The sequence below is a fragment of the Podarcis muralis genome, chromosome 5 (genome assembly GCF_964188315.1).
Source record: "Podarcis muralis chromosome 5, rPodMur119.hap1.1, whole genome shotgun sequence".
Taxonomy (NCBI): domain Eukaryota; kingdom Metazoa; phylum Chordata; class Lepidosauria; order Squamata; family Lacertidae; genus Podarcis; species Podarcis muralis.
Window position 1 is genome coordinate 96,718,176 of NC_135659.1, and position 64,470 is coordinate 96,782,645.

The 64,470-nt window shown below is 48.1% G+C and overlaps 1 protein-coding gene across 1 annotated transcript; it reads left to right on the plus strand.

Moving 5' to 3' along the window:
• The first annotated feature begins 17,456 nt into the window (after nucleotides 1–17,456).
• Nucleotides 17,457–42,633, plus strand: PDYN (prodynorphin). Its single transcript, XM_028735512.2, has 3 exons — nucleotides 17,457–17,738; nucleotides 38,311–38,455; nucleotides 39,842–42,633. The coding sequence occupies exons 1-3, from the start codon at nucleotides 17,713–17,715 to the stop codon at nucleotides 40,511–40,513; spliced, it is 843 nt and encodes a 280-aa protein (XP_028591345.2). The 5' UTR covers nucleotides 17,457–17,712; the 3' UTR covers nucleotides 40,514–42,633.
• The last annotated feature ends 21,837 nt before the right edge of the window (nucleotides 42,634–64,470 follow it).

Here is a 64,470-nt window from a genome sequence, read left to right on the forward strand (position 1 = left end):
TGGCGGGTTTCTAGGTTAGGAGTACAAAATGGAGTACCTCTGGTTTTCATAACCAAACTCGGAGCTCCAGGGGCTCTCAAAACTCTTCCTGGCAGGCTGCTCCAAAGGTTGGTGGGCGCAGCTGATCAGATCTCATGTTTTGTTACCTGATTGCCTGACGTGAGCGCAATCAGCTCTCTGTAGCTCAACACCGGCACTTCTGCCTTCCTGTAATTGCAGGCGCGCACAAAGGGAATCAAAGGCCCAAACTCAGGACCTATTCATGATCTAGCCTGAGATGGGAGCCTTGGAGAGCGAGGATTTCATTTCGGCTGAATGGCCTCATTTGAAGGCAGAAAGGGCCTTATCAGGCAGGCTAACAACAACAAAAAAAGCGGCCCCTTTTGTGCCTTTTCAACAGGAGGCACTCAAAATGGAAAACAGGTTTGGAAATCAGGGATGCTAGAAGTTTGCAGGGGGGGGGGAATAACAAGAGGGAGATTTGGAGGCTCTGTATCATGTTGCATTGTGTCCACGGGCGTGGAGGGAGATCTCTGCCCGCTGAGTTGAACTCAGTGGATTGGCAAGCTGAAAGGACCCATGGAGGGCATCTAAGTCCAGCTTCCTTGCTCAATGTGGGTTCTACGATGCAGAAACGTGCAAATGCAGCATCCCTGAACAGAGGAAGATGCCTTGTACTGAGTCAGGCCATTGGCCCATGTAGCTCAGGATTACTCACCCTGGGTGACTGGAGGTGGCTGTGCTGGGTTTATTTATTTATTTAATTTTTTAAAAAATTCAAAATTATAACAAGACATATTATCCAAAAACATATCATTCTTATTCCCCCCCCCATTTTTCCTCCCTCCCCCCACCACCCTCCCACACAAAACACCCCCACCCTCAGTTCCAGTCTTTGGTTTCTCAGAGACTGCTGTTTTCTGCATGTTACAAAGTTGTATAGATCCTCAAACTATTTAGCTGATTATTATCAATAAAAAGTTTGTGGATGTTTATTCAAAACCTGCCAAGGAGTCCAGTTCACTTTGTTGTGTCTTCAAATACTTTGTAAAGGGTTCCCATTCATCTTTAAAGTCACAGTTCTCCTTGTCCCGTAGTTTATATGTCAGTTTTGCCAGTTCTGCATAGTCCATCAATTTTTCTTGCCATGACTCTTTAGTTGGGGTTTCTTCAGTCTTCCATCCTTGTGCTACCAGAACTCTCGCGGCCGTTGTCGCACACATGAAGATGTTTTTCAACTTTTTTGGCAGGTCTTTCCCTACAATCCCCAATAAAAATGCCTCGGGTTTTTAAACAAATGTTAAATGGAACAATTTCTTCAATTCGTTGTAAATCATTTCCCAATTTTTTTTTAAAATTACCTTACAATCCCACCACACATGATAAAATGTCCCCTCCTTTTCTTTACACTTCCAACATATATTTGAACTGGCGGTGGCTGTGCTGGGTTTTAAGCAGAGATCTTTCTCCTCTGCCAGGGATGGAACCTGAGACCTTCTGCATCCAGGGCTGTACCATTTAGGTTCCTCACAAAACCTGGAAAGAAAATGTGCACAAAATTGCCAGTACTCCGTCTTTAGATGCCTGCAAGCTAAAAAAAGCAGAATTGCCAACTTTAGAGACAGACGACATTCTTGGGACCCTGGTGTACACAAGAAGTCTTACAATGAGTTTGGCAATAAGGCACCTGGGTTGCTAACTCCTGCCTTGAAGAAACGGAGATCCAGGAATTTAATTCATTGTATCCAATCATCTCAAGGTGCTTTGATCTATAACGCTCCTTCAATTAGCAAAGAATTTATATACGCTTTCAGACCCCCCCCCAACCTATATTCCTACTGAGGGACATGGGTGGCGCTGTGGGTTAAACCACAGAGCCTAGGACTTGCCGATCAGAAGGTTGGCGGTTCAAATCCCCGTGACGGGGTGAGCTCCAGTTGCTCAGTCCCTGCTCCTGCCAACCTAGCAGTTCGAAAGCACGTCAAAGTGCAAGTAGAAAAATGGGTAAGGAAGGTAAACGGCGTTTCCGTGCGCTGCTCTGGTTCACCAGAAGCGGCTTAGTCATGCTGGACACATGACCCAGAAGCTGTACGCCGGCTCCCTCGGCCAGTAAAGCGAGATGAGCGCCGCAACCCCAGAGTTGTCCATGACTGGACCTAACGGTCAGGGGTCCCTTTACCTTATATGCCTATTATTCACCATCTCCAGAGGCTATCTACTCATATATTGTTCAGACTGCTCTTCCAATCTTAACAGAAGATCATAGGAACTCTTTGAACAGGGCTATCTCTGAGGAGGAAATCTGTGATACTTCAGCTGACATTTTGGCATTGAGGGGGTTGGACTAGATGACTGCTGGGGTTCCTTCCAACTCTACTGCTCTATGATTCTATGAGGGGATTCTAAAAAGAGCAAATCTCTGGGGCCAGATGGATTTTCTGGGGATTTTTATAAGGCCTTTTGTGATAATTCATTGCCCTGTTTGACTTTACCATTTAACAGTATTCTGGCTGGGGTTGTCATCCCACCCTCATGGAAATCTTCAAGAATTGTGTTACTGCCCATACCAAATACTGATTCTCTGGGGGTGGGGTCATACCACCCTATAGATGCTAAATTACTCTCCTCTGTAATGGTTCAGAGTCTTAATACTTTTATAGAATTAAGGATATTCCTCCTAATACTCATCCTATTTCCACGACTGCCCTAAATGAAAAACATGAATATGGATTCAGTTAATTCAAACGACTACATTTGCTAAATCACTAGCTCATAAAGGGGGTTGTTTATGTTCTCTAACTACTTTTGAATCCTTAATTGCTCAAAGATCTCTGAATGCTAAAGGCTTGGTGTCCAGTATTTACAAATAGCTAAGAAGCCAGGCAATGGGCTCCTTGCAGAGTCTCAAGCTATCCTGGGAGGGTGAACCTAAATGACAGATTGATGAACATAAATGGAATCAATCCATTTGGGTAAATGTTCCATTAAAAACTATATCTCCTAGGATTCAAGAATCCACTCTAAAAATTATACTTAGGCTGTATCGGAGGCCAGTGTTTTGTTGTTGTTGTTTAGTCGTTTAGTTGTGTCCGACTCTTCATGACCCCCTGGACCAGAGCACGCCAGGCCCTCCTGTCTTCCACTGCCTCCCGCAGTTTGGCCAAACTCACGCTGGTAGCTTCGAGAACACTGTCCAACCATCTTGTCCTCTGTCGCCCCCTTCTCCTTGTGCCCTCCATCTTTCCCAACATCATGGTCTTTTCCAGGGAGTCTTCTCTTCCCATGAGGTGGCCAAAGTATTGGAGCCTCAGCTTCACGATCTGTCCTTCCAGTGAGCACTCATTTCCTTCAGAATGGAGAGGTTTGATCTTCTTGCAGTCCATGGGACTCTCAAGAGTCTCCTCCAGCACCATAATTCAAAAGCATCCATTCTTCGGCGATCAACCTTCTTTATGGTCCAGTTTGGCACACCTTTCAAAAATCAAACATCACTCCACTATACTGGCAATTTGCTATTGGAACATATATGCATATGTGGTGGGAATGTGAAGGTTTATATAGTTTTCGGATAAAGGTTTTTTATCAGTACCTCTCAAATCACAGATCAATCACTAACACCAGATCCAGCCTTGGCCTTGGTTTCAATAGAAAGCAATTCAAATCCCAGAGTATCTCATAAGATGCTGATCTTTCCATTTCTAATGGCAGCAAGAATGTCAATAGCTAGTCAATGGAAATCTTGCTCACCTCTCTGGGTTGATTATTGGCTTGGTAGAGTCTGGGATACAGCTATTTCTGAGCATCTCACATATCAAAGAAAAGTAACTAGGAGATAATCTAAATCAGATCATTTTTATGCTGTTTGGTCTAATTTTTTGATATGCATCAATACAACAGAGACCAAAAATAGACGCCCAATGGTCCAATGAAGTTTGTGGAGAAGATGTATTTTAGTCAATTAAGATAAATTGCTTTCTCGATGCCTTGGATTGTGATTATGAAAATTGTATTGCATGAATTAATGTAGAGCAGGTATAGGCAAACTCGGCCCTCCAGATGTTTTGGGACTACAACTCGCATCATCCCTAGCTAACAGGACCAGTGGTCAGGGATGATGGGAGTTGTAGTCCCAAAACATCTGGAGGGCCGAGTTTGCCTATGCCTGATGTAGAGTGCTCTTTCCCCTTTTCTTCCCCTCCCTCTTATCCATTCTAGTTTTCCTTCCCTCCAGTTTTGTATTAGTATGTTCGGTGTAGCTTGTATTTTGTCTTCATTTTCAAAATTACTAAAGTTTCTTTTAAAAACAACAACCAGGAGGCATCTCTGAGCATACGCAGAGTGCATTTCTCATGGCATTAGGAGGAGGATTATGTAGCCAGAGGAGTCTGGCCCTTTACAGTGGTACCTCAGGTTACAGACGCTTCAGGTTACATACGCTTCTGGTTACAGACTCTGCTAACCCAGAAATAGTACCTCGGATCAAGAACTTTGCTTCAGGATGAGAACAGAAATTGCGTGGAGGCGGCAGCAGGAGGCCCCATTAGCTAAAGTGGTACCTCAGGTTAAGAACAGTTTCAGGTTAAGAGCGGACCTCCGGAACGAATTAAGTTCTTAACCGGAGGTACCTGTAGTCCAAAATGAGACACTGCCTGCCCTCAGCCACCTCCTTACAACCAGGTAGAAGGCGTTTCTCCCTTGTGAAGTTGTGGACTCTCCTCCCTTGGAGGTTTTTAAGCAGAAATTGGAAGGCCATCTGTCATGGATGCTTTAGCTGAGATTCCTGCATCACGGGAGGTTAATAATAATAATAATAATAATAATTTATCATTTATACCCCGCCCATCTGGCTGAGTTTCCCCAGCTACTCTGGGCGGCTCCCAATCGAGTGTTAAAAACAATACAGCATTAAATATTAAACACTTTCCTAAACCTTGGGGTCCCTTCCAATTCTATGTTTCTATTATTCTTCATTGGTTCTGACTCCACCTACTGTCTGGGCTTCCTGCCCTTCAGTCCCAATGGGCACTGTTTCTAGGCCAGTTAGGACTCTTAATTTCAGACATTTTAACAGCTGGCCTTACCTCCTCTCACCTCCATTTCTGTGTCTCTTGCATATGATGACTGTTTGTGTCCAAACAGAGGCTTGCATTACAGTGGTACCTCGGGTTACATATGCTTCAGGTTACAGACACTTCAGGTTACAGACTCCGCTAACCCAGAAATAGTACCTCGGGTTAAGAACTTTGCTTCAGGATGAGAACAGAAATTGCGGGGCGGCAGCAGCGGGAGGCCCCATTAGCTAAAGTGGTGCTTCAGGTTAAGAACAGTTTCAGGTTCTAGCAGAATGCTAGAATGGGAGACGAAAGTTGAAGAGGTAAAATCAGTTATGATTAAATGGGCACAAGATATAGGTCATAATATTATGTTGGAAGACTGGGAAAAGCTATGGAAAATTGACTTAGAATTCACACATTGCTCTTTGTTGAAAGAAAATTATATGAAGATGATGTATAGATGGTATATGACACCAGTGCAGTTAGGAAAAATGTATAAAACCAGTTCAAATATGTGTTGGAAATGTAAGGAAAAGGAGGGGACATTTTACCATATGTGGTGGGAATGTAATGAAATTAAAAAGTTTTGGGAAATTATATATAATGAATTGAAGACAATGTTCCATCTAACATTTGTTAAGAAACCTGAAGCATTTCTGTTAGGGTGTGTAGGAAAAGACCTGCCAAGGAAGTTGAAAAATATCTTCATGTATGCGACAACGGCGGCAAGAGTCTTAATAGCACAAGGATGGAAGAACGAGGAAATCCCGACTAAAGAACTATGGCAAGAGAAATTGATGCAGAATTGGCAAAATTGACACATAAACTATGAGACAAGGATAACTGTGATTTCAAAGATGAATGGGAACCTTTTACAAAGTACTTAAAGAAACAACAAAGTGAACTGGACTCCTTGGCAGGTTTTGAATAAACACTCACAAACTTTTTATTGACCATAATCAGTCAGATAAATTAAGGATCTATATAGTTTTGTACCATGCAGAGAATAGCATTTGTAGAGAAACCAAAGATTGGAACTGAGGGAAGTGAGGGGGAGAGGGGGGTTATTTTATGGGGTGGGGGTGGGGAATGGGGGGGAATCAAAGATGATATGTTTTAAGACTATATGTTTTGTTTAAATTCTTAATAAAACATATTTTTTTAAAAAAGAACAGTTTCAGGTTAAGTTCTTAACCCGAGGTACCACTGGACCATAAAGAAGGCTGATCGCCGAAGAATTGATGCTTTTGAATTATGGTGCTGGAGGAGACTCTTGAGAGTCCCATGGACTGCAAGAAGATCAAACCTCTCCATTCTGAAGGAAATCAGCCCTGAGTGCTCACTGGGAGGACAGATCCTGAAGCTGAGGCTCCAAGACTTTGGCCACCTCATGAGAAGAGAAGACTCCCTGGAAAAGAAACTGATGTTGGGAAAGATGAAGGGCACAAGGAGAAGGGGACGACAGAGGACGAGATAGTTGGACAGTGTTCTCAAAGCGACCAGCATGAGTTCGACCAAACTGGGGGAGGCAGTGGAAGACAGGAGTGCTGGCGTGCTCTGGTCCATGGGGTCACGAAGAGTTGGACACGACTAAACGACTAAACAACAACAACCACTGTACATGTAAACTGGGCACTTGACAGCATTTTGGAGTTCCAAGGTGTCGGAAGCAGACCTTGGATAGCTCAGTGAGTAGAGCCCTGAGATTGTCCTGAGTTCGAGTCCAACACTGGGAGAAAGACTCCTGCATTGCAGAGGTGGCCCTAGATGACCCTCACAGCCCCTTCCAACTCCACGATTCTATCATTTCCCCTCTCCTCCCTTTCTTTCTCCGCCATACAGATGCCTTCTCTGCAGAAGATGAATTTTCCTCTCATTGTTACTGTGTCTCTCTCAAGGTGAATTATCAATAGGATGATGATGTGCATATGGAAAGGAGAGGAAGTGACTGAATTGAAGCGGGGGAGGGGGCAGGTACAGCAGGGTGGATGTACGCATGTGGGTGGACAGGGAAGGGCCAGCACTGGCAGCATGCAAGGTTTTATGGGATGGCGGATAATGGACAGCCCATGCTTTTCAAAAGGAGTGGGTGGCGCGGTTGAGAGCACATCCCACGCGTCATTACGGAAGGTCAAGGCAAGAGGGAGGTAAATGGATTCCCCTCCTCTGTCTCATACATAGACACCCACCCACAAGCACATGCAGAGTGAGAGAACAAAGCAAAGGAGAAGGGAAAAACGAAGCCAGCCCATTGTTAATCCCTTCGGTAACCCTGTTATTTCCATTAATGCTGAACTGCGTTTGGTATTGATCTTTTGGCAGCTTTAGAAACGGGGCATCAATGTGCTCTAATATTTCATATATATGTGTGTGTGTGTATAACAAATTGAGCTAAACACAAAGCCATAGAAAGAAAGAAAGAAAGAAAGAAAGAAAGAAAGAAAGAAAGAAAGAAAGAAAGAAAAGTCTTCTTTCACAGGTATATCTCAACTTTTGCTGCAAACAGAAGAAGAAGAAGAGGAGGAGTAGTAGTTTGGATTTGAAATCCCGCTTTATCACTACCCGAAGGAGTCTCAAAGCGGCTAACATTCTCCTTTCCCTTCCTCCCCCACAACAAACACTCTGTGAGGTGAGTGGGGCTGAGAGACTTCAGAGAAGTGTGACTAGCCCAAGGTCACCCAGCAGCTGCATGTGGAGGAGCGGAGACGCGAACCCGGTTCCCCAGATTATGAGACGACCGCTCTTAACCACTACACCACACTGAACAGAAATCGTGCTCTGGCGGCGCGGTAGCAGCAGGAGGCGCCATTAGTTAAAGTGGTGCTTCAGGTTAAGAACAGTTTCAGGTTACGTACGGACCTCCGGAACGAATTAAGTACTTAACCAGAGGTACCACTGTAACTTAAAAGACGCATTCAACACAATAGAAGGTCAGGCCCCTATCTTAGGGGAATGGGAATGAAAGCAGCTGCATGTGGAGGAGCAGGGAAGCGAACCCAGTTCACCAGATTACGAGTCTATCGCTCTTAACCACTACACCACACTGGCTCTCCCTGCTCTCACCTGGGAGCATCCCTTTCTTCCCCAAGCCTCTCACCCTGGGAGCATCTCCCCTTCCCTGCCTCTCACACAGGGCCCTTCACCAACTGACCATCACTTCCATCTGCGTAAAGGTCTCTCTTGAACCCGGAGCAGAGGACAACAGCAACAAAAGGCAGATCAAAACCGAAACAAAGCAAACAGGGAAAAGAGTGCGCTCTGATGTTTGGAAGGACTTTCTGATGGCAAGAGCAGAGCAGATGGTGGTGGATTCTCCTTCGTTGGAGGCATTTAAGCAGAGGTTCGATGGCTTCCTGCCAGGGATTCTTTATAGTTGTGATTCCTGCATTGCAGGGGGTTGGACTAGATTATCTTTGGGCTCCCTTCGAACTCTACAATTCTGTGATTATATGATACACCATATAGCACCCTGTGATCATAAAGGTAAAGGGACCCCTGACCATTAGGCCCAGTCATGCCCGACTCTGGGGTTGCGGCGCTCATCTCGCTTCATTGACCGAGGGAGCCGGCGTACAGCTTCTGGGTCATGTGGCCAGCATGACTAAGCCGCTTCTGGCGAACCAGAGCAGCGCACGGAAACGCCATTTACCTTCCTACCTATTTATCTACTTGCATTTTGACGTGCTTTAGAGCTGCTAGTGTGCTGGTCCCGGGGGTAAGGTACCTTGGGTGTAGCAGAGTCCACACGAAGAGGGGCAAGGTCCGAGGCAGAGAGCCGGGCGGTGAACAGGAACGCTGGAACAGGAGGCTGTGCAGGGAACAGGAACACCGGATGGTCGGGAACAGGAGGCCGAGCAGGGAACAGGAGTACCGGATAGTCAGGAACAGGAGGCCGAGCAGGGATCAGGAACGCAGGAAGGTCCAAAGCCAACAACGACGTTGCTCCCGCAACCTGGGGCCGGGCTGACTGGGCTTTTATCCTCTTCTAAGGCCAGGGGCGGTCCCGGCCCCCAGGAGCCCCGCCTCCTCTGGCCTTAAGGCGAGCACTCCTCCTGGGGGCAACCAGTTCCCTTCGCCTCTCTGCTCTAAGCCTCTGCAGATCAGGAGAGGCCGAAGGGTTACTGGGCCCTGGAGGAGGCTCACCTGTGGCCACTGAGTCGTCAAGCCTCTCTGGGGCCAGAAGGGCTTCACCTGGGGCCAGCTCCTGATGCACTGCCACAGGTGCAGGCTCTTCAGCATCTAGGCCTTGCCCCAGTTCAGCCGGCCCTGGAGGCGGGGACTCCTGTGCAGGCTGGGATTCCTCTGTTTCATCCTCCGAATCGGAATCCCAGGCCATCACACCATCCCCCCTCCCAGGCCCCCCCCTCAACCGAGGGTCCGGACCCGGCTTGCCGGGGTACGTCGCATGGAACTCTCGGAGGCAGGCAGGTGCGTGGACGTTGGCCGCTGGTTCCCAGGAACGGTCCTCCGGTCCGTACCCCTTCCAGTCAATGAGATACTGCAGCTTTCCCCTGCGGTATCGGGAGTCCAGAATGCGTTCCACCTCGTACTCAGGCTCTCCCCGAACCAACACTGGCTGCGGTCGGGGACGGTTCGGGTGGAACTCGTCGGGTGGGGCCACCGGACTCAAAAGGGACCTGTGGAAGACCGGGTGAACCTTCAGGGTTGCGGGTAACCGGAGACGAAATGCCACAGGAGAGACTTGGTCTACGATAGGGAACGGGCCGGTGAAGCGGGCGTCCAACTTCCGCGAAGGTCGAGAGGGGTGGAGGTGGCGAGTGGAGAGCCAAACCAGGTCACCGACGCGAAGTTCCGGCCCCACCTGGCGGTGGCGGTCGGCCTGGGCCTTGTACGCTTCCTTGGCCTGGTGCAGTTGCTCCACCAAAAGCTGTTGCTGGGACTGGAGCTCTTGAAGCCACTCCGTCACCGCCGGGACTGCGGATGTCGGCAGCACCTCTGGAAACAGCCGTGGATGATAACCATAACTGGCCTGGAACGGGGTCTGCTGGGTGGACGCATTCACCGCGTTATTGTAGGCGAATTCCGCCAATGCCAGGTGGTCGACCCAGTCATCCTGCTGGTAGCTGCAGTAACACCGGAGGTACTGCTCCAGCACCGCGTTCGCCCGTTCCGTCTGGCCATCGGTCTGTGGGTGGTAGGCTGACGAGAGGCAGACCTCCGTCCCGAGGGTCTGGTGCAGTGCTCGCCAGAACCGGGATGTGAACTGAACGCCCCGATCGGACACCACGCGCTCAGGTAGGCCATGCAGGCGGAAGACATGCTGAAGGTACAGCTGAGCAGTTTCCTTGGCTGTGGGTACAGATGGACAGGGAGCGCAGTGCACCATCTTGGTGAAATGGTCGGAGAAAACCAGAAGGCAGGTACAGCCACGAGACGAGGGTAAGTCCACTACAAAGTCCAACGAAACCGTGTGCCAAGGGTGCGGTGGAACTGGCAATGGCTGAAGTAGGCCGGGGGGTCGCCCGGTAGGTCCCTTGGCGCGCCGGCAGACATCACAACCAGCAACGTAGCGAGCCACGTCAGCCTTCAGGCGGGGCCACCAAAACTCTCGACTGACCAGATGGGTGGTCTGATACCGTCCAAAGTGCCCCGCTGCTGGGGCATCATGGGCCATCCGGAGAACCTCCAGCCGTAGTGGCCCTGGCGGGATGTACAGACGACCGTGGTGCAGCAGAAGGCCCTGATGCAGGACCAGCCCCGGATACTGTGGGCTGGACCCTTCAGCCAGCTCCCGGAGTCGTTCCTGGGCCCAAGCGTCGACCCGCTGCTGTTCCCGCACCCGAACCTGCAGTGGCTGCGCCTCCTGGGTGGCCAGGAATGCAGCCGGAGGTAGGATCGTGGTGGGTTCTGCTTGCTGTACCGTGTCTGCGTTGTCTTCAGGTTTCCGGGACAGGGCATCCGCCTTCTGATTCTGAGAGCTAGGGATGTAGCGGATCCGGAACTGGAACCGGGAAAAGAACAACGCCCACCGGATCTGTCTTTGGTTCAGCTTGCGGGTGGTCTGGAGGTACTCCAGGTTCCGGTGGTCGGTTCTCACCTCCACCGGATGTCGTGCCCCCTCAAGATGGTGGCGCCAGACCTCAAAGGCTACCTTGATGGCCAGTAGTTCCCGCTCCCACACAGTATAGTTACGCTCCGCTGGTAGGAGCTGGCGGGAATAGAAGGCACAGGGTAAGAGTGGCGCTTCAGGACCAATCTGTTGAGACAAGACGGCACCGAGAGCCGTACTGGAAGCGTCGGTCTCCACCACAAAGGGTCGAGAGGGGTCAGGATGTTGTAAGATTGGTGCCCTCTGGAAACAGGCCTTCAACCCCTGAAACGCCTCCTCTGCCTCCTTGTCCCAGGAAAACGGCGTCTTTGGGCGCAGTAGCCGGGTCAACGGGGTGGTGCGATGAGCATAATCAGCGATGAAGGTCCGGTAGTAATTGGCGAACCCCAGGAAACGCTGTAGGTCCTTGCGGTTCCGGGGTGCCGCCCATTCTTGAACCGCTGTCACCTTCCCCGGGTCCATTTGCACCCCATCTGGAGAGAGCCGGTGACCAAGGAAGTCCACAGTCCGCTGATGGAACTCGCACTTGCTGAGCTTTGCGTACAAACGGTGCTCACGCAAGCGCTGCAGCACGGTCCGGACATGTCCCTCATGGCGAGCCGGGTCACGGGAGTAAATCAGTATGTCATCCAAATACACCACCACGTACTTGTCTAACAAGTCCTGAAACACGTGGTTGATGTAGCGTTGAAACACAGCAGGCGCGTTGCACAAACCGAAAGGCATAACCAAATATTCGAACTGCCCGTACCGGGTCCCAAACGCTGTCTTCCACTCATCCCCGGCTCGGATCCGAATCAAGTTGTAGGCCCCCCGGAGGTCCAGCTTGGTGAACACCTGTGCCCCTTGCACCCGCTCCAGCAGCTCCGAGATAAGGGGCAAGGGGTACCGGTCTGGGACGGTAATTTTGTTCAGGGCTCGGTAATCATGGCAAGGGCGGAGTTCCCCACATTTCTTCTTAACGAAAAGCACTGGTGCCGCGGTAGGCGAGGTGGAAGGCCTAATGAACCCACGCTCCAGGTTCTTGCGCAAGAAGTCCTGCAAAGCCTCGCGCTCTGGCTCTGTTAGGGAATATAAGCGACTCACTGGTAAAGGCGCTCCGGGTTGGAGGTCTATGCCGCAGTCAAAAGGCCGATGCGGCGGCAGCTGGTCTGCCCCCCGTTCCTCGAACACGTCCTGGTAGTCCTGGTACACGGCTGGGAGCGTGGGTGCTGCCTCCTCTGAGGGCGCGGCCGCCAGCGTTCCGGATTGAGCATGGGAACATGGGTCTGGGAAGTGCACGGTCCGTTTGACCCAGTCAATCTGAACGTTGTGGGCTTCCAGCCAGTCCATCCCGAGCACCAGGGGGAAGCGGGGCATAGAGGCAATGTCCAAAGTTCGCAACTCCCGGTGCTGCTGGAGACACAGGACCAGGGGCTGGGTCTCCTGAGTAACGGCACCTGAACGCAGAAGTCGTCCGTCAATCGCTTCCACCTGGACCGGTACTGGCTTGTTCCGAAGTGGCACCTGATGATGGGCGGCAAAAGCAGCGTCCATATAGGAGCGGGTTGCCCCTGAATCTACCAAAGCATGGGTGAGGATCCAGGGCCCACCTGGAGGGTATAAACGTACCGAAACCATAAGATGTTGCAAGTCCATTGGTGCGGGCCCATTCTGTACGGTTTGGGACCCCCGGTAGCTAGGGCCATCAGCTACTGGGGTTGGCGGTTTCCCTGCGGCTGGCGTTTCTCAGGGCAGGACCGAGCGAAGTGTCCACTTCCGCCACAGTAAAGACAGAGATTTCCCTCCCGACGCCGCGCCTTCTCTGCGGGGGAAAGGCGTGGCCGCACTGCCCCGAGCTGCATAGGCTCCTCCGTTAAATCAGTTGTGACCGTGGGGCTGCCGGAAAAAGCTGGTGCCGTGAACTGGAAGTGTCGGCGACCCCGGGCCTGACGACGATCCTCCAACCGGTCGTCTATTTGTAGACTCCGTTGAATGAGAGTGTCCAGCGTGGTGGGGCGTTCCATTGTGGCCAACTGGTCCAGTACCTCGTCCGAAAGCCCTTCGAGATACTGGTCCCGCAGTGCCGAGTCATTCCAGGTCAAGTCCTGTGCCAACAGCCGAAACTCCGTGGTATATGTGGCCACCGTGGACTTGCCCTGTTTCAAATGCCGAATCGCCCGGTTGGCTTGACTCTCTTTCTGGGGGTTGCCGAACGCGGCCTCCAAACGATTGCAAAACCCCGTATAGTCTGCCAGCAAGGGGGAGTCTTGCCTGAGTAGCGGCAACGCCCACTTAGCCGCCTGGTCCTTTAACAAACTAATCAAAAAGTGCACCTTGGTGCGGTCGTCAGGAAAGTTCCGGGCTCGCCCCTGAATATACAGCTTGGCCTGGGCCAGGAACATGGGAAAGCTGGCCGGGGCTCCATCAAATTTCTCAGGCAAAGCCACTGGGTACTTGCCCGGAGCCGGGGCGTCGGCCCCAGGAGCCGGTAGGGCTTCCAAGCGTTGCTGAAGTGCCACAACCGCGTCACTGAGCTGCTGCACGGTGTGAGACAAGGCCTGGTTCTCCTGGGCCAAAGCCACCAGTGCAGCCGCCTGTTCAGCCATGGCCTCTGGCTCTTCCCGAACGCACCCCTACGAAGGGGGAGTGCGGGTGTGGCGGGAGCAAACTGTGCTGGTCCCGGGGGTAAGGTACCTTGGGTGTAGCAGAGTCCACACGAAGAGGGGCAAGGTCCGAGGCAGAGAGCCGGGCGGTGAACAGGAACGCTGGAACAGGAGGCTGTGCAGGGAACAGGAACACCGGATGGTCGGGAACAGGAGGCCGAGCAGGGAACAGGAGTACCGGATAGTCAGGAACAGGAGGCCGAGCAGGGATCAGGAACGCAGGAAGGTCCAAAGCCAACAACGACGTTGCTCCCGCAACCTGGGGCCGGGCTGACTGGGCTTTTATCCTCTTCTAAGGCCAGGGGCGGTCCCGGCCCCCAGGAGCCCCGCCTCCTCTGGCCTTAAGGCGAGCACTCCTCCTGGGGGCAACCAGTTCCCTTCGCCTCTCTGCTCTAAGCCTCTGCAGATCAGGAGAGGCCGAAGGGTTACTGGGCCCTGGAGGAGGCTCACCTGTGGCCACTGAGTCGTCAAGCCTCTCTGGGGCCAGAAGGGCTTCACCTGGGGCCAGCTCCTGATGCACTGCCACAGGTGCAGGCTCTTCAGCATCTAGGCCTTGCCCCAGTTCAGCCGGCCCTGGAGGCGGGGACTCCTGTGCAGGCTGGGATTCCTCTGTTTCATCCTCCGAATCGGAATCCCAGGCCATCACAGCTAGGTTGGCAGGAGCAGGGACCGAGCAACGGGAGCTCACCGTCGTGGGGATTTGAACCGCTGACCTTCTGATTGGCAAGTCCTAGGCTCTGTGGTTTAACCCACCGTGCCACAGATCCCATCCTGTGATCATACAGTGAAACATATTCTAGGGTAGAATCCAACACAAGGATTTCTGCTTATGCAATGGAATGCCCTCCCTTAAAATTATTATTATCTTTTATAATTTGTGTGTTTGTGTATCCCATCTTTTTCTCCTCAGAGCTTGAGGTGGCATAAATGGTTCTCCCCCTTCTTACTGCATCAACACAACACCCTTGTGAGGTTGGTTAGGCTGAGAGGCGGTGACTGGCCCAAGGTCGCACCCAGTGAGCTACACGGCAGACTCTCCCTGGGAAGTGAAGCTTGCTAAGGGTGCTGGGAATTGTAGCTTTCTGAAGGGGTGAACCATAGTTCCCAGGATTCTTTTAGAGAAGTTGTATGCATTGAATGTGCTTTAGATATACAGTGTGGATTCAGAACTATGGCCCACCCACTTCCTCTGTTTGGATGACAGAAATGCAAAAGAGCATTTGAATACCTTATGTGTAAAATATATTAAGAGTTTGCTAAACGGCAAAAAAGGGGAGGAGGGAATCTCTCATGTAATGCAAATTCTAAGCTGGTTTGCTTAGGCCAGGGGTGCCCAAACTTTTTCACAGAGGGCCAGATTTGATGAAGTGAACATGTGTGAGGGCCGACCAATGCTGTTGAGGTTTTTTAAAGGATTTTATCCCAGGACATATACTGCCAAGGGGGCCAGATTAAATCGACCGGCGGGCCGGATTAGGCCCCTGAAATGGACTTTGGATGTGCCTGGCTTAGGCTAGCTTGACGGTGTTAAACCAGCCTGATTTTGAAACTTCGGTGGCCAGGACTACTAAATGCCCACTTTCGAGTTTGAATTTGTGCAGATCTGACAATCTCGTCTATAGACTTTCACTGCATGCAGCGTGACAGGCAGCGCCGTTTGGATAAATGCAGTGTTCCGTTTGCTTTCAGTTCATTTATCTACCAGACAGTTCAACCTCTGTTCAGCTCTTCCTTCAAAAAGTGCATGTGACAATTTTTAGATGTGATGGGTTCTGCCTGCAGGTTTTAGGCACTTTCCACGTAGGGATTTTGCAGTGTGCAAAGCTGGTCCGAGAGCCAACTCACTCACGCACTCTGCAGCATGGCAGAAACATTTGTGCTTGTCGTGCATTTGCTGCAACAAAGGGGGATGAGTCACAGCTGTGTAGCAAAGCACAGGGCTTCCATGCAAAAGCTCCCTGATTGTTGTTGTTGTTTAGTCATTTAGTCGTGTCCGACTCTTCGTGACCCCCTGGACCAGAGCACGCCAGGCCCTCCTGTCTTCCACTGCCTCCCGCAGTTTGGTCAAACTCATGCTTCGAGAACACTGTCCCACCACCTTGTCCTCTGTCGTCCCCTTCTCCTTGTGTCCTCCATCTTTCCCAACATCAGGGTCTTTTCCAGGGAATCTTCTCTTCTCATGAGGTGGCCAAAGTCTTGGAGCCTCAGCTTCAGGATCTGTCCTTCCAGTGAGCACTCAGGGCTGATTTCCTTCAGAATGGAGAGGTTTGATCTTCTTGCAGTCCATGGGACTCTCAAGAGTCTCCTCCAGCACCATAATTCAAAAGCATCAATTCTTCGGCGATCAGCCTTCTTTGTGGTCCAGCTCTCATTTTCATACATCACTACTGGGAAAACCATGGCTTTAACTATACAGACCTTTGTTGGCAAGGTGATGTCTCTGCTTTTTAAGATGCTGCCTGATACTACCACTCATTAAAAGGGTCAGTGGGAGGGAAGAGAGTGGAACGGACCCTCTGCTTTAGATCCTGGGAGATGCTTCTGGCTAGAGAAGACAAAGCTGGGTTCAATGCACCAATCCCTTGAGTCTCCATGTGTTTACCTTATCCCAGATATGCCTGCTCGACTCCTTTGATCTGCAGTAATCACTGCTACAGGTGTCAAATAAAATCCATTCCCCTTTTGTAAGAAATCAATCTTTGGAACTCTCTGACTATCGACATCATACAGGTGCCTTCACTGTACTGTTTTTGATGCCTACTTGGAAGTTCTTTATTCATGAAAGCCTAGCCAGGGACCTGTAAAAGTTATATATGCTGTATTTTCTTTTAAAAAGCTCCTGTTGATTTTAAATCAACTTTAACATTTTTATACTGCCTGCTTTTAAATGCTTTTATTTATCATTTTAATGCTTTGTTTTATATTATTGTAAACCACTTAGAGGGTCTGCTTTTTTACCACTTAGATGGTGTGCTTTTTAAAACTTACGATCAAATGGTATATAAATTTGTTAAATAAAAAAACCAAATGATTATACAATAGCCCAAGGTCCATCTAGTCCAGCTTCCTGATTTCACAGAGGCCAAGTGGATGTCTATGGGATGCCTGCAAACAGGACCAGAGGGCAACAGGAAGGCTCTCCCAAACTCCCGAGTGTTCCCTTAATCCCCAAAGCAAGTTTGCTGTGGTTTCCCAAATGTCTGAGGATATGCATTTCTCTTTCTTCACATTCGGGGACATTTCTCACTGACCTGGGTTTGCCAGGATTGTGTCCTTTTAGCAGGGAGGGGAGCCAGTTTTGCGACCCTGGCAGGGATTTCTGCCTGCTGCTGCACAGTCCCCCCCTTTTTTTTTTTTTTGCCATTTTGGGGGTATAGATTTAAAACTCCGTAGTAGCCGCCTAAGAAATGTAACGTGTGAAGGGGCCCTTATTGTGATGGACACCCTATGCATTGAGAAGGAATTGCTTCTGAGATTTAGGGGTTTTGTTTTGGAGAATGAAGTTTGCGCCTCGCCAGCTCTTTCCCGCTGCCCCCCGACTCCTGCAGAAAGTCTCTCTGGCAAGGATCTGCTGGTGCCCTTCCTTTCCCCCCCATGGAGGTGTCGAAGAGCCGGATGATGCTTCTCATTATTCAGAGCTTCCGTCTTCCCCTATTGGCTCGGGAGAGCTTGAGCTGCGCTGGGGCTGTGTGGCAGGAGGCGGCGGCGTGTCAATAAAAAGAGGGGCAAGGGGAGGAACCCGTTGCAAAAGGGGGAAGAAAGAACCCGAGCTACGAAGCAAGGAAGGGGTCGCAGCACCTTCACCGCCGGTCCATCCGCCCAGCCACCAAGGATGAACTAAAGCGCAAAGCGGGCTGCGCGCACACCTGCAAGAGGAACCTGCACCTTTCGCGTCTCTGCCCAGAGAACCCACCTGAGGCCAACTCTCCGAAGTAGCGTCTCCATGAACTTTGGGAGTTCTTTCCGCAGGTAACACCTTCACTTTCCCCTCTCTCTGTGTCTCATTTGCCTCCTTTTCCACGCCGGCTGCTGTGCAATCCTTTGTCCTCCTCGAAAACCTTCTTCCTTTCTCCACCCATTGATTTATGCCTTTTCATACCCACCACCTCAGCCTCAGTTTCGCCACTGGCAAACAGAGAACGCTCTTTCGTCCTGCGGCGTTTGCCTGCTTTGCGTCCAGCAGGGCTCCGATTCGGCACACCCACACACTTAGTTGAGAGTAAGTCCCACTGAAACTCAGCGGGGCTTGCTTCTGAGTAGGTGCGCGTGAGACTGCACTGCGAAAAGCATCAACTGCGAAAAGTAGAAGCAATTAAATGATATATATAGATGAGTCTCTATTCTCCACTCACCCCCATTCCTTAGCAATGGATTTCTGAACTCTGCCTGTTTATTATATCTATTCCACTTCGAAGCACGCATCAGTGCTGAGTTGACTCAGGGGGAGCCAGCAAAGAAAATCTTGCCAGTGCCTTAAGATCAGTCTTGTTGCCATGCATTCCTAACTTTCAGCCGAAAGGAAAGGAGATAAAATTATTTTGTTTTTTTGTTAAAGAATGGGCATTTTTTGATACCACAAAAGTTCCTTTCCGGTTCGCTTGTTTGCTACAAGTGATTCCTTTGAACCGTGGGCACATTTGATGGGGGTTTCCTCTATTGCTGGAGAAAATCTGTGTGCATTTCTTGTGATTTTTGCCAGGAGAAATAAATAGTGGGCACAATCCAGACAGAATTAAGAACTCGAATCGGTTTGATTTCCGGCACACGCCTGCTGAAGTCAATGGGACTTTTAACAGCACAGTTCTGCTGAGAAGTAAGTCCCATAAAATTCAGTGGGGCTTACTCCTTGGTAACTGGGGTTTGATTGGCAGCCTGAAGCACTTAAGACTGCAGCCCTGTGCGCACTTAACTATCATGGAATCATAGAACTGTAGAGTTGGGAGGGACCCTCAGGGTCATCTAGTCCAACCCCCTGCAATGCAGGAATCTCAACTAGATCATGCATGACAGATGACCATCCAACCCTCTGCTTAAAAACCTCCAAGGAAGGAGAGTCCATCACCTTTCGAGGGAGCCTGTTCCATGGAGGAACAGCTCCTTCTGTCAGACAGTTCTTCCTGATGTTTAGTCGGAATCTCCCTTCTTGTAACTCGAAGCCATTGTTTTGGTCCTAGCCTCTGGGGGTAAGCTCCATTGAACTGAATGGGGTTTACTTCTGAGCAGACACATCCAAGACCGCAGCTTACCTCTCCCTTTTCTCTAGCTCTGCTATTGTTTCCCAATCCACTGGATTTGACAGAGCAGCCTCAAGGCTGATTGTCTAGAAGCCGTTTAAAAGAGTGAGAACAAAGGATGCTTTAGTTACAGGTGTTGGTCTGCCGTAGTCGAAACAAAATAAAAAAATTTCCTTCCAGTAGCACCTTAGAGACCAACTAAGTTTGTTACTGGTATGAGCTTTCGTGTGCATGCACACTTCTTCAGATACACTGAAACAGAAGCCACCAGACCCTTATAGGTGGGGAGGGGTATTACTCAGAAGGGTGATGGGAATGGGTGATGCTTTGTGCACCAACATTGCCCTGGGACGTTCTCTTGCGCAATCTCTATTGAAATGAACAGGGATTTTGTTCTCTGCCAACCTGGTGTTCTCCAGATGTTTGGGACTACGATGCCACTCAGCTGGCACCAGGCTGTGGAAGACTGGGGATCAGAGGCACACCTTGGCTCCCCTGGCAAGCAGTTGTATCAGCGCTCCCTTGGCAACCTGCATTGGCACCTCCGCCATCCCTTGCTCCTTTGACAATCTCCAGCTCTTCCCATCTTCCTTCCTTTGTGCTGCCCTCTAGGCCTGCACCTTTGGTGGGGGCCAAGCTAGCCAACCCCTTGGTACACCTGGGGATTCATTAGAAAGGGGGATGGGGTAGAGAGAAAAGGAGGGGTTCTGTTATATATATTTTTGGGGTGTCCTCCTTGAACCATTTTGGGACACCTTCAAAACAACTCATGGTAGAGTCTTCAAATGTAGAAACAGGCAGGCAATGATAAGAGATGGATCATATCTATGCATAGCTGCCAACTTTTCCCTTTACTTGCAAGGAATCCTATTCAGAATAAGGGAATTTCCCTTAAAAAAAGTGAAACGTTGACAGCTATGATTCATATCGCTCCCATTTGCCACAGAGGCAAACCAAACCGGGTAAATTCTAAGAGGACAAGGTTGTAATCTGCTTTCTTCACTGATTTGCAAATCTTTGCTGCTCATTCACAATACTGTTTCTGTAATAAGAGCCATCTGGGGCCAGAATCCATTGGGAGGGGGACTTGGGTACTCTTTGATAGTATGGCACCCTAAGCGAGCCCAAAATCTGGCACCCCCAAACTGATCTTCTTAATGATGGAACTTCTTAGTCTTGCAACCCCTTGGCTCAGCAACCTCTGCGAGGAAGCTGTCTGCACCGCCCTAAATCCAGCGTTGATTGGGACATTCTCCTGCACAAGGCTTAACACAGGAGAACTTCCTGGAGACTACTGTCCTCCTCCCTGTGAATCAGAGGGCTTAAAAAAGTCTCTAGGGAGCAAAGCTATCTATCCCCCGCATCCTCACCTCCCACCTCTAGAAATGGTATTCATAGAAGGTCCATTTCTCATTTTTCATTTCCGTCACTAGTTATATATTCAGTACTGTATCCCTAGCTACACATACAAAGAGAAATTATCACAAAATGAACCATCAGCAATGGAGATTTTGACTTCAGAAAACTGTCTTTGCCCTGGCAGACCACTTGTGATCTTTACTTAAATTTCATCTGTCCAAAGTAGGCGGCATATACGGTGTGTGTGTGTGTGTGTGTGTGTGTGTGTGTGTGTGTGTGTGTATGTATATATATATATATATATATATATATATATATATATATATATATATATTCCAAACGGACAGAACAATTCATGAAGGATAAGTCTCCCATTAGCTAAGTTATCTAAGTGGAACCTCCATGTCCAAATGCAATGTACCCCTGCCCAAGGGACACAACAGTGGTGGGAGACCCGCCCCCCCCCGGCAGCGTGTGAGTGGAGAAGATGAGCCTATGGTCGAATCCAGTTGGGCTGTGTGTCGTGCTGTGTATTTCCATAAAGAAAAGTCTCTTGAAAACCAGGGCTCCGCGGTCGCACCCTTTCCCAAGCACCCAAAACAATAACTTTCTCTGCAACATCAAATCCATTTTTTTACACCACAGTCGCAAAAAGCAGAGGCAAATAAAACAATATAGCATAACCGGTGGCCAATAAAGATCACGTCTAGAAAGCCAGACATGGAAACCCTAATAAATCGGGGCAGTTTCTTCCCCCTCCCATTTTAGGCTGCTGAAATACCATGCAGAATTGTAGAATTGGAAGGGACCCTAACGGTCATCCGGTCCAGGGGTCAGCAAACTTTTTCAGCAGGGGGCCGGTCCACTGTCCCTCAGATCTTGTGGAGGGCCAGACTATATTTTGAAACAATATATATGAATGAATTCCTATGCCCCACAAAAATGACCCAGAGATGCACACATTCTACTCATGTAAAAACACCAGGCAGGCCCAACAACCCAGAGATGCATTTTAAATAAAAGCACACATTCTACTCATGTCAAAATACGCTGCTTCCTGGACCGTCTGTGGGCCGGATTTAGAAGACGATTGGGCTGGATCCAGCCCCTGGGCCTTAGTTTGCCTACCCATGATCTAGTTCAACTCCCTGCAGTGCAGGAATCTCAACTAGATTATACAAGACAAATGACCATCCAACCTCTGTTTAGAAAAGTCTGTCACTTCCAAGGTGGTCTGTTCCACTGTCGAACAACCCTTATGCTGTAAAGTCCAACATGGATGCTGAGTCAATAAGTAGGCTTTCACCATCTCAGTGCCTTCCAGATGTTTCGGACTTCATCTTCTGTCAGCTCCACTTGACAGACTGTATTTACAGGGAGGTATGAGCCCCTACAGTCCAAAGACAATTGGAAAGCTTTTCCCATTTCCTTCCTCCTTGCAGAGAAAGATTTGAGGTCAATTTGGCGGAGTCAAAATGGCTCCAGGATTGTTCTCCTGTACTATTTCAGACACGTGGTTGATATACTTATGTATGTGTTTGCCTTGTACATCTATGAACATTTATTATATATATTATATATTTAAAGGTAAAGGTAAAGGTACCCCTGCCCGTACGGGCCAGTCTTGACAGACTCTAGGGTTGTGCGCCCATCTCACTCTAGAGGCCGGGGGCCAGCGCTGTCCGCAGACACTTCCGGGTCACGTGGCCAGCGTGACATTGCTGCTCTGGCGAGCCAGAGCCGCACACGGAAACACCGTTTACCTTCCCGCTAGTAAGCGGTCCCTATTTATCTACTTGCACCCGGGGGTGCTTTCGAACTGCTAGGTTGGCAGGCGCTGGGACCGAGCAACGGGAGCGCACCCCGCCGCGGGGATTCGAACCGCCGACCTTTCGATCGGCAAGACCTAGGTGCTGAGGCTTTAACTCACAGCGCCACCCGCGTCCCATATATTATATATTTAAGACCTTATAAATCCTATAACACAACCAAAACATCTGGAGAGCACCAGGTTGATGAAGCCTGGCATATACAATTGTCGGAATATGGAAGACTCTGCAATGTTTTTATTGCCTCTCATTACCGCTTTGCTTTAGTTGATTTTTTCTGGACAGAGTTCTCAAATGTTTTCAGTAAAAGCAGGGGAGTTATTACTCCATTTTCACCAGGGGGTGGGGGAATTCTCAAGCGTTTCCCCAAAGCAGCATTTCCACTGCGAAGAAATTGCATTTCCTGCCCCCACCCCCAGATTCAATATATTATTTTTACCTGAGAAAAATGCTCTTCCGACCACTTTAAAAAGCAATAATAATAAAAAAGCGGTAAACACCAGTGAACTTTATGAAATCTCTTACGGCGACGCCTTCAACCTTTTCCTGCAATGTGGTCTTTTTTCCTTTTTTAAAAAAAGAGTTTTTATTTTATGCTGTGTTGTGGGTGCTCTCTCCAGTGCTGCAGATACATTAATCCACACACAAACACACTTGTCCATTTTCCTTTCCCGGCTTGACACTAGAGGTAACATCGACTAAGCTCAGCCATGGGGCATCATCCATTTTGGGGTTTTCTCAAACCCAAGCTGCATTTGCAGAAATTAAGATGTGTGTGGGGCAAGTTTAGCAGTTCAGCATCTGCCAATATTCATGCAGCAAAATTGTGGGCGCACCTGTTGAGACACCGCCTTTACACAGCCGTGTAAAAGCCGGGTGTAAAATTAGGGCTTTCTCAAATGTTAGGGCTTTTTGTTTTGTTTTGAGTGTGCTTATCCTGAGCTGCTTCTGTTTTCATTTATTTTAAAAAAAGCAGTTGTGAACAGGGCCGGATTTAGGTACAATGAGGCCCTCAGCTCCTGAAGGTAATGGGGCCCTTTATATGCCCAGCTGTCCTTTGTCAACAACAAATGGTCGCTGTTTTCTGTGTTGAAAATATGCTGTATGGTAATTTATGGACCTAATAGGTATCTAAAGCCATTTGCACATAACAAACAGGAGCCTACACAAGATAAAACACTGTTGCTGTATGTAGGTTTTATTTTATTTGTTTTTTATCTTATATTTTGGAAATGTACATCCAGGTTTTTTTTCCTTTAATTTTTTTGGGGGGGCCAAGAGAGTGGGGCCCTAAGCTATAGCTTGTTTAGCTTATACGTAAATCCGGCACTGGTTGTGAGGGGTTCTGAACTGGATCAGGAGTGCATTGTGCAGAATTTAAGCTTTCCCCTTCTGCACCTCTTTCCAGCTCAAATCCCGCCCCAAGACATGTCTTATACCAGGGGTCAGCAAACGTTTTCAGCAGGGGGCCGGTCCACTGTCCCTCAGACGTTGTGGGGGGCCGGACTATATTTTGAAGAAAAGAAATGAACGAATTCCTATGCCCCACAAATAACCCAGAGATGTATTTTAAATAAAAGCACACATTCTACTCATGTAAAAACATGCTGATTCCTGGACCGTCCGCGGGCTGGATTGAGAAGGCGATTGGGCCGGATCCGGCCCCTGGGCCTTAGTTTGCCTACCCATGTCTTCTACTGGCTCAGACCATTGGTCCACCTGCTCATAATTGTCTACTAAGGGCTCCTCTAAATCAATGTTCCCCAACCTTTCCCCGACTGCGGTCCCCTTCCAACCTTGTTTCCTTCCTGTGCCCCCCCCCAAGCAACTGCCCCTCCAATAAGTAAAAATAAATACAAATGAATACAAATCTGAGGTTCTGCCCTTCTAACAAAAATCCTGGCTACGCCCATCCTAGCATTAGAAAGATGGCTGTTTAAATGTTTTGTTTGTAAATCGAACATGTGTCATTTATAATTTTTTTATAATTTATACAAAATACAATTACATAAAGTGATAGGAGCATAATGAAATATTGTTGAAGCAGAAAAACATAGACTCATAGGAAACTCAGCTAAAACATCCAATACAGAGGGTTAGACTATGTCTAGTCTTCAGTGACGGGACGCGGGTGGCGCTGTGGGTTAAAGCCTCAGCACCTAGGACTTGCCGATCGAAAGGTCGGCGGTTTGAATCCCCGTGGCGGGGTGCGCTCCCGTTGCTCGGTCCCAGCGCCTGCCAACCTAGCAGTTCGAAAGCACCCCCGGGTGCAAGTAGATAAATAGGGACCGCTTACTAGCGGGAAGGTAAACGGTGTTTCCGTGTGCGGCTCTGGCTCGCCAGAGTAGCTTCGTCACGCTGGCCACATGACCCGGAAGTGTCTCCAGACAGCGCTGGCCCCCGGCCTCTTGAGTGAGATGGGCGCACAACCCCAGAGTCTGTCAAGACTGGCCCGTACGGGCAGGGGTACCTTTACCTTTACCTAGTCTTCAGTGAGCATTCATTCTCTCTCCCCCCCCCCCCCACTAATCTTATTAAATGGTTTCAACATATAATGCAGTAAAAACCAAAGTGGTCTAAAGAGAAATAACAAAAAACAAGACAGAAAAAGAAAGAAAAAGAGTTGAGAAGAAAAGAGAGAGAAAAAGAACAGAAATGAAATAAGAATAACATATACCGTATTTTTCCGTGTATAAGACGCCCCCTATTTTTGGGGACTCCAATTTAAGAAAATGGGGGGAAAGATATTCGTGTATAAGACGAGCCCCGATTTTGAACATTATTTTAGAGTAAAAAAAACATAGTCTTATACATGGAAAAGTACAGTAATTTTGTGTTTTATTATGAATAATATATCTATAACCTCCTATCGCCCCATATCTTAATCTTCAATCCACATACAGAGATGGGAATCCCCCCCAGATTTCACTGGGGAGCTTCCCCCTTCCTCAGTCTCACCCTCTGAGGAAGAAAGATCCCTCTGGCCGGTCTCTCACACAGGTCCCTTCCTTTTCTATCCAACACCAGTGAGCATTTGTTCTGATTTGTTTGCAGGAACAATGACAATGAGCGTGCACCCTAATTTTCTTGCATGGTGTTTATATGTTTTCCAGTTAAGGATTCCTTCACCCCACAATTTGCAGTGTGGTTCTTCATCACCTTCCTAATTATAATAAATAATAATAAATTTTTATTTATACCCCGCCCTTCCCGGTTCAGAAAACCGGGCTCAGGGCGGCTAACAACAAATTTAAAACACTTAATTGATGCAACAAAAAACAGTATAAAACATGAATAACAATAAATTCAGAATTCAAAAATCAATTTAGGGGGAAATTCCATCCAATAAACATTAGATGATCGCCAGGGCTAGCTGGCTAAATTAGTCCTATTTGGACCAGCGAGGAGACCAGGGGAGAATTTGCTGTGGGATCCCAGAGCGGGTAATCTTCATAAAAAGGGGAGGGGGAGGGAAGGAAGGGGAATAAAAGATCAGGCTAAGTTCAAATTGAAAGTCAGGCGGAATAGCTCTGTCTTACAGGCCCTGCAGAAGGAGGTTAAATCCTGCAGGGCCCTGGTCTCATGGGACAGAGCATTCCACCAGGTTGGAGCCATCACTGAGAAGGCCCTGGCCCTGGTGGAGGATAGTCTGACTTCCTTAGATAAACTGACTTAAAAAGTTAGTTGTTGTTTTTTTAAATGGTGGTAGGATGACAGAGCTCTTTAACCTACTTTAACAGTGCAACCCCGAATTTCTGGTATATATTTAATTCCGCCTGCAAAATACTAGCAGCCTGGAGGCAACCGTAATTTCAGCAGCTCTCCATGGTTTCTGACAAGGGTCTCTTCTTCTTGCACTACCTGGGTATCCCAGTGATTGAGTCTAGGACCTTCCGCTCTAAAATAATAATAATAATAATAATAATAATAATAATAATAATAATATATTATTTATACCCCGCCCATATGGCTGGGCTTCCCCAGCCACTCTGGGCGGCTTCCCAAAAAATATTAAAATACTGTAATACATCAAACATTAATAGCTTCCCTAAACAGGGCTACCTTCAGATGTCTTCTAAAAGTCTGGTAGTTGTTCTCTTTGACATCTGAAGGAGGGCGTTCCACAGTGTGGGTGCCACTACCGAGAAGGCCCTCTGCCCGGTTCCCCGTAACTTGGCTTCTCGCAGTGAGGGAACCGCCAGAAGGCCCTCGGAGCTGGACCTCAATGTGCGGGTAGAACGATGGGAGTGGAGACGCTCCTTCAGATATACTGGACCGAGGCCGCACCAACACTTTGAATTGTGCTCAGAAACGTACTGGGAGCCAATGTAGGTCTTTCAAGACCGGTGTTATGTGGTCTTGGCGGCCGCTCCCAGTCACCAGTCTAGCTGCCACGTTCTGGATTAGATGTAGTTTCTGGGTCACTTTCAAAGGTAATGAGCAATGGTCCTTCCTTTCTCCCAATAAATATTTGCTCCTAAGGAGTGCCATTGCAATAAAAAATGTGATTGGTGCATGCAGTTCTACAACTGTTGTGCAATCGAGTGCCCTGGCCATTTCTCTGGCTTCTGCTGGGTCTGTGTCTTCTGACGATTCAGGTGTAGCTACAGAAGCCTGTTTTATGTTAGCACGTAAGGTAGGGCTGGAGAACCAGAGGTTGTTGGAATCCAACTCCCATCAGCTCCTGCCAGCCTGGCCAATCATCAGGGATGAAGGGATTTGTTGTCTAGCAACATCTGGCAAGCCACAGGCTCTCCATCTCAGATGCAGGATGACCAGGTGCAAAGGAGGTAGGAATTTCAAATGCGGTGCAAAACATTCAAGTTCTGCACCTGCAGCTTTTCTCACCTTACATGTGACAACCTACAGCTGCTTATTTGCCAACCCCCTCTTTTGTTGTATAGTCGTTTAGTCATGTCTGACTCTTCGTGACCCCATGGACCAGAGCACGCCAGGCACTCCTGTCTTCCACTGCCTCCAGCAGTTTGGTCAAATTCATGCTTGTAGCTTCGAGAACACTGTCCAACCATCTCGTTCTCTGTCGTCCCCTTCTCCTTGTGCCCTCCATCTTTCCCAACATCAGGGTCTTTTCCAGGGAGTCTTCTGTTCTCATGAGGTGGCCAAGGTATTGGTGCCACAGCTTCAGGATCTGTCCTTCCAGTGAGCACTCAGGACTGATTTCCTTCAGAATGGAGAGGTTTGATCTTCTTGCAGTCCATGGGACTCTCAAGAGTCTCCTCCAGCACCATAATTCAAAAGCATCAATTCTTGGGCGATCAGCCTTCTTTATGGTCCAGCTCTACATCACTACTGGGAAAACCATAGCTTTAACTATACGGAGCGATTTGATCTTCATCTGGTTAGCTGTCTGAATGTAAAATGGAGAGGAGAGATTGTGATCCAGAAGGGCCAACATTTTGTGGAAGGCATTCGGGTGCATTAGAGAACTTTGGATGGTGGATGAAAAAGCTCTGTCTCCCTAGCGTAAAAAAAAAATCCACTTAAACAAACATCTTGTTTTATTTGTGGTTTGCAAAGTGACAAGGAAATGCAAGGAGTGTGGAATGAATGAGCCATTTATGGGAAGACATATAAACTGCCCCACCATCAAAGCAGGATGAATGCTCATTCCTATATAATCATTCCTGAAACAAATAGGAACAGATGCTCAGTCAACGTTGTGCATCATATAAACGCTGTGTAAGCTTTGTACAAGCAATTCTGGGTGAATAAACTGCAACCCCAAAGAGTCTCATTCCTGGGCATTCACTGCCAGTTCACACCACATAAGTATATACGTGAAATTAAAATTTCGTTCATCACTTCACATTTGTTTACCTTGAGTTGCATTTGCCATTTATTGCCCATTCACTCAATTGAGAGGTCCTTTTGGAGCGCTTTGCAAATGCTTTCAGGTTTAAGGACCCAGAACAATTAAGCATCATAAGCAAACTTGGCCACCTCTCTGCTCTCCCTTAATGCAGTATTATTTATAAACAAATTAAAAAGTACAGTCCAAATATTGATCCTTGAGGATCAACACTCTACATCCCTCCATCAGAAGAATTGTCCATTTATTCCAACAGTAGTGAATTCCTGGATTGTAAATGCCCAGGAATGAGACCATATAAGCTAAACAAGCTATAGCTTAGGGCCCCACGATCTTGCCCCCCCCCCAAATATTTCACTATTAATATACTTCTTCTTCATTGTATTTCAGTTCAACAATTACTTTGATAAAATACATATTTTGTTATGTGCAAATGGCTTTAGATACCTACTAGGTCCATAAATTACCACATATAGCATATAGGTAAAGGTAAAGGGACCCCTGACCATTAGGTCCAGTCGTGGCCGACTCTGGGGTTGCGGCGCTCATCTCGCTTTACTGGCCGAGGGAGCCGGCGTACAGATTCCGGGTCATGTGGCCAGCATGACTAAGCCGCTTCTGGCGAACCAGAGCAGCGCACAGAAACACCGTTTACCTTGCCGCCGGAGTGGTACCTATTTATCTACTTGCACTTTGACGTGCCTTCGAACTGCTAGGTTGGCAGGAGCTGGGACCGAGCAACGGGAGCTCACCCCGTCGCGGGGATTCGAACCGCCGACCTTCTGGTCGGCAAGTCCTAGGCTCTGTGGTTTAACCCACAGTGCCACCCCGTCCCTCCATATAGCATATATTCAACACAAAAAACAGTGACAATTTGTTGTTGACAAAGGACAGTTGGACATGTAAAGGGCCCCATTACCTTCAGTAGCTTAGGGCCTCATCAAACCTAAATCCAGCCCTGTTCCTACTCCATGCTTCCTGATATGTAACCAATTCCTGTTCCATAGGAACACCTGTCGTTGATGTTGTTGGCATCTGTCTGTCTCGAGAGACAACGGAGTGCGCCTCCAGGGGTAAAGTCGAACTGTTGTGTTAGCAGCACCGAAATGAACTCTCTGGGGCACAAGCCTGGGCAGTGTGGATGGAGGTCCTGAGCTGCCCAGACAACAAGACCCCCCTCTCGGCCCGTCTGGTGTGGCCCAAAGGAAAGCGGAACAATGCGTTTGGCACCAGCTTGGCTGCAGGAGTTGCCAGAAAGTGGCATTCAAGGGTCCAACCCACCCATCTTAGGGACTCCACTCCAGATTTCTGTAGGATTTACTTCTTTGTCTGTCTTGCTCCTGAAAATGTTCAGCAAGGGGGTGGGTATGGATTTTAATTCGGGGTTTACACCCTAAGCCTTTCTCATGAATGGGTATAGCCGCAAGGCAACAGAGGTTTAGGACCAGAGTTTTCCTTCTCCTAGACGGGCTCCCTTCCCAGGTTGATAAGCCCATGTGCCTCTCACTTCCCTCTGCAGCCTTCTTGACTGATGGACCCACTATTGGTCTCATCCGCTCAGTCTGCCTGAGCCTGTCATTTCATGCAGGGGATGTTGACATGCAGAGAGCCGTCTCCTTCCAGCCATCCTGCTGGAAGACCCATAGGCTTCTGCTCTGATGTAAATCAGCAACCCGGGCTTCAAAGCTAGGGCACACTATCAGCAGATTGAACTGTGCACGCAGAATAGGCGTGAGGCTTGTGAAAGCATACTACAACTACAGATTTATTAATCATAAACCAGGACAAAGAAACATGTCGTCTCTCCCTTTGTCTTCTCAGAGAGAACGGGAAAAGCAAAAGCTATACACAACAGAAGTTCCCAGCAAGCTGTGCTGGAATGTAAACAGACATGTGACACGCAACAGTTCCACACGTCTGCTCCTTAAGGTGGAATGGAAATCTCAACAGGGGAAACCCCCAACTCAACAAGGGTCTGAGACCCATCGGCTCCTTTCACCTGGTTTAGCCAGCCAGTCAAAGCCATTTCCGGGGTGTGGCCTCTGTTGCATGCTGGCATCTTCTGGGAGCCACAGGTGTGAGCCAAGTGCAGGATGGGGACCAAAGGTGGACAAACCACCACAGAACTACCCCTAACACCCTATACCCCTGTATAACACTATGCATGGTATGAAGGAAGCGGATAGAGAATTTTCTCTCTCCCTTGTTCATAACACTAGAACTCATGGATGCCCTATGAAACTGAATGTTGCAGGATTTAGGACAGAAAAAGGAAGTTCTTCTGCCCCCAGTGCATTGTTAAACTGTGGAACTCCCTCCCACTGGAGGTAGTGATGGCCACCAACTCAGATGGCTTTAAAAGAGGATTAGACAACTTCATGGAGGACAAAGCTATTAATGGCTACTAACTAGGATGGGTGCATGGTGTTCTGCATTCACAAGAGGCAGTTATGCATCTGAATACCGGTTGCTGCAAATGGCAGGAGAATGGTGTTGCTCTTGGGTCCCCCTTGCAGGCTTCTCGTAGGCATCTAGCAGGCTGTTGCAAAAACAGGATGCTGGAGTTACATGGGCAAACTAGTGAATTCCATTAGCTGACTGGATTCTAGTATTATGGGAGAGAGAAACATTCTCTCTCTCCACTATCTGTAAGCCATGCATAATTATATCTTCTGACCAACGCCTCAATGTACCTGGGAGTCAGCCCAACATGATGGGACTTACTCCTGAGTAAGCGTGCTTAGAATTGCATTGTCAGTCTTTTTTTTCCTTTTTGGAAAACAACTAAAAAGCCCCCAACACATTGAGTCCCATCAGGGAAAAAGGTGGGGTATAAACAAACAAACACACACACACACACACACACACACACACACACACAAAATAATACAGTCGTACCTTGGTTTTCAAACACCTTGGGAGTCAAACGTTTTGGCTCCCAAATGATCAAAAACCGGAAGTGATTGTTCCAGTTTTCGAATGTTCTTTGGAACCCGAACATCTGATGTGACTTCCAACAGCTTCCGATTGGCTGCAGGAACTTCCTGCAGCCAATCAGAAGCCACACCTTGGTTTCTGAATGTTTTGGAAGTTGAATGGACTTTTGGAACCAATTCTGTTCAACAGGGGCGCCGACTTGTAAAAAATATTGGGGGGGCCCATACCGGGGTCCTGCCCCGGGAAGTTTTCTAAGTTCCCCGCTGCAGAAGGGTGAGTGGCGAGGGCGGGACGGGGCCGCGCGCTCCTTTCCTCGGCTGCCCTCGTCGCGCGCCTTGGCTCCCGCGGCCGGCGAGGGGAGCCCGGGCCGCGCGCGGCTGCTGCTGCCGCCGCCTCTCCTGGGGGCGCCGCCTCCCCGGGCGGGAACGCTGCGGGTGCGCGAGGGAGGAGGGCGGCCACCGGGGGCTGGGAGAGCCGGGCTGCCGTGGCCGAGAGGGCTGCTCTGCCGGGCGCCGCTGAATATAACTAATAAGTTTCTTAAATTATTGGGGGGCAGAGCCCCCCCAATAAAATTTTTGAGGGGGCTCGGGCCCCCTCAGGCCCCATGGAGTCGGTGCCTATGCTGTTCAACTTCCGAGGTACCACTGTAATGCTTTAGCTCATCTTGGCACCTTCCAGATTCTGTGGACCACACTTCCCATCAAGCTCAGACAACATGCCTAATTGCCAACGATGATGGGATTTGTAGTCTATAATATCTGAAAAGCACCACGTTGGCTATATTTGCAACAACAACAATAATAATAACAATAACAACAACAACAATAATGATGATGAAATAATTGTCAGGAGTTTAGCCTACACTCGAGTAGGACTTTGGCAGAGACACATGCCCGACTGGCATGTTCCCTCCCTCCTGGTCGATCGTTCGGGAGCTTCATAAGCTTTCTTCAGCCCGAACATCACAGCGACCAATGCCAACCGACACTGGCACACTTAGGGATCCACAGAGTTTGCGCAACTTGCGCGTGACAGACCTCAGCAACTCAGCATTTTGGCTAATCTACTTTATTTACATATAAACACACACGGAGCACTGCATCATGGCTCTCTCTCTCTCTAGCATCAGACAGCAAAGAGAGAAAGAATAAGGACAATAGTCTGCCTTCACAGAACACAGTAACACAAACATCCTGTCTCCGTCACTTCCCACTCTGTAGAATGAAAACATACACTGTCATGTGATATACAACAATCCCATGACTGCAACCATGGAGCAGGAATTCTAACAATAATAATATGCTTCCCATCTGAGTAAGCTTTAGCCTTTTATAGAGTAGAGCGTGCTTCCACCTTCCTCCTTATGCCCACCCCAAGAGAGAGGTGGTGGAACAGCCTCCCTTTGAGGTTTGCAGACACCTGGATGTATCTGAATGAGGTTTCCACTAACAGCAGCAGCACTGACTCTGCAGAGCTGCCTGGCACATTATGGCACGGCTGAGGGACCCATTGTTGGACTCCCACCACCCTCAGCCAGACTCATAGAATCACAGAATCATAGCACTATCTGTAACTAGAATCATAGCACTGTAAGAGTTGGAAGAGACCCCGAGGGTCATCTAGTCCAACCCCATGCAATGCAGGAATCTCAACTAAAGCATCTGTTAGGGGATGATGGGAGTTGTAGTCCAGCAACATCAGGAGGGGCACAGATTCCCCGTCCCTGCACTAAGACAATGCTGGGGTTATTAAGAGTGGAACAAATGTCATCATTGGCAATGAGGCGAGGAGAATGCCTGAATTTACAGCACACACAAACACACACCCGGATTTTGCTTGCATGCAAGTTTGCAGTTGCATGCAAAAGTTCCTTTCGTTCTGTCTGTCGGTGTGTGATATTACACACACACACACACACACACACACACACACACACACAAGCCTGTCTTCTCTAAGCGCATTTTATCTTTAATTGCACCATTGTCTCTATCGTTTATTTGCGCATCCAAACTGGCCCTTGGCACACCGTTCGAGAGCTGCCTCTGCGCTCCACAGCCCGGCAGCAGCAAAATGAGAAATTTAATTCTCTCCCCTCCTGCTTTAATAAGAGCCTTTAAATCATCCCGAGAGAAATCGATAGAAGCAAGCTGATTCAGAGGAATGGCGGGGATGATATAAGAACCTATCAAGCCACACATCCCTCACTGCTGTCTGTCTGTTTGTGGACTGGCAAGTGAGCGGAGCATTCTGCACCAAAAAAACGACCGGTGGGAAATTGGTTTAGTTATGCAATGCATCTGCCCCCACCAAACCTTAGCCAAAAAGGCTGCCAAGAGCAGTTGATGAAACATCTGTGGTAAGATAGCCGCTCCTCCTTCCTTGCCCGCACTCCAGCAGAGTCCGTTCCACTGTCAAACAGCTTTTATTGTCAGAGGACCCACGTACCTACGGGACCGCCTCTCCTTGTATGCCCCGCAGAGGACCTTAAGGTCCACAAATGACAACATTTTGGAAGTCCCAGGTCGCAAGGTGGTTAGATTGGTCTCAACTAGGGCCAGGGCCTTTTCAGTACTGGCCCCAACTTGGTGGAACGCTCTGTCACAAGAGACTAGGGCCCTGCGGGACTTGACATCTTTCCGCAGGGCCTGTAAGACAGAGCTGTTCCGCCTGGCCTTTGGTTTGGACTCAGTCTGATCCTTATGTTTCCCTCCCCTTATGGTTTTGATCTATGGGCTACTTTTATAATGAGGCTGCATTTTAAATTGCATTTTAACCTGTATTTTAAATTGGTCCCCCCCCTATTATGTTTTTACTGTAATTTTACTGGTGTTAGCTGCCCTGAGCCCGGCACTGGCCGGGAAGGGCGGGGTATAAATAAAATATTATTATTATTATTATTATTATTATTATTATTATTATTATTATTATTATTATTATTATCTTCCTGATGCTTAGTCTGAATCTCCTTTATTGTAACTTGAATCCATTGATTCAGGTTCTAGCCTCTGGAGCAGGAGAAAACAAGCTTGTTCCATCTTCCTTGTGATAGCCTTTGAGATATCCGAAGTGGAACGGACCCCTTCAGAAAGTGGCAAACTCTTCTCTATTGCAAGTTTTTTCAGCAAAGGTTGGGAGATTCTTTAGCTGTGATTCCTGCATTCCAGAGGTTTGGCCTAGATGACCCTCGGAGTCTCTTCCAACTCTACAGTTTTGCCCCTTGAACAGTCTCTGGGCTTCATAATCCAATGACCTCTCTCTTTTTAACCTTACTTTTTAATAAATAATAATAAAAATAATAATTTTTTATATATACCCCGCCCTTCCCGGTTCAAAAACCGGGCTCAGGGCGCTAACAACAAATTTAAAACACTTAATTATAAAAGCAGCATAAAATACAGTATAAAAACTTGAATAACAATAAAGTTCAAAAATCAATTTAGGGGAAATAAGCATTAGATAATCCCCAGGGCTAGGTGGCTGAATTGGTCCTACTTGGGCCAGCGAGGAGACCAGGGGAGAATTAGCTGTGGGGTCTCAGAGCGGGTGATCTTCATAAAAGGGGAGGGGGAGGGAAGGAAGGAGAATAAAAGATCAGGATGAATTCAAATTAAAGGCCAGGCGGAATAGCTCTGTCTTACAGTCCCAACAGAAGGAGGTTAAATCCTGCAGGGCCGTGGTCTCATGGGGCAGAGCATTCCACAAGGTCGGAGCCATCACTGAAAAGGCCCTGGCCCTGGTGGAGGATAGTCTGACTTCCTTAGGGCCCGGGACCTCTAAATTATGGTTGTTCATGGACCTTAAGGTCTTCTGCAGGGCATACCAGCACCATGCAATACAAGCGTCACTCAAATCCGGCCAAAGTTTTTAGTTGTTTACAGTGTTCTCTTAAATAAATTGTAAAATTTTTCCATTCCTTCTTAAAGTTTCTGTCTTCCTGGTTTTTGATTTTCCAGGTCAATTTTGCCATTTCGGCATAGTCCAGTAAGAGCTGTTCGACAGTGGAATTTGCTGCCAAGGAGTGTGGTGGAGTTTCCTTCTTTGGAGGTCTTTAAGCAGAGGCTTGACAACCATATGTCAGGAGTGCTCTGATGGTGTTTCCTGCTTGGCAGGGGGTTGGACTCGATGGCCCTTGTGGTCTCTTCCAACTCTATGATTCTATGATTCTATCATCTTCATCAGTCATTTGTCTCTGGTCGGGACATTATCTTCTTTCCATCATTGGGCCAGTAGTATCTGCGCTGCTTTTGTCATGTACATAAATAATCATTTCTGCTCCTTTGGTATCTCTGCGTCTAAGATTCCTAGTAAAAAAGGCTTCTGGTTTTTTTAAACAAACGTTATTTTAAACATTTCCCCCCAACTCATTGTATAATTTCCCAGAATGCATTTGTTATCTTGCACATCCACCACATGTGGTCGAATGTGCCTTCCTTCTCCTTACATTTCCAACATATGTCTAAAGGAGTTTTATACATCTTTGCTAGCTTTATAGGTGTTAAATACCACCGGCACATCAATTTCATATAGTGCTCCTTCAACGCACAGCATGCTGTGATTTTAAGTCCACCAATATCCTCTCTTTTGTAGAGGTGAAATTTTATTTTATTTTTCTTTAGCCTTGGAAAGAATTATCTCCTTTAACTCCCTTTCCCCCCTCAAGCTGCACTTGGCTCTGCAGTCATTCTGGGAGGCTCTATTAATTAATGCTCTTAAGGCAATTTGCGATCAGCAGATGAAAGGTGCCAAAAGATCGCAAAGTATTGTAATCAGATAGTGAATCATGCCTCTGAGCCACCGGCAGCTCGGTGGAATTTATGTTCTGCTAACGTCGATAATTCGACATATGATAATGCATATCATTCAAATTACAGCTTAATTTAGCACAAATGAATATGGGAGGATTAGCATATTTCTCCATCAGCCCCAATTAAAGGACATTAAGGAGAAAGTCAGCTGGAGCAGAGAGGAGAGAGCAAGCGTAAAAGATCCCCAGGGATTCAGAACAGGGACCCCTCTGGGGCTTAGCAGCTGGGGAGAGACAAAGGAAGAGTGTTTGCCTGAAAGTTTTTTGGTACTTTTTTGGGGGGGGGGGTTCATTTCCAGCCGAAGCAAAATCCCACTGCCAAAGCTCGCAGCCCGGTGAAAATATGGAAGTGGGAATAGGTGAGATATTCCGATCCCATCATCCGCCTGCAAAGACCTGGGCGAAAAGGCGCATCTTGACCTGATCTTGAAAAGTATGCAAATATGAGGCCAGATGCACCCTGGGACATTCCACCCCGCGACAGGGTGAGCTCCCGTTGCTCGGTCCCTGCTCCTGCCAACCTAGCAGTTCGAAAGCACGTCAAAGTGCAAGTAGATCAATAGGTACCGCTCTGGCGGGAATCATAGAATCATAGAGTTGGAAGAGACCACAAGGGCCATCGAGTCCAACCCCCTGCCAAGCAGGGTAAATTGTGTTTCCGTGCGCTGCTCTGGTTCGCCAGAAGCGGCTTAGTCATGCTGGCCACATGACCTGAAGCTCGGCCAGTAAAGCGAGATGAGCACTGCAACCCCAGAGTCATCCGCAACTGGACCTAATGGTCAGGGGTCCCTTTACCTTTACTTATAGGTTGGAATACACACATGCACACACAAAGTGTATTTTCAGTTGGAACTTGCTGGAATTCAGTTCCAGCTCCCCTCAGGTGGGAGCCATAGCTAAAACGAGGGAGATGTTCATGGTGAGTTCTGGCACCTCTTTTTCTAGAAAAATAGCACACATATCCTCTTAACGCTGACTGAGATAACTGCCTCTCCTGGTCTTTGTACAGCCAGTTGTTGATGGCAAATAGCTGCCTTCTTAATGGGCCATTTAGGCTGCTCTTGCCTGAGGCCATGTTGGAAGGTGCCTTAAATCAAGAGGCCATTGCACAGGGAATGCCACAGCTGCCTCCTGACTTGGGGAGGAAGGAGTAATGGAAAAGGACACTTGCATGACCCTGCTGCTTTGTGCAAAGAAATGGCGACTGAGACTGCTTAAACCTTTCCTTTATTTATTTCCTTCCTTCCATTCATGAGTCATTTTCCATTATGCATCTCAAAGTAATCTAACAATGGGAAACATCAGCAAGATATAATTTCATGTGTAAAAAGAATTGAATGAAGGCCTTTTGCTTTTTGGATTGAGGAACTCGGTGGAGCTTATTCAGACTCCAAAGTCTTGACCAAAGGCCGATTGTAGTTTCTCTGAGGGTGCCAGAGATTTCCCCTGGAGATCCTCACAGCTGTCCATGGAGGCGCAGGTCAATTCTGTGTCCAGGGCAGCTGTGTACCAGCTCCATCTGGTTCGCAGGCTGAGACCCTACCTGCCCGCGGACTGTCTCGCCAGAGTGGTGCATGCTCTAGTTATCTCCCGCTTGGACTACTGCAATGCGCTCTACGTGGGGCTACCTTTGAAGGTGACATGGAAACTACAACTAATCCAGAATGCGGCAGCTAGACTGGGGACTGGGAGCGGCTGCCGAGACCACATAACACTGGTCTTGAAAGGCCTACACTGCCTCCCAGTACGTTTCCGAGCATAATTCAAAGTGTTGGTGCTGACCTTTAAAGCCCTAAACGGCCTCGGTCCAGTATATCTGAAGGAGCGTCTCCACCCCCATTGTTCTGCCTGGACACTGAGGTCCACTGCCGAGGGCCTTCTGGCGGTTCCCTCCCTGCGAGAAGCCAAGTTACAGGGAACCAGGCAGAGGGCCTTCTCGGTAGTGGCACCCATCCTGTGGAACACCCTCCTACCAGATGTCAAAGAGAAGAACAACTACCAGACTTTTAGAAGACATCTGAAGGCAGCCCTCTTTAGGGAAGCTTTTAATGTTTAACAGACCACTGTACAGTGGTACCTCGGGTTAAGTACTTAATTCGTTCCGGAGGTCCGTTCTTAACCTGAAACTGTTCTTAACCTGAAGCACCACTTTAGCTAATGGGGCCTCCTGCTGTTGCCACGCCGCCGGAGCACAATTTCTGTTATCATCCTGAAGCAAAGTTCTTAACCTGAAGCACTATTTCTGGGTTAGCAGAGTCTGTAACCTGAAGCGTATGTAACCTGAAGTGTATGTAACCTGAGGTACCACTGTATTTTAATACTCTGTTGGAAGCTGCCCAGAGTAGCTGGGGAAACCCAGCCAGATGGGCGGGGTATAAATAATAAATTCTATTCTATTCTATTCTGCATGCAAAGCTATGATTCCACCCTCCTGTCCCTCCCTCCCCAAAAGGCATGGAGCTCTCAACAGTGCTGGTATTTCAGAGAATTACTCCTCCCCTGGAAAGTCATTCTGTCATTCACTCAACTCTCTTCCCAATTCCTTCAGGTGCCTGCTTTCAAGAATGGAGTGGCAGCTTCTGGCATTTGCCATTTGCCTCAGTTTGGCTACCTCGAATTCGGCAGACTGTTCCGCTCAGTGCTCCGCATGTGCTCTTCACAGCCAGGATGTGGAGAAGCTGGTCAGCCCCTTGGTAAGTCGCAGCCAGGTCATGACTTGACTACCCTTGCCCACCTGAATCCTAATCCGATCTGGGATGCTGTTTATGCAAGCAAAACATACATGCAAGCATAATTTTGTTGGTAACCTATCTTGGTCTCAGACCTGTGGGAATGTTCCGGGTGGCAGGAGAGGATATATTGTTTATTAATACCCTTCCTAATTTGTGTTAGCAAGTTCCTTTACTTAGCAGAGTGCATTCCCCTTTACACAGCAGAAAACTAGTTGCAAACTCGTGTGAGTTTCTTAAGACAATACGCAATTCCATCTGGCTTGTCCAGATTGAAATGTGTTCTGATATTTTCCTGGTAAGACCCCTTGAATCTCTCCTAAAAGAATAAAGACACCACAGTCTTATTCATAAGCAAGAAAAAGAAAGTTTACTCACGGTCAGGCAGAGCGCAGTGTGATCTCTGAAGGCAGGCTTTAGGCTTAAAGTTTCAAACCTACACTTAGAGTGTTAAAATCGAAATGTGGAAATATGGAAATAACGACAAGAGGCAGGATTGAGATTTGGAGTTATGCTTCAAGGTCCAGACTATGGGAAGTCCCAAAAATTAATAATTACAATTTGGAAGATAATTCAATCTTTTTTATTTTAGTGTTTTTTTTTATTGGATTATGATCTGATATGTTAATTGGATGTTTTTTTATTGGAAAATTAATAAAAACAATTTAACAGAAAATAAAGTTTCAAACATATGCATACAGGTTTACCCCATAAGAGGGATTTACCTAGTGACTGGAAGCTAGCAGTCCAGCAGTTCACAGGACGAAAGGAAGATGGAAAAGAAGGGAGTGGCAGCACGCCTTGGCCTTTTATACCAGGTCTGGAAAGGTCACGCCCACCCACTAGTCACATGCAAGAGGAAGGATGCTCCAGCCCAGGAGGAACAGGAAGTTTCAACTGGCTGGACCAAACATTCCCTTGCATGTCCACTCTAGCAAAACAAGGAATGTTGTATTTGACTGCTCCCAGTGGATTACATCCACGAGACCCACCTCTCCTGTGTCTATGGAGAGGATACCTACATTTAACATCAGCTGATCCATCCCCCGGCCAATCACCTTCCAAGGCCCCACTGTTCCACCATCCCTCATCCAACCATAGTCCTTCAAAGACTCCAAGCATTGTTACTGGATGTGCAGAGCTCTCCTCGTACCTTATCTGGAGTTGTTTTTTCGCTCTAACATTCAGCTGTTAGATTCCTCCTAAACTGGTTCTTACCAGTTTTATGACCGAACCTCCCTTTTGCGTACGCAATGCTGGCACTCACTGATAATGGGTTTTACAGAATTTCTATCTCTGGGCCACGGAGGGAATGTTGACCAGGTTGCTCCTTTTGTTGGTGTCTTACAGATATGCTCCCTGGAGTGCCAAGGCTCTTTGCTGTCCAGCGCTGAGTGGGAGAAGTGTAAGAAAGCTCTGTCCTTCCTCGCCCCTTTCCTGATTGAGGGGGAGCCCGACAGACCACCCCAGGGGGATGAAGAGGAGGAGACCGAACAGGAAGGTGACCCTAGACCCAGGGAGGTGTACACTGGGCCGGCCAAACGTTATGGAGGCTTCATGAAAAAGCTGGACAAGAACAAGATCTTTTCTCTCCTCCGCGAGAACGCCCTTGCCAAGGGGAACGTGGCAAAGAAGTACGGTGGATTCTTCCGGAAGGTGGGGGAGAGGGCAGCCTCCGAGGTGGGCGCTGAGGAGGAATACCCGGCGGCTCTGGAGACCGGGGACCTGGACTACAATGGGGAAGAGTCGGATGCGGGGTTGCTCAAGGATGAGGTGAAACGCTACGGGGGTTTCCTCCGCAAGTACCCCAAGCGAGGTTCCGACACGGCGGCCGGCGAGGAGGGCAGGCAAGAGCTGGGGGACCTTCGCAAGCGCTACGGGGGCTTCATGCGCAGGATCCGACCCAAGCTGAAGTGGGACAATCAGAAGCGCTACGGAGGGTTCCTGCGGCGCCAGTTCAAGGTGACCACCAGGTCGGAGGAAGAGCCCAACGCCTACTCAGAGGAAGCCTATGACCTATAGAAGCCGCTTTGGGCAGACACCCAAGGCGTCCTCCGGCCATGACGCCCCCAAATATGGACTGTGTGGGTCACTCCAACCGCTCACCCCAGTGCTCAGCCAAGTAGTGCAAGGGCCACCGGCAGGCCTGACAGAAAAGGAATGAATCAACATCATGGGGTACCTTAGCATGGATTTTGAGGTGGAGGGAAGCCAGGGTTTGGGGGTTCAGGGCCGGAGATGCAGCTTTCTGGTGCTGTCCTCAATCTCTAGAAAGAGGGGTGCATGTATGGCGATACCATCTGCTTCCAGCCTCTAAAGAGATTTGTTCTCATCTGTCATTAATATTTTGTTTCCCTGTCTGCCAAAAAAACGAATCTAGCCTGGCTAACAAATCTAATTAGCCGGCACAATAACAAAGCCACATCAATGAAGCGCACCAAAAGTGCACACCTAAGCCTGTTTGCTTGGAAGTAAAATCCCTCTGAATTCCTAGCCAGCGTGCTTAGAAGTGCAGCCGGTAAACAAATTTAAACGGTGAAAACAGCAGCAATCAAAGCTCATTGAAGAGTAATAGCTTGGAAACACCTGCTGGTACAAAGCAATCACAGTCCAAACCTCAGCTGGATAAAGCGGCCTTCCCCAACCTGGTGCCCTCCTGATGTTTCGGACGACAGCTCCCATCAGCTGCAACCTGTATGGCTGTGCAGTCTGAAACAGATGGGTTTTGTAGTCCAAAAACAGCTGCAAAGCAACTGGTTGGTGAAAGGTCAAATGGAAATAGCAAGACTTTTTTTAACAACTTTAAATAGTGTCACATCCATCCTATAAAAAGCAGTATTCAGAATAGCGCTTTGCACGGCCCACTAAGGAAGAGAATAACATAATAACGTTCACAATAGGAATCCTAGAATCACAGATTTGGAAGGGAACCTGAAGGCCATCTAGTCCAACCCCCCTGCAATGCAGGAATATGCAGCTGTCCTATACGGGGGTCGAAGCTGCAACCTTGCCATTATCAGCACCATGCTCTAACCAACTGAGCTATCAATTGCGCATTTATTCAAAATCAAAACTATTTAATTAATTCAACAAGATGGATGAACTTGATCCAGTGATGACAGCTTTTCAGAGCCAACAGAGTGATAGATAACTCAGTCGGTAGTGCATGAGACTCTTAATCTCAGGGTGGTGGATTCGAGTCCTACTTTGTGCAAAAATATTCCTGTGCTGTCGGTGGTTGGACAACGTGAGCCCCTGGTCCCTTCCAACTCTAGGATTTTACGATAGTCATTTGCACCTCCAGTGCCCAGCTGCCACCCCTTGCCTCTCAGCACCCCCCACCAGATAATCCTAGTGCCCCTCAGGGGGTGATCTTGCCCACTGTGTGAACCTCTGGAGCAGGCGAATGGGTTTGCTCTAAGCATGATAAAATCTGGCTGCTGCCCTCTCTCTTTACACTGTGCATATATGATTTACTTTAAGTGTTCCCTTTAAAATGTCAAGTGTGAAATGTGACAAGGAGGTGTTTCAAAACACGCACATCGTGCAGGCACACGCGTTCCCCGGGTCGCGACTGCCAAGCCAGAGTCAGTTTGCTTTGTAAGGTTTGAAATCACCCTCTGCCAACAGGCTTTGCAAGGAATCTGTCACGCAGGACCTTTAGGACTCGAGAGGACAGTGGAGCAAAAAACCCCAAACCAAACCAAACCAAACCAAACAAAAACAGAGAAAAGAGTGCGTGCCCCATGGGAACCGATGTTTGTATCATGCCAGCTTCAAATTAAGTAAAAACCTTTGTGCCGCCCAGCTGAGCCAGATGTGGTGTGATAGATGCGTTTGCACCCTGGAAATCTGCATTTTTCTTTCTTCTGCTCGTGCAGTTTCTTAAGTGCTACCCCAAACACCCATTTCCCAGAGCCAATTAAGGCGTGTGGCTCACAGATCGCACAAGAATTCCTACGCCTTTCACATGATGTAGGGCAGGGGTCAGCAAAATTTTTCAGCAGGGGGCTGGACCACTGTCCCTCAGACCTTCTGGGGGGCTGGACTATATTTTGAAAAATAAAATACCGCATTTTTCGCTCTATAAGACGCACCAGACCACAAGACGCACCTAGTTTTTGGAGGAGGAAAACAAGAAAAAAAAAAAAAAGAATCTCAGAAGCCAGAACAGCAAGAGGGATCTCTGTGTAGTGAAAGCAGCAATCCCTCTTGCTGTTCTGGCTTCTGGGATAGCTGCGCAGCCTGAATTCGCTCCATAAGACGCACACACATTTCCCCTTACTTTTTAGGAGGGAAAAAGTGAGTCTTATGGAGCAAAAAATACGGTAAATGAAGGAATTCCTATGCCCCACAAATAACTCAGAGATGCATTTTAAATAAAAGCACACATTCTACTCGTGTAAAAACACCAGGCAGGCCCCACAAATAACCCAGAGGTGCATTTTAAATAAAAGGATACATTCTACTCATGTAAAAACATGCTGATTCCTGGACCGTCTGCGGGCCGGATTTAGAAGGCGATTGGGCCAGATCTGGCCCCTGGGCCTGCCTACCTATCATGTGGGGTGTGAGGAGTGAATTCTGTGTCCGACTTGACTCAAACCCATTTTCTTCCCAAGCCCCAACCCCATTGTGCTTGTCCTTTGGAACATTGGCACCAGGGCCATCTTTAGCATATTCGGCAAAGGGGTGCAAAGATCTGCTCAGCGCCCCCAAATTTAGCTTAGCCCCGCCTCGGCGCCATTGAGTCTGACAATAAAAAAATTAAAAGCACAATAAAACATCAGACATTAAAACTTCCCTAAACAGGGCTGCCTTCAGATGTCTTCTAAAAGTCAGATAGTTGTTTATCTCCTTGACATCTGATGGGAAGGCGTTCCACAGGGCAGGCGCCACCACTGAGAAGGTCCTCTGCCTGGTTCCCTGTAACCTCACTTCTTGCAGGGATGCTGCAGTCTAGCAGTGGGTGGGGCTGGAAAACGTATTTGGGGCTGGACCCACCCAATCACCCTCTCTCTCTCACACTTTTCCCACTCCCTTCTCTAATGTAGACTTGGCCAATCTACTAGAAAACAGTCCTTGGAAAGTGTGTAACATGTGCATATGGGAAATCAATCTTTATTGTTGTTTTTCCCTGTTGCAGTGTCCATTCACCATTGGTATTACAATAATCAATCAGTAGTAGTTTTTCCTAATCTCCCGTGTGGTTCCATCTGCAGCCCCTTTTGCTATCCCACCCCCACAGAAAAAAAGAAAGCCTGGGCATTTCATTTTATTTGCCAAATGATTAAGTTGCCTTTCAGCGCAAGGTACTCAGGACAAAGCAGGGTACTCTTCAAAAGGTTTAATTAAAATACCAAACACATAATATATTTAATTCCATATATGAATTGCTTCCCATCAAGGATGTAACATTGCGACAAGAACATTGGTGAAACGAAACAAAACCCTTCACAATTCTAACAATTGACAAACCCCAGTTTTATATGCAAAAACAACGAAATGCAATTTCGAAACTAAAAAAGCATTTCAAATCCAGGAGAGGTGCAGCCTGGGATAGAGACATCCACTTAAAAGGTCTTCAACAGGCAGCAAAACAGTGCTTTCCTGGAATGCAGGAAACACCAATAGTCTCCTAGGGCCTGTCCATACCTTGGCCCAGGGCCAGCCCAGGACATTTTGCTGCTATAGTCAAAACAGAAAACGCCATGCCTGTATCGCCTTCACTTCTGCAACCAACCCTCCTTCTCCTCTGCTGTATGCCTGCCCACCTGCTGGGGGGCAGAAGGAGGCCACAGAGGAGCTGGCTGCAGAGGGTGGGCACGTGGCGGTGGCAGAAGGGCAGGAGAAGGCGACTGGCATGCTCCTTGTAGGCCAACCCTCCCAGCTGTCCAGATCTGGTTGCCCTGATGCAACTGCCTCACATTGCCCCATTGGTGGGCTGGCCCTGCCTCGATTCATAGGCGCCAACTCCTAGGAGCCGAGGAAGTTTCGGCCCCCCAATGTATTTTTTCAGAGGGCTTTTGGCTCCACCCCTTGCCTCCTTGTGGCATCAGGATGTTGTGTGACTTCACGTTGGACCTGTGGGAATGTTCAGGGATGCAGGAGAGGATATATTGTTTGATTACGGCCTTTCCAACTTGTGTAAACAAGTTCGCAATTTAGCAGAGTAACATTCCCCCTTTTAAACTTGCAGCGGATGCGTTAGCTCAGGCTCGCTAAAGCCTCTATAATAACTGTTCTGGTATTTCCCCCTTATTCCCTCATAAAAGATAAGACACGACATAGTCTTCTATAAAAGTATAAAAAGAGTTTACTCACATTCTGTTCACAATCGGATCCCAGAAAGCAGACTTAGCTTAGAAAAGTTTCATAAATCTGGAAACTATCTCATAAGAAGACAGTCCCTTTGTCCTCAAAGAGCATCTTTGGCTAAGCAGATGTTGCTTCTTCGATGAATGTAGTCAGAGAGAGAGAGATGGCTGCCCTGCCCTATGCTTTTGTCGTTACCTGCACAGGTGAGGCCACACCCACCTCTAGTCACATGCAGAGGAAGTCTGTCCCAGCCCAGAAGGAAACAGGAAGTTTACCTGCTGGCTGGACAAACATTCCTCCCCGTGTGTAAACATGTTCACTCTAGGAATATTGTACTTGACTGCTCTTGCGTTTCACATCCCACAGGGCCCCCCTCAATCCTTTGAAGAAACTGGCGCCTCTGCCTCAACTTAATGTGAATGGCGAACCCTTTCTGCATCCTTCAGTTTCTCCTTGCCCATCCTTCGCTCTCCTCCAATTCCTGCTGCCCAACAATTTCTCCTCCCCAAACCAGGAGACTCCCCATGCCCTGAAGATCTCCATATAGGAGAGCTGCACTGATTGCATAGAGAGCCTCCAGGTTTAGCTTATTTATTTCTTAAAATTTATACCCTGCTTGATTGCAGAAAAGCAACCAAACCCAAGAGCCCTCAAAGCAGAATAAAACCAGTAAGTTATTGGTAAAATCATTTAGTAAGAACAACTTTGCTAAACGTTCAAGGGATAAAATCAATGAGCTAAAAACAGTTCAAAGCATGCATCAACGTACTTCTTAGCTTGTCTAAATGAAAATGTTTTTAGCAGGTACCAAACTAAGATCATGGCCACTGGTCCCATCACCTCCTGGCAAATAGGAGGGGAAGAAATGGAGGCAGTGAGAGATTTTACTTTCTTGGGCTCCATGATCATTGCAGATGGTGACAGCAGTCACGAAATTAAAAGATGCCTGCTTCTTGGGAGAAAAGCAATGACAAACCTAGACAGCATCTTCAAAAGCAGAGACATCACCTTGCCAACAAAGGTCCATATAGTTCAAGCTATGGTTTTCCCAGTAGTGATGTATGGAAGTGAGAGCTGGACCATAAAGAAGGCTTATCACCAAAGAATTGATGCTTTTGAATTATGGTGCTGGGGGAGACTCTTGAGGGCCCCAAGGACTGCAAGAAGATCAAACCTATCCATTCTGAAGGAAATCAGCCCTGAGTGCTCACTGGAAGGACAGATCCTGAAGCTGAGGCTCCAAGACTTTGGTCACCTCATGAGAAGAGAAGACTTCCTGGAAAATACCCTGATGTTGGGAAAGATGGAGGGCACAAGGAGAAGGGGACGACAGAGGATGAGATGGCTGGACAGTGTTCTTGAAGCTACCAGCATGAGTTTGACCAAACTGCGGGAGGCAGTGGAAGACAGGAGTGCCTGGCGTGCTCTGGTCCAGGGGGTCACGAAGAGGCGGACACGACTAAACGACTTAACAACAACAAGCAGGGTGCAATCCAGGAGGAGCAGCAGTAGTTGGAGGAGAAAGCTGCATGGAGGATGGTGAATCAAAGGAGAATTGAGGGGGTCACACATTCCACATCAAGCCAAGGTACAGATGCCACCCCCCAAGACCCCACAACTGAAGCATCAGACTAGAAACCTGGAGTAAACCTCCCTTCGCTTAGTTCGGAGAAGCAGGGCCAGTTCCAGTTCTACTTGTGTGCCAGACCCTGAGTGCCACTTATGGCTCGATGGCCAGATGTCCCTCTCCATCCCCCATCGACTGAGATATTATCCAGCCCCTACAAAGGGTCTTGGGTGGCAGATCTGCCTATGCAAGCTTCACTAGAGTAGCTCTCTCTCCCTGGATCAGGGCAAGACGTGACCCAGGACTGTCAGGGGCTCACACCTCTAATAATACTTCACTCTCTCTGACTTCCCTATTTGCAAGAGAAATGTGCTGTTTTAGTGGAGGAGCCAGAATCTCTTACTTGCGTGGAGGTCACCCTCATCAGCGCCAAAGCGGGCTTTTCGCAAGATAAAAACCTCCTAACAAAGGGAAGTGCCATCAATCTCCTCTTTCCCATTCGGCCCCGCCTTTCCCCATTGTTATTCCACAGCCACCTATTGGCTGCCCCCTGAATTAGGACGTCTATTCACCTGGCATAATGGGGTGCATTGCCCGGAGAGCCTCAGATCCGGCTCGCTTCTATTCAAGCTAAATTGCGGCTCTGACCCTTCGCCATGAGGAATATAAGGCGCAGCAAAATAACAATTTTGCCCCATTGTTGAAGTGATCCCGAGGTAACCTGCAATTTGTTGGCTCAGCAGCCGCTTGGGCTTTGATATTCCACCATCGTATTTGCAGGTGCTGTTCAGTCTGCTTTCTTTGGCTCTGAGGGATAGGCATGATTCAAGAGCCCAGGCTGCCTGTATTAGGTTGCCCGCACTCAGGAACAATGAAAGGTACGCTTCTTTGCCTGGTAAACTGCCATTAACAAGCGGTCTTTGCATGCAGTCTGATTAATAATATTTCTTATACCCTGCCCATTTGACTGGGTCACCCCAGCCACTCTGGGTGGCTTCCAACAAATTATTATTATTATTATTATTATTATTATTATTATTATTATTATTATTATTATTATTATTTATATACCGCCCTGTACCTGGAGGTTGTTCACAGAAAGGATCAACATAAAAACCACAATATATATAATCAAAATAAAAACAACAACCCAATAACACCCCCCAAAAAAATTAAGCAACAAAACAAAACATCAAGGATTAATAATAATAATAATAAAATTTTATTTATATCCTGCCCTCCCCAGCCAAAGCTGAGCTCAGAGCGGCTAACAACAATAAAAGTAACACAGCTAATGATAATAGATAAAGACTCTTGTGTTTCTCCACAACATGTATATTTTCAATACTAACAAGCTGTTTCCCCCTCCCCCCAATTAAAAATTATGTCCTTACCCTTTTCATTTATGCACAAGCAATTAATGATACAAAAATGACTTCTTTCCACTCAACTACTTGGAACCTTAACACTCTTTAGATCAGTGATGGCCAAACTCCCATCATCCCTAGCTAACAGGACCAGTGGCCAGGGATCGTGGGAATTGTAGTCCCAGAAAAGCTGGAGGGCCAAGTTTGGCCATCACTGCTTTAGATATATCCCCCCCTTGCAGGGGTGCACCAAAGGTTTTTAATGGTGTGCATGAAAATGCACAGTGTTAACACATGGGCTCAAACGAGTGCAAGCAAAGAGGTGTGTTGTGCACACAGGTTCCTCAGGGCACAGCTAGATGGGCAAGTGATCCGATTTGGGATCAGACAGCTTCATATGTTCCTGTGTAGTTATTGCAGATCCAGAGTTCTGGGTGGAAGAGAAATGTCTAGCAAGCCTGAGGATGTCCTCAGTTCTTGACTGTAGCATCAAGCAACGACTTGCATCCTATGTCCATGTCCGTTGATATTGCATGCCCAGACAATGGTCTGAGGTTCTGTTACATTGTGAAAGCTGAGCGGGTCTTAGCCAAGCACACTTGTACCTCTCCCGACCCAAATGCCCCCCAAATTCAGAATTCACCAGAGTTCAAATCTGAAAATTGCCTGAGTTGAACATTTGGCTTTCGAGTTTAATTTTATGGTCGTGAAGAACAACAACCCTTAAACAATTAAATAGCGTTGATCATTTTGAAGTGACTTGTTGAGCCAAACCATTTCCCTAAATTCAACACCATCCATAATAGGGGTGAATAGTAAAATCCAGGTGAATAGAAATTCTAACCTGCTGCACACAAGTTCAGGTTCGAGGCGAAGGATAGAACAGTCAAGTTAGAAGGGGACTAAAAGGCCAACCCCAAGCCAAAGCTCCAAATGGCCTCCAGCTCTAGTATCAACTTATCAGATTCACTAACCATACCTACAGCGTGGAAGGTTTGGCGCAGGAATCCCAGCTGGAATGAGGAGCCCAGGTGACTGCTGTCCGTCAAGACCAGCTACTCAACAGCCACTGATCCAACAACGTTCCAGCTGTTTTACGGTGTTCCCACCTTCCAGTTCATTGCTCCATGACACCTGTGACCTCCACCCAAGCAGGTAAAATCCATTACCCTTCAAATAACCTCCACTTACCTAATAATCACAGCTTCAGTCAACCTACCTCCCAGGTTCCCTCTCCTTTGCCAACTGGGTAATGTTTGGCCTTCTGCAAACCAGGCACATCCTTCCTTTCTTCTCAGCTCTTTGCACAGCCTCTTGGCTCCAGGCAACGGCCAGCTGTTCTCCTTTAAATCATCCATCCTCTTTGAACCGGGAAGACTGACAACCCCTAAGGCTGGTCCTACCCCTAGCGAGAGTGAGCCGGTCACCTCAGGCCACAGATGTGGAAGGATGGGGAGCGGCGAACGTGTCATTTTGGAGAGCAGAGCTGTGTGTGGTCCTGCATCCCTTAAGCTAGGCTGTTGTCCTCAGGTGTGGTGCAGGATGTTGCCCCATTGTCAGTGTTGAGATTCTGAATGTGCATCTTGCCCTTTGCGCCTGGCAGCTAAACCTGACTGCTTCTTAGAGGGGGAGAAACTCTGTATATTTGGGCGCTGCCTCCCCTGTTTGCTCACCCCCCAGGACCTGGTATTTAGAGGCAAATCACCTGTAACATGGATACTTCTTTTCTCACTGTTAACAAACCTCCCCCTCTTCACAGCTAAATTTGCCTAATCCTTTTAAAAAGCCATCTCTCAGCATAAGCCCATCATTATACCCCAGGGCAGGTTAGTTTTTTCTTAGGCTAGCACAGCTGGGAAACCTAAAGTCTACTTTGACATACAACAAAGTTTCACGTAAACCTCATGCGTTCAACAAAACGACAGGATTCACATTTCAAAGGGCTTCCGGTTTCACATTTGAAATTCAGCCACAGTGAGGACCTCACAAAAGCCCTAATGTCTAATTATTGCTGATTCGTTCTAAGACAACAAAATTAGTAATCATTTTGCCTTTCCCCACTTCAATATTCCAGCCCTCCCACCATGCCCTGCCTGCTCCCGACAGCATACATTACCGGGAATGCTGAAACAACTTTTAACCCTGGGTAAAAATAAACTCAATTTTTTGCAGGGAAGCTCTGAGACGGGTTGAATGGGGGAAATGAGCTCTCGCTGCATGCGTGGTGTGATGAGATTCTGGACGATGCCCTCTTTGGCTCAGCACTGGCCCTGCCAAACCCCTCTCCTTGTCTCTTGTGCCGTTCTTTTGTGTACTGGTTGCTTTGGGTATATTTTGCCCTCGAGTTTTCAAGGATCAATAAAGCATTTGGCGTGCCCAGCAACTGGGTTTGTTCTTTCTCCCCTTGTTCTCCTTCTCCGTGATGAAAAATAATAAAAAAATGTGACCGTGACCTTGGACGATCTGTTCTTTACCCACTCGAAATGAACGAAGTGTTCCTGTGTGGTGATGGGGTGTTTGTGGCTTGGTGGGAAGGAGTATTCTCGGTGCCAAGATTTGGAGGCACCCAGCGGGCCCTTCTTAACCTGGAACAGCCAGGACATGCACCGCCTCCACAGCTGGCAATGCTTCTGAACACCAGCTGCTGGAAACCACAGGAGGGGAGAGGGTGCTATTGGGCTCAGGCCTTGTTTGTGAGCACACGGGCGCCCACGGGCATCTGACTGGCCACTGTGAGAACAGGGTGCTGGACGAGATAGACCACTGGCCACATCCAACAAGACTCTTCGTATGTTCTTAGGACGTGCAAATTAAGGCTATGTACACAAGACCATTTACTCTGGCTCCGGCACACTCCCACGACTGGTGTCTGAAGCCAAGTGTAATAAACACAAATCTGCCCTTATTCCCTTATGGGGGACACAAGAGCCCTTACAGAGTCCTTTGTAGGTTCTCCATCGGTAGGAGAAAATAACAGAGGCCAACCAGAGAATATTGAGAAGCAAAGCAGCTCGTAAGCCTGATCTTTATTGATCTGTTGCAACAGGGTGCTCCCCTCACACGCAGAAAAGGAGGAGGACCCAGAACCCAGGTGCGCCCGCCCTTATATAGACATTTTAAATTGCCCGCCCTGGAGTCCAAGGCCACCCCCAGATACATCATACCTACATCACAGAAAAGGTGGTCTACAACAGAAATCTGAGTGCGTTGTTTATCACCTGTCGTTGTTTATCTCCTGTCTGGCAGGTTACCTGTTAATGCTTACTTGACTGGATACCCTGGGGAGCCTGGCCAGTCTTTTGTAGTGACAAATACTTAGTTTCTGAGCCAGGTCACAGGCTCACCCTATTCATACACAGATATACCCTTAAGACAGGATTTGTGAATAAAAAGACAATGGGGAGGCTTTTCCATTTTCCTTTGACCTTGCAGAGAAAACATTTGGTCAGTTTGGGAGCCAAAATGGCTCCAGGGCTGCCCTCCTGTGCTTCCTCAGACATGTGGCCCATACATTTATGTACGTGTTTGCCTGGCACATCCATGAACATTATATATATATATATATATATATATATATATATATATATATATATATATGGTAAAGGTAAAGGTAAAGGTAAAGGTAAAGGTACCCCTGCCCGTACGGGCCACTCTTGACAGACTCTAGGGTTGTGTGCTCATCTCACTCAAGAGGCCGGGAGCCAGCGCTGTCCGCAGACACTTCCGGGTCACGTGGCCAGCGTGACAAGCTGCATCTGGCGAGCCAGCGCAGCACACGGAACGCCGTTTACCTTCCTGCTAGTAAGCGGTCCCTATTTATCTACTTGCACCCGGGTGTGCTTTCGAACTGCTAGGTTGGCAGGCGCTGGGACCGAACGACGGGAGCGCACCCCGCCGCGGGGATTCAAACCGCCGACCATGCGATTGGCAGGTCCTAGGCACTGAGGTTTTACCCACAGCGCCACCCGCGTCCATATATATATATATATCCTTAATTTTTTATTTCACAAGGAAGTGCACATGACATTAGCAGCAATTAATACATATCCTGTATGTTCTTGAGAAATGCTGCTATTCAGTGCTATTTTTTCTAGAAAAAGAGGGGCTGGAATTCACCATGAATGCCTCCCTTGTTCTCTTAGAATGGCGATGGCGCCCACCTGAGAAGGGGTGGAACCCACCTGAAAGGTGCTGGAACTGGGGGAAAAGCCCTGCTCCTATTTGATACATTTCCCCTCAAACCAGCTTCCACCCAATTTGAAAACATCATCATCATCTTAATCATCATCATTTATTTGTACCCTGCCCATCTGGCTGGGTTTCCCCAGCCACTCTGGGGAATATTCCAACAAATATTAAAAATACATTAAAATGTCACACATTAAAAACTTCCCTAAACAAGCTCAGGTGCGCACAGTCCAGACAGCTGCCATGCATGCACAACTAAGAGCACATGCGCAGATGGCTGCTTCACTGAACTAAGAGTTCAGCACAGGGAAGCAAATCAGGTGATGAGCATGGGGCGAAGATATCCCGCCCCCCGGTGGTCTGTACAGCTATGCAAAGCTACAAGTTGAAATGCAGTGGCTTGGGGAAATGACCTCACTGCATTTCAGGTCACTGAGATGCACATCACCTAAGAATTTTCGTCTAGCCCCTTGCCCTCTTAGGTGGTCAATGCAAAGGGTCTGTATGCTGTTTCCCCAGCAAGTTCCCCAGCTTGTTGGGCAGAAGGCAGGGAGACAAACAGTAGGTGGCACCAGAGAGCCAATGGCAGGAAAAGGTAAAGGTAAAGGTACCCCTGCCCGTACGGGCCAGTCTTGACAGACTCTAGGGTTGTGCGCCCATCTCACTCTAGAGGCCGGGGGCCAGCGCTGTCCGGAGACACTTCCGGGTCACGTGGCCAGCGTGACAAAGCTGCATCTGGCGAGCCAGCGCAGCACACGGAAACGCCGTTTACCTTCCCGCCAGTAAGCGGTCCCTATTTATCTACTTGCACCCGAAGGTGCTTTCAAACTGCTAGGTTGGCAGGCGCTGGGACCGAGCAACGGGAGCGCACCCCGCCACGGGGATTCGAACCGCCGACCTTTCGATCGGCAAGTCCTAGGCGCTGAGGCTTTTACCCACAGCGCCACCCGCGTCCCTCTGAGCCACCCAATTCTGGTTTTGTCCCCATCCTCTTTCCTGCAGAGTTTGACAAGGTGTTATTTAAGGAGGAAGGTGACAGGAGGGGTTAGGCCTTGGAGGCAGGATGGTCGGGGCTGAGGGAGGGCAGATCATAGAATCATAGAATAGCCTAGTTGGCAGAAACCACGAGGATCATCTAGTCCAGCCGCCTGCAATGCAGGAATCTTTTGCCCAATGTGGGGCTCGAACTCCCGAACATGAGATCAAGAGTCTCACGCTCTACTGACTGAGCTATCCAGTGGGGCAGTGCCCCATTTGCCCCGATGGCAAGCCTCCACTGCTTGCATGACTGAAATGAACCAGGGTTGCATGTGCAGCACAGGGATTTCTTTTAAGTAAGTGCCCCCCTCCTGCGACCTCTGGCATGGGATATGAAGCCCTATTTCATACCAGCTGTGGAGGAGCTGGCTGAACTGTTCCTGGAATGTATATCACACCAGGCTGCAGGTGCTTGCAATGTGTGAGAGGTTTTGCATAATAATAATAATAATAATAATAATAATAATAATAATAATACAAATCATAATAATAATAATATATTATTTATACCCCGCCCATCTGGCTGGGTTTCCTCAGCCACTCCGGGTGGCTTCCAACAAAACCCTAAAATACAACAACCTATTAAACATTAAAAGCTTCCCCAAACAGGGCTGCCTTCAGATGTATTCTAAAAGTTTGGTAGTTATTTTTCTCTTTGACATCTGGTGGGAGGGTGTTCCACAGGGCGGGTGCCACTACCGAGAAGGCCCTCTGCCTGGTTCCCTGTAACTTGAACATACTGTATTTTTCACTCTATAAGATGTACCAGACCACAAGACACACTTAGTTTTTGGAGGAGGAAAACAAGAAAAAAAATATTCTGAATCTCAGAAGCCAGAACAGCAAGAGGGATCGCTGCGCAGTGAAAGTGGTTTCCCCAGCCACTCCAGGCGGCTTCCAACAAAACACTAAAATACAATAACCTATTCCACAGGGCAGGTAGGCCCTCTGCCTGGTTCCCAGTAACTTGAACATAATTCAATCCTCCCTCGCTTTCAACACATGCATCCCTTCCACATTGGATACCAAATGCCAGGCAGCGGCATTCTAGTGCAACCTTTTGCGACGTGCCAGGATATGAGAAGCATTCAAGGCTCCCTGCTGGAGAGCAGCTGTCTGTCAGTGTAGACAACACTGAGCTAAATGCACCAGCAGTCTGGTTCGGTGCAAGACAGCTTCCTGCATCCTGAAGACTCTCGCCCTGCAATCCTGTACATGTCTACTCACAAGTAAGCCCCACCGAACTCAGTGGGACATACTCCCTTGTAACTGTGCATAGGATTGCAGGCAGTTTCAGAAATCCTTTGCTTTGAAAAGGGCCATCCTTTGCTGGCAAGCTAGAGAGATAAATTGTCCAAGGACGAGGCTAGGAATGAATCATGTGTGGCCCTGGTTGGGAAGCTGGTCTCCTGCTTCTATTCCCAGCCTTTCCCGTGACTCACTGCCTGTAAAGCTCACTCTTTGCAAAAGGCCTGGCCTACGCAGGCCCCTTCGTGCCCTCAAGCCATCTCCATGGGGATGAGGTTGCCCCACAAGAGCCCAAGCGAGCTACTTAGCCTTCCCTCCTATTCACCCCATGCGTCATCGCTGCCCAGCTGCAAGCGCCGGGACATATAACACAGTGCGCCGAGCGAGCTCCGGGGGAAGACAAATGCCGCCGCCGCAGAAGCGTGAAGAGGAATAAACGAGGGGGGTTGCTTTATAGATTAACGAGGCTCAAATCCAATTCTGCACAAAGTCTCGGTTCTCAACTGGCTCAGCAATAACGAGGCAGGGTTTTATTTCGTTATTGAGAAGGAGTGTTAGAGTGCAGTCTGCAAAGTTTAATCAATTAATCAGCTAGACTAATTGACCCTTTTGGTCGATTCAAAAGGTGCTCTTGATTATTTGGACAGCAGAGTACTTAAAAAAGAAGAAGTAAAATAACCAATTAACTATAATATAGGTACCTACAAAAAACATAGGGACGCGGGTGGCGCTGTGGGTTAAACCACAGAGCCTAGGACTTGCCGATCAGAAGGTCGGCGGTTTGAGTCTCTGTGATGGGGTGAGCTCCTGTTGCTCGGTCCCTGCTCCTGCCAACCTAGCAGTTCGAAAGCACGTCCAAGTTCAAGTAGATAAATAGGTACCACTTTGGCGGGAAGGTAAACGGTGTTTCCGTGCGCTGCTCTGGTTTGCCAGAAGCGGCTTAGTCATGCTGGCCATATGACCTGGAAGCTGTACGCCGGCTCTCTTGGCCAGTAAAGCGATATGAGCGCCGCAACCCCAGAGTCGGTCACGACTGGACCTAATGGTCAGGGGTACCTTTACCTTTACAAAAAACATCGCCATGGATCTGTCTTAGGACTAGGAGAGGTCTTCCACTTCCTCCTCTTCCCCCGAGGGAATCTGTCTTCCATATGCAATTCTTTTGGTCCAACTAGCCCAGGACTCTAGTGCTGTGCCGAACATTTCCTTCACCTTCTTTTCAACTCCAACAGTTGATGAAAAAAGAGAACACATTTAAAAATTGTCAAAGGGAAGCAATTATTTTGGTGAAATTGTCACGGGTGGGCTGTTCTTTGTGTTTGTGTGCTGACTTTAACTTCTGAGATGGCTGAGAGTTTTGTGAGGGTTTTTTCCCCTTTGTTCTACAGATCTTCTCCCTGGTTGTCTGCATTCTGCAGCCTTCCCAGGTGCCATGATGTCACGGGCTGCACTTTCTTTCACTCTGCAAATCATCTCCCTGGTGGTCTGCATTCTACAGCCTTCCTGGGTGCCTGCTCTTCCTGTGAAAACCCCATGTTGTCATGGGCCAGGCTTGCCTTCATTCTATAATTCATCTCCACTGGTTCTTGTGCTTTGGTTAAAGCCCAGAGGAAGATGTCACGAGGCAATTCCTCCTATGACGTCTATTCAGCTCAGGAAGTGTGGGCACCTGGGGAGGCTGCAGAGTGCTGGGAAAATGTTTCATGGAAAGGAAAACACACACACACACCACTACACTTGGCCACCTTGTAATGTTAAGGTGAACTCAACCCTGCACACAGCAAATTCAAAAGAAATTCAGAAGACCCTGAGAATGAGGGAGAAAAGCAGAATGTTGCAGGAGAAGAGAACTTGTGAGAAGCTGGATGGAAGGTTTTGCCACCACATTATCTTCTGATGGGGAGATGCTCTTCATGGTCTCCAGCAGAGAGATATCTTTTCTAACTGGAGATATTGAGGATTGACCATGGTGCTGTGTGCATGAAGATGCAACATTACACAATGGTCCTTCCCATTCCAAGAGGCTGCTTGCTGTGATGCATGCATGTGTCACACAAAGGCCCTAGAATGATATGCCTTTTGTTATTTCCACCCTTCAGAATAGCTGCTTTTATTCCTGTTCAGCTTTGATTCGTTTGGCGAATCAACTGAAACTCGTATGATAAATTGACTAAGATTTCTGCAACGGTGTGACGGCCCCAGTATGAATTTCAGCCTGCCAGGAGGCAACATTGATGGGCAGTGAACCAAGAGCATTGGGTCATGGAAATGATTGTGTATGTATGTAATTCAAGGAGGGTGAAATTTGATCTATTAGCAGGATGCTTTAGACACTAACAGACTGTATCACATTTGAACAGCAGCCTGAGAAGGCTAGGCAATTACCATAGTCAAAGGGTGAAAGGGAGTCACCATTCTCAAAACGCCATGGATACATTCCAGGGAATCACAGCCAACTTGTGTTTCCACCTAGTGGATGTCCCCAAACGTATTGCGTGTAGGAGGATCTGTAGCCAAAATCACAAATGCATGGTTGCTAGATAGTCACAGACATGGGGCTCCATGATGCCACATCCTCTAGTCTAAACTTTTGTGGTGGGAAGGAAAACAATAGAAGGTTAATCTCTATTTCCTTCTGTCACTACACACTATTCTCCTACCTGCCTCCTTGCTCTCCTCCAGAGAACAACCTCCATTTTGAACTGGACTATGTATACTTGCAACATTTAAGGATTATTGCCTGCCTGATTTTCATCACTGTACTTGTTGAATCCTGGCAAGACTTGTGATGTGAGTAATACTTGTATTTTTCGTCTTGAGAGCCAGTGTGGTGTAGTGTTTAAGAGCGGTAGTCTCGTAGTCTGGGGAACCGGGTTCGATTCCCCGCTCCTCCACATGCAGCTGCTGGGTGACCTTGGGCCAGTCACACTTCTCTGAAGTCTCTCAGCCCCACTCACCTCACAGAGTGTTTGTTGTGGGGGAGGAAGGGAAAGGAGAATGTTAGCCGCTTTGAGACTCCTTAAAGGGAGTGAAAGGCGGGATATCAAATCCAAACTACTACTACTACTACTCCTCCTCCTCCTCCTCTTCTTCTTCTTCTTCTTCTTCTTCTTCTTCTTCTTCTTCTTCTTCTTCTTCTTCTTTACTTATGAACCTGAGAGTGATTTCTTTATAAAGAGGGAAACATAAAAAGGAAGACTATATTCTCAGTCTGCCTAAAAGATCATTGGATATAATTGTTCTAGAAGGTTATGCAAACGTTGTCCTAATAGCTTCTAGAGATAAGCTGTGCATGGATGGTGATTTTTAATTCTGCTGAAATATGTATTTGCATTCTCACACAAGTGAGAAAGAGGAACAATAATTACTTAATAATATATCCTCTCTTACTCATCAAAATCCATCCTGCATTGGGAATACGTACTATAATGTTCACCAGTATTCAGAGTACTGTGAGACTACAGAATACTGTGAGTTGGGCAGCCAAGTCTAGCACCAAACATTCTTAAGATTAAGGGTTGCCAGCTGATTTAAGCAGGCCTTGTTCCTGCAACTTTAACAGCAGTTCCATTTGCAGGCATGGCTGGGCGCTCGTACTTAACCCCACACTGTGAAAAACTTAATTTGCTGGTTTCTGCAGATCCAGTTGCTGTCCAGGTCATAAGAGCAGGTCAGGCTACTGCCGTTTTTCCTGATTAGTTGGGAAAAAGAAGAATTTTCTAACCCAGACATAAATGGTCTTTCCTACATAGGAATAGAGAGCTGCCTTTTAGCAGGTCTGCCTAAGACAGTGGGCTAGATCCTGATCTCTCCTGGGTAAAATTTGACAGAAGGCAGCACTTGCCAATTGCCTGACTTAGTCATGAACTGGGGGGTGGGGTGGGGGGCACTGCTTTGCAGTGGTTCTGGTCTTACTTGGATGGTTGCTTCCAGAGGTTGATGCTTGGGGAGTGCTCTTTGGCCCTATGGAGCCTTCAATGTGGGGTTCCTTGGGGTTCAATTTTATCCCCCAGGCTGTTTAACATCTACATGAAACCACTGAGTGGGGTCATCCAGAGCTTTGGAGTACATTGTCAGCCATTTGCTGATGACACACAGTTCTACTTCTGCAGGTGTGGCAGTGGAAGTGTTGGGCCAGTGTCTTGCTTCGGTAATGGACTGGATGAGAGCCAACAAACTGAGGCCCAATCCAGATAAGTCTGAGGCACTGTTAGTGGGTGGTTCTCTAGACTGGCTGGCTGGCAGGTGGCCTGCTCTTGCACTGTCATATTCACTTATGGATTGTGAATGGTTGCTGCAACTGTTTAAGGACGTCAGGGTTACTGTGAAATGTCCTATACAGTTTTATCAAGACAACAGGTCCTGTGTGGCTTTGCTTGCTTCAGAGAGTTGCAAGCAAAGAACCAAGTACTTGCAGACAACGTTACATTGTGCAAGGGGTTGTATCCAGAAAGGACTCATTCAGGTGTCCTACATGCCAGGAAACGAGATTCCTGCAGATCTGTTGTCTAAGGTTGTTAACAGAGAACAACTTCAGGTGTATGTACAGCGGTTGCAGTTGGGTTGAAATACTGCGCCACAGGTTACATGGAAAGGGGGAGGATGTTGACATTTGCATTCCACCTTAAGGAGCAGACGTGTGGAATTACTGTGTGTCACATGTCTGTTTACATTCCAGCACAGCTTGCTGGGAACTTCCGTTGTGTATAGCTTTTGCTTTTTCCTGTTCTCTCTGAGACGACGAGAGAGAGAGACGACATGTTTCTTTGTCCTGATTTATGATTAATAAATCTGTAGTTGTAGCATGCTTCCACAAGCCTCACGCCTATACTGTGTGCGCAGTTCTATCTGCTGATAGTGTGCCCTGGCTTAGAAGCCCGGGTCGCTGATTTACGTTGGAGCAGAGGCCGATGGTCCACGCAGGGGGACGGCTGGAAGGAAACAGCCCAGCTGGGGCTAGCCAGCTGGCCTCCTGGCCCTCTGCATGTTGACAGTGGTTACACACCCTCTGAAGGAGTGGGTACACAGCTTGGGGGTATTTCTGGAGCCATTGCTGACACTTGAGGTTCAGGTGGCCTCGGTGGTGCAGAGTACCTTCCATCAGCTTTGGCTGGTGGCCTAGCTGTGCCCCTACCTGCACAAATATGGGATGGGGAGCGGGAAGAGTACCATTCCCTTGCTGCCTTGCCCAGCAAAAGCATGTGCTAAATTTCTTCCATGTAGTGATCTAAAGGGGGAGCTGCACCTTTCCTACCACACCTGCTCCTTCTGGGGTAGGGGAGGCTCTCCACTCAACAGAAAACTGTGGTTCTAGAGCACTGGCTTCAGGCCAGTAGTTATGGTTACATCTCTGAGAGTTTCCAGTGGGAGTTATTTTTTATCCACATCTTCGATGGCTCACCGAAGCCTCCATCTCAAGGTCATTCCCCTAATGGGGAGAAGATTCATCCTTCTCCTCTGGTAACCTTCCAATTCAGAGACAACAGCAGGCAAACAACAAACAGTTACTATGGTGACAGCTGAAATTTTTTTTCCAGCTGGTGCAAAACTTAAAAGGGGGGGGGGGGGAGTTGGCATCAGAACTTCGAGGGAACTGGAGCTAAAAACTCATCGCCTTTGAGGTGGGTAGGGTGGCTTGCCCCAGCCTGCTGTTCTTCAGGTGTTTTGGACCACATCTCCCATCAACCTTGACCACACTGGCTAGAACTGATGGAGTTGTTGGTCAAAACATCTGGAGGGCATTAGGTTGGGGGAGTTTGGTGTACCACGTTGTTGTTTAGTCATTTAGTCGTGTCCAACTCTTCGTGACCCCATGGACCAGAGCACGCCAGGCACTCCTGTCTTCCACTGCCTCCTGCAGTTTGGTCAAACTCATGCTGGTAGCTTTGAGAACACTGTCCAACCATCTTGTCCTCTGTCGCCTCCTTCTCCTTGTGCCCTCCATCTTTCCCAACATCAGGGTCTTTTCCAGGGAGTCTTCTCTTCTCATGAGGTGGCCAAAGTACTGGAGCCTCAGCTTCAGGATCTGTCCTTCCAGTGAGCACTCAGGGCTGATTTCTTTCAGAATGGAGAGGTTTGATCTTCTTGCAGTCCATGGGACTCTCAAGAGTCTCCTCCAGCACCATAATTCAAAAGCATTTGGTGTACCACAGTGTTCCTCAAATTTGGGTCTCCAGCTGTTGTTGGACTACAACTCCCATCAACCTTGACCACAGGTCCTTCTAGCTAGGGATGACGGGAGTCATAGTCCAACAACAGCTGGATACCCAGGTTTGGGAAACACTGGAGTGACATGTTCCAAGGCAAAACAGGACCCTTACTAGGCAAGCCATGCTGGAATTTGGGGAGGGAAGGGTTGTAGCTTAGCGTGAGAGCACCTGATTTGCATGCAGAAGGTCCCAACCTCAATTCTTGGCTTCTCGAGGTAGGAACAGCCCTGCCTGAAGCCTTTCAGAGGTGCTGCTACTCAGTGTAGATGCTGCTGCACTAAATGGTCCGAAGATCTGACTCATGCTTGAAGGAGCTATGTATGTTTAGCCTGGAAAACAGACCAAGGATTGTGCCTGGGACCTTCTGCATGAAAAACAGATGCTCTAGCCCTGAGCTATGGGGGAAGGCTGATTTTAGGCTGGTGAGAACTTTGAATCTGTGTCTCCCACAATTTCATGAGGTTCTTCCCCCCCTTTAGGGTTTCTTCTGTCCTTTCTTCAATAGGAAGGGGACACGAGAGAGGGGGAAAGCAAGGATGGAATTGTCAGAAAGCCAAAGGGCAAGGAACCAGAGCAGCATTGGAAGTGGAAGAGGACCATTGTTCATGCACAGAAGTGCTTCTGGGTCTCTCTCCCTCTCTCTCTCCCCCCACTTCAGCTATAGCTGGTGCATGAGCGCCGCCTGGTGGTGGGAAGGTTGAATACAAGCAAGCTGAGTGTAAAATTGAAAGCTGACATTTATATATTAGTTACAGGTAGGTAGCCGTGTTGGTCTGCCATAGTCGAAACAACAAAAATCCTTCCAGTAGCACCTTAGAGAGCAACTAAGTTTGTTATTGGTATGAGCTTACGTGTGCATACACATTTCTATATCTGATGGACCGCTCCAGACAGCTTTTTGTTCATTAATGAGAATTTGTGTTTGTGGTGGGATCAGGGCAGGTTACATACGATCCCACTTTCAACGTTGCAAATGTTTCGGGGCAGATACTTTGCTTTGTTTCCTGTAAGTGCATGTCGTGTAACTTACGCCTGAAATCCTGCAACTTTTTCTCCTCACCCCCCACTAACGTTCTGCAGCAATTTTGTGTGTGTGTGTGTTTTCCTGCTTTTGTTGTGCTATAATGCAAGAGTGTCCCTCAAGATGGCATGAATACAGTAACATTGGGGAAACACTGAAGAAAAATTAATAAAGTGGATTGGTATTTGAATGGACCTGCCACTAGTACCTACCACCTACCACGCGGGTGGCGCTGTGGGTTAAACCACAGAGCCTAGGGCTTGCTGATCAGAAGGTCGGCGGTTCGAATCCCCGCAACGGGGTGAGCTCCTGTTGCTCTGTCCCAGCTCCTGCCAACCTAGCAGTTTGAAAGCACGTCAAAGTGCAAGTAGATAAATAGGTACCGCTCTGGCGGGAAGGTTAAACGGCATTTCCATGTGCTCTGGTTTCCGTCATGGTGTTCCGGTGCACCAGAAGTGGTTTAGTCCTGCTGGCCACATGATCCGGAAAGCTGTCTGTGGACAAACGCCAGCTCCCTTGGCCTGAAAGCGAGACGAGTGCCTCAACCCTACAGTCGCCTTTGACTGGACTGAACCATCCAGGGGTCCTTTACCTTTTTTACCTGCAGGCACAGCAGCACTTTCTCTCCCTGAAGTTTCCAGCAACTGATATTCCGAAGCATTGTTGTCTCAAACTGCGCAGAGCCACCATGGCTAGCAGCCTTCGGTAGCCCTCTCCTCCTCCATGAATTTGTCCCATCCTCTTTTAAAGCCATCCATCCAGTGGGAGGGAGTTCCACAGTTTAATGATGTGCTGAGTAAAGGAGGTCTTTCCTTTATCTGTCTCGAATCTTCCAATGTTCAAGGAAGATGTGAAGCCGGGTCAATGAGACCAACGTGGTGAGGAGCCACTGAGAGCCACTCCTCCTTGAAGTTGTCCAATCCTCTTTTAGAGCCATCCAAATCGGTGGCCACCCCTGCCTCCCGGGTAAAGAGAAGTGTCATTGGCCATGCTGTCTGGGGCCGATTGGAGTTGCCGTTCCACAACATATGGATGGCCACAGGTCCCTCACTCCTGGTGTAGCACATCACCCCAAAGCTCTGCTTCAGGACATCTTGCAACATTGCAGGGATGCTTAGGGCTAGTGGCTTAGGGCCCTCATATTTATGGGACTGCCTCTCCTAGTATGCCCCGCAGAGGACCTTAAGGTCCATGAATGACCATAGTTTAGAGGTCCCGGGCCCTAAGGAGGTCATATTATCTTCCACCAGGGCCAGGGCCTTCTCAGTGATGGTTCCGGCCTCATGGAATGCTCTGTCCCATGAGACCAGGGCCCTGCAGGATTTAACCTCCTTCCGCAGGGTCTGTAAGACAGAGCTATTCCGCCTGGCTTTCAATTTGAACTTAGCCTGATCTTTTATTCCCCTTCCTTCCCTCCCCTTCCCCCTTTTATGAAGATTACCCACTTTGGGATCCCACAGCTAATTCTCCCCTGGTCTCCTCACTGGCCCAGATAGGACTAATTTAGCCAGCTAGCCCTGGTGATCATCTAATGTTTATTGGATGGACTTTCCCCTGAAACTGATTTTTTATTTTATTGTTATTCACGTTTTATACTGTATTTTATGCTGTTCTTTGTAGCATCAATAAAGTGTTTTAAATTTGTTGTTAGCCGCCCTGAGCCCGGTTTTCTGAACCGGGGAGGGTGGGGTATAAATAAAAATTTATTATTATTATTTATTATAGTGGTGGCTACTCGTCACAAAGGCTGCGCTCAGCTGGAGGCAGCAGTGCTTCTGAACACCAGTTGCTGGAAACCACAGGAGGGGAGAGTTGCTCTTGTGCTTAAATCCTGCCTGCGGGTTTCCCTACCTGGCTGGCCACTGTGAGAACAGGATTCTGGACTAGACGGGCCACTGGCCTGATCTAGCAACCTCTTTTTATGTTCTCAACTCACCTTGCTTTGAGGTCCCATCCCTCAAAGCATCCTGAAGCCAGCCTTTAGTTGTACAGTCATACCTAATGTTACGCTTGCTTCAGGTTGAGCATTTTCAGGTTGTGTCCTGCGGCAACCCGGAAGTACCGGAAAGGGTTACTTCCGGGTTTCACCGCTCACGCATGCGCAGACGTGCAAAATGATGTCACGCACATGCTCAGAAGCAGCGAATCGTGACCTGTGCACGCGCAGACACGGGTTGCGTTCTGCTCATGCTGCGAACGGGCCTCTGGAACAGATCCCATTCGCAACCAGAGGTACCACTGTATTAGTCTGTCTGCTGGACAGGGCATGGGCCAATGCCTGTCACCTCCTTTCCATGAGCAATAATCTGACCTCCCAGCATACGATACCACATGTCTCTCTCCTTCATCTCAAAAGAAGCCAACTCTCCAGTTTTCCTTCAGGTGGGCACACGCAAAACCTAGATCTTGCTCAGGTGCACCTTTAACACCCAGGCTGCCTCACCAAAGTCCGCAAAGTGTTTGTATGTTGACGGACGGCTTGGGGAGTTGCATTTTTGTGGCGCCTTTCATGGACCAAGAAGGTGTTTTTTTATAATTAGCATCCTAACCTCCATGCTTGCAGAGACGAAAGGAAGGCAGCTAATGATAAAGGCAACAGCATTTAGATGCAGCAACACATCCAAAGCATTTAAGACACATTGCAAATGAATTAGTCAATGTGTGGAGAAAGAGTTCACGTTGACTCAAGATTAGGCAAAGGAATCCTTTGTGCCAGGTCCACCCAACACGGGAGCCGTCAAGGTTAATGGAATCCAAGGTGTTAAGAGATTTGTGTGCAAAATGCCAGAAATGATTTCAGAAAGCCTTGTTGGCACCGCTCTCGCTTTTCTCCTTTGTTCACAGTCCGACAGAAGCAGAATGCAAACATTCAGAGGTCACAAGCCGTTTATTATAACCATCGCCTTCCCCAAAGTCCTTTCAGTTCCTCAAACCCTTGATCAGGTTCCCGGGGGGGGGGGGGAGAGAGGAAGACCACAGGCTTGTGTAAGCCTTTGGGGAGATGGGTTAAGGATGCATGTTAT

Bases quoted from the DNA above. Each gene is read 5' to 3' on its own strand.
- PDYN (XM_028735512.2), top strand. From the start codon at position 17,713: ATGAACTTTGGGAGTTCTTTCCGCAG. The intron at 17,739-38,310 runs GTAACACCTTCA...CAATTCCTTCAG, and splicing joins TTTGGGAGTTCTTTCCGCAG to GTGCCTGCTTTCAAGAATGG. The intron at 38,456-39,841 runs GTAAGTCGCAGC...GGTGTCTTACAG, and splicing joins AGAAGCTGGTCAGCCCCTTG to ATATGCTCCCTGGAGTGCCA.